General features: G+C 46.5%; 1 protein-coding gene across 1 annotated transcript; it reads right to left on the reverse strand.

Annotated features, from left to right (window-relative positions):
• Nucleotides 1-11,287: 11,287 nt before the first annotated feature.
• Nucleotides 11,288-35,072, reverse strand: LOC146041897 (indolethylamine N-methyltransferase-like). Its single transcript, XM_083161756.1, has 4 exons — nt 34,859-35,072; nt 25,870-26,024; nt 12,992-13,199; nt 11,288-12,033 (listed from the first exon to the last, which is right to left on the reverse strand). The coding sequence occupies exons 2-4, from the start codon at nt 26,015-26,017 to the stop codon at nt 11,601-11,603; spliced, it is 789 nt and encodes a 262-aa protein (XP_083017882.1). The 5' UTR covers nt 26,018-26,024; nt 34,859-35,072; the 3' UTR covers nt 11,288-11,600.
• Nucleotides 35,073-72,089: the final 37,017 nt, after the last annotated feature.

Here is a 72,089-nt window from a genome sequence, read left to right on the forward strand (position 1 = left end):
AGTGTCTCCTCTTCTTCCTCCTCCTCTTCTTCCTCCTCCTCTTCTTCCTCCTCCTCTTCCTTCTCCTCTTCCTCCTCCTCTTCCTCCTCCTCTTCCTTCTCCTCTTCCTCCTCCTCTTCCTCCTCCTCTTCCGGCTGCTCCTGGGCTGCCTGGTCCCGGCGTGCCTGCTCCCGGGCTTCTCTGCGGGCTCTTGCCCGTGCTGAAATGTTCATGTTGATGGCATAGAAATCGAAGATTGGGTTTCATAAAAAAGGGGGAAAGAAAAATTCACATTAGTCATGCTCATAACCTTCAAAATTATCATTGCTGTGATATTTCAGACATTTATCATGCAAACTAATTGATATCCTACACCCAAAAACTGAGCAACTACTTAAACCCCCCCTATACACCCATATACCCCCCATATACCCCCCATATACCCCCATATACACCCCATATACCCCCATATACACCCCATATACCCCCCATATACCCCCCATATACCCCCATATACACCCCATATACCCCCCATATACCCCCATATACCCTCATATACACCCCATATACCCCCCATATACCCCCATATACACCCCATATACCCCCATTATACCCCCCATATACCCCCATATACACCCCATATACACCCCCATACTCAGGAACATATTTATAAAAAGTACACAAAACATTGCTAAAAAACGCTGACATACTAGTAATCAAAACTTACATCGGGCAATATGGCGGCGAAGGCTGCTGAGAAAAACTGGCTGCCGCCGGCGCAGGTCTGACCAGCGCCGCTCAACCTGCCCCAGGCTTCTGCGGACGCCGGTCGTCGAGAATATCAGGCGGCGGGCAGCAGTATACGCCCGCCGCTTGTCCGCATTGCTTACATATGGGCCCCTGGGCCCCAGGTGACGGTCCATTACGTCAACCAGGGCCAACAGCTCAGGGGTGGAAAACGGCCTAGCTCTGTTACACGTCATAGTGCCTATGGCGCAGTTAATAATTGCAGGTACATATATCACTTTTGGTGCTTGCTGATTGGTCGAAAAAATTGTTTGTTTGGTATTAACTTTATTAATCCCACTTCCATTAACAAACTGGATGCGAATAGAAACTTACGCGGACCGTTCCGATATACACACACCACAACCAACAGCATGCATTCAATGAAGAGAGAAGTACTGTATTTACAGTGTGCGGAAACCCTCTACTCTCTACTCATAACTACGCTGCTTAAAGGGGGCACGATACACCGATATCCATGGAGAGGAGTACTGTATTTACAGTGTGCGGAAAATAATACACGCAACCCTCTACTTATAACTACGCTGCTTAAAGGGGGCACGATACACCGATATCCATGGAGAGGAGTACTGTATTTACAGTGTGCGGAAAATAATACACGCAACCCTCTACTTATAACTACGCTGCTTAAAGGGGGCACGATACACCGATATCCATGGAGAGGAGTACTGTATTTACAGTGTGCGGAAAATAATACACGCAACCCTCTACTTATAACTACGCTGCTTAAAGGGCCACAATGCGACATGTTGCTGTATGACAATTTCATACACATTACATATGTAAGGAAAGCATTGTAACGTGATGTTTTGAAATGTGACTCACAAAGCATACACGAACTCCAACAGATACCAGCTGACAACACTCATCATTGGAATGACAGGTGCACACATTTCACGATGTAGCCCACAATGCTCCACAACCTGTGTATGTGCATATACAGGTGATTGATCAGGTGCGTTGAGACCTGCGTAATTTAAGCGGGAATTATCGGCGGGAAATATCGGCGTAAATTTGCATCTACATTGCGTGGAAAAATATACGCCCCCTTGTTCATGGCGGGAGATTAACATATAAATATTCAGTCAGATGCAGCCCACAATTGCTGCAAACATGTCTGACTCAGACGATTCCGCAGCTGAGGACGCTCTGCAGAGAGCTACAGCACAATCCCTGCTTGATGCACTGAACAAGAGGGAACAGGAGCGGAGAAGGAGGGCCCAAGAGAGGAGTAGCCTGCAAGATCAAGCGGGCCCCTCAGTAACAGGCCCTGTTGAACCTCCACCAGCTCCACAAGGGCCAAGCAACCAGCCAGAACAAGAGGTTGCATCTCTCCAAACAGGTGTGACCCAGGTGCATGGTGAGAGAACTGGGGCCACCAGAAAACGAGCTGCAACATCTAGGGTGAGGACTGAGCAGGATACCACCACCAGAAAGAGAAACCCTGCATTTGTAGAGGCCGAAATGCGAATTCTAGTGCCTAGGGCACGCGAATGGATTGAATTGGCAACCAGGAAGCCTAGTGCCAGTGCAAGGAGAAACCTTTGGGAGAAGATCACAGAGGAAGTGAACCAGGTGGCACCAGTGGTCAGAAATTGGGACGCGGTGAAGAAAAGGTTAGTGTGTTTGTCAGGGCTATTTTTCAGCAGTCTCCAGCAGGAACTGAGGCCCTTATTCTAGTTCACTCTTTCTGCCCAAATATTTCTTAGATGGACAAAACCATGTGCACTGCAGGTGAGGCAGGTGTTACTTGTGCAGAGATAATCAGATTTGGGTGGGGTTTTACACCTGCCTCACCTGCAGTGCACATGGTTTTGTCCATCAAAGAAATATTTGGGCAGAAAGAGTGAACTAGAATAAGGGCCTCAGTTCCTGCTGGAGACTGCTGAAAAATTGCCCTGGTCTTTGTCCCCCTGATGTCATATGTGTGTACATATGTTACATGTATGTTTTGAGACTAATAGAAAGGTGTGTTTGTAGATAGTGCTACACTTCAATGTCACATGTGAACACAACCATGTCTAATAACCCACATTGATATATGAAACATGCACCATTGGTGTGATGTGAGGTTATGGGCACAGTTCTGCTCATGTTAAGTATGTGATGGGACAAGAGAAAGTGTGTTTTTGAAAGAGTTGTTGTAACATGTTCCATATGATGCTACTGAAACAAGAATGAGCAAACTGTGCACATGTAGCTGGTGAGAAACTACACATCCCAGTATGCCATTCCATAGTTAAATTACTCCATAATAACCACATTGTCAAGCTATGGTGGAATGTGTAGTTTCACACCAGGTGGAGGTGCCTAATTTGGCCATGGATGATGTCATTTCTGCATAGTGATGTATGTATGTGCATTTAGTGGCCTAATGAATGAGATGAGACACTGAAATGCCTCCTAATTGAGACATGAATGTGTGTGTGGGACACATATGGCAAAAAAACATAAGATCACCCACACTAGGAAATGTCACGTAGCTAGGAGTACCACATAGTCCCTTTAATTCCGGACACATATTAATTACACAGGTGGTGTGGCTGGCTGACTTCAAGACTCCACTTCACCTAATTTTAAACTGCCACAGAACCTGTGTAATTAACATGTGTCCGGAATTTAAGGGACTAGGTGGTAACCCTACACGTAGCACAGTGGTGCACATATCTCATGGTGATATTTGTATTTTTAAACTTGTAGGTGGACTGACTTCAAAAGTACACTGAAGAGGAAGATGACTGACCGGTACAACCACAGCATGTCCACCGGGAGAGGTCCTATGCCTGACCATTTGGAGTATACCCCCCTGGAGCAGGACTCCTTGGACGTGATTGATGTGGGGGAGATCAGGGGGATCTCCAATATGGACAGTGAGCTCCCGGCGGAGGTCTTTGATGCTGCTTTTGATGGTAAGTCACAGTAATGCATTGTATTTAGAAAGATATTTTTTATTGCGTATGTGATGGTGACATTGTTTTCAATTCTTATCCTAGAAGAAGCAGAAACCCAGGATGTACCGGCAGCATCTTCCTCTGCAGAGCCACAGGTGGAGCAAGTGGTCCATCCTCCACCAAGAAGACACCCCCAGCCCCAGCCACAGGAGACATGGGAAGAGAGCATGATGGTGACGCTGGAGAGGATCGAGCAGCAAGGGGTGGATGCTGCGATCCGTCAGCAGCAGGTGGCGGAATTTCTGGCGGAGTGGAAGGCCACAAACAGGCTGCAGTGTGAGGCCTTGACCCGCATTAACGACACTCTGGCGGCTGGCATAGTAAGCATTGGCCAACACCTCAGCCGCCAGAATGAACTTCTTGCGGAGCAGCTGTCCACCGCCAGGTCCCTAAGGGACAATCCCCCATCTGCTGCCCCACCCCAAGCTGCTCCCCAACCTTCCACCTCTGCTGACCCTCCTGTGTCGACTAGGGGAAGACGCCTCAAGGCAGCTGAGCCAAAGGCCCCTGTCCCCAAGGCCCCATCTAAAAGGGGGAAAAAAGGGCCCAAATAATGAGACCTGGTTCACTTCCTCTGTGGTTGGACCCCAAATGTTTAAATTGCACTGGACATCCGCTTCCTGAGTTGGCCATCTATCCATTTGCGTGCCATGGGCATGAAAGTTCGTATTTTGACCTCTACAAATGCAGGATAAATTTGTGGTGGTGTGTATCTTGCTTAGTATTCACCCTGGTTGTTGCAGTACGTATTCTGGTGTCCCCATTTCTTTCACCATTGCATTTGCAGGGTAACACATGTTTGGAGATATGCAACCTCTTGTTCTGGCTGTTTTATTATTTGTGTGTCTATTTTATTTGTTTATTTGATTTCTCACATTAAAGTGTGAAATAAGCTGTGATGCTGAACAGCAAATAAATTTATTTGACAAATTAAATCAAAATTGTGGTATGTGTCATTTCTTGTGTGAAACAAATACTAGATTTATGTGTACTTACTGACCAGGGTATTTTTGAACATTTGTGGAAGTGTGGTCGAAGTTTCCCATGTGTAACCCTCTCCATGGCCATTCCCATGTTCCTATCCAACTTTTCCCTGCTAATTAGTTTGTGTCAGCACATGTGCAGAGCAACTTAATAGGTGAGAAAGCAGTTTGTGTGCAGGTGAGGTAGCTCCTACAGTAGTAGGTAAAAGCAGGTCCAGAACAATGCTTTCCTCATGGAGTGGGTGAGGCAGACAAACAAGGGTGAAAAGGTACATTTGTGTAGGAATGCATATGTGTCCTCCCTAAAAAAAGATGTGTGAATGGGCCAAACATGATAAATTAGCTTGTGAACAAACATGCATAACTTTTTAAATATATATGATTTTACAGTGTCATAAGCAGATGTAGGAATCCTTTGTTAGAGAGATGAGAGTGCAATAATGTGATTGGTGGCATCTTACATCCAGAGTGTAGTCAAATCCAAATCATAGCAGATGAGATAGTGGTACAGGTCATAATTTTGGGTACTATACAAAGATTGTGTGCAAAATAGTGGTCATGGGCTTAAAACATTGCTGAAACATCCTTTGTAGGTGTTAGATGTGGTTTATGTTATTGTATCCTAAATACAAAACCTATGTTAGTATTAGAGTGAACACGTTGACACATGTCGACTTGTGTAGATTGAGTGTGCTACTGCGTAAAGTCTATGAAAGCACGTAGTGAATGTGTCTAACTGTTTAGCAAATAGCTACCTTAGCATATATAAGCAGGTCTTAAAAAGATTCTTACCTTAAATTAAACAAACCTTTAAATGTCGAGAAGTATATAAAGATAAGCTTCCAATGTGTTTGAGTGCTGTGTGTGGCTTGCAGGTAGTGAAATCATGGTTTGGACTTAATAGACTGCAGCATTGCTTATTACATTCAGGTGTATGTGTTTGAGTAGGAATCAGCGTTAATTAGCAAACTCAGGCGCACGCTGGCATGCGGTATCTGTAGGGGTGGTTTGAGCTGGCGGTTGGCGGCCGCCTGTTTTGTGTCCGAAATGAACGGTGCCTTAGTCGATCGTGCGGTAGTAGCATCGCTCATTTTTGGTGCACACCCCCGTGTACGCCCATATTTACGCCCATTTTCCCTCATTATTTCGGCCGCTCCCCTCTTCACGCCCCTATGCCGCCCCCAATACCGTACACTCGCGTACAGGTTTTTTCGCACGTAGAGATCCCGTCCGTAAGCGTTGGTGAGTGGTCGCGCCTGCGCATTAGCGAATGTACGCATGCGCAGATCATAAAAACCCCCGGAACGTACGCGTACGGCCCGGCCGCACCAACCAGAATAAGGCCCACAGAGAGATGTGTGCCAGAGATTCATAATGGGAGATTCAGCATGAGAGATTTCAAATCTCTCAATTTAAATAATACTTTGGAATAAAGCCTGGGGGAGTGTCATGTAACACATGTCACTGTCAGTGTGACATATAAACATTGGTGCAATAGTGTCCATATTGCACATTCAGTGAGCCAAGTGTATATTACCTGTGACCCTGAAACATTGCGGAATAAAATAAAATTTTCTATGCGTCTGCAGTGCTGATCATTATGTTCCAGCTGTGGGAGATGCCCTGTACACCAATACACACACTGATACACGCCAGGCTTGCTGACTTTTGAAAGCTCCTCTCCGGGAGAAGAATGAGTTCTGGGGGCGGGACTTAAGTGTGATGTCATTAAGGAAAGTGACCCAATTTGCCAATCTCCACGGAGGGGTGGGGCTAAATGATGCAATTATGACACTTTAGCCAAGCCCCCTTCCCAGAGATTGGCAGATAAGGTTATTTAAACGCCGTGGTCGGGGGGGGCTGCAATCGGGGGGGGGGGCTGCAATCAGGGGGGGGCAGGAGGGTGACCCGATTTTTGGGACCCTCCCGGCCATTCCGAAGCGTGGCGAGCGCAGCGAGCCCCGCGAGGGGACGCGGATACCTTCACAGGTAAACGTGTCCCTTCGCGGGCTTCACAGGTATCCGCGTCCCCTCGCGGGGCACGCTGCGCTCGCCACGCTTCGGGCTCGGTGGCTCGCTGCGCTCGCCACACTATTCTATTCTCAACTCCAAGCCGACGTGGATAGTGGGGGTATGAAAAGGTCGTAGGACGCGTACCGCCGCCCCTCGCGGGCTCGCTGCGCTCGCCACGCTTCGGGTTGACGTTGATCGTGGGGTGGCGTTAACAATTGTGGGGGCCATTTCACACTTTAGGGTGCCTATTTGGCCTCTGTGGGCCATTTAACATTGTTTCCTATGGAAAAATCGGGTCAATTGAGGCATTGAACAGAAAAATCGGGTCAATTGAGACATTTAACATTGTTCCCTATGGGAAATCGCGGGCATCGCGTCGGTCGCGTCGCACACGATTTTTTAGTGCATTCAATGCCCGCGATGGCCGCGATGGGCGCCGTGCTAGGTAAAGAGTACCAAATTTTCTTTTTTGTGTCTGTTTTCACCAGGAGAAACAAAAACAAAACTTTAGGGACTATGTGTGCAAATGCTAGGAGCTTAGGAAATAAAATCCCAGAACTAATTGCAATAATGACAAGGGATGAACTGGATATTGTGGCTATTACAGAGTCATGGTGCAATGAAAATAATGACTGGGACATAGCTATACCAGGATATACTTTATTTAGAAAGGACAGAATGGGAAGAATCGGAGGAGGGGTTGCAATATACAGTATGTGAAAAAAAAACATAAAGACTACCTTAATACAAAGTATTGAAGAAAAAACTGAGGCCCTTTGGGTGACCATGGAAACAGGGGAGAAGGCGATTCTTCGTATAGAGGTGATCTACAGACCACTAGGTTAGGAAGAGGAACTTGACAAGAGCCTATTGCAGGACATTAATAAAATGGCATTACAAAGAGAGGTAATAATCATGGGAGACTTTAATCTACCTGATGGAAACTGGGAGGAGTCTGTTGCAAGTTCCACCAGAAGTAGGGACATTCTGAATTCCTTGCAAGGATCCCTCCAGCAATTGGTGAGGAAGCAATATTAAACTTAATATTTACAAATGGTAACAGAAAATCAGTATATTTCAGAATAAAGACAGACACCGACTCATCGCACACAAAAACAAAGGTGTTAGATTTTAGGAAGGCTAATTTTATAGAGATGGAAACAGCCGTAAGGGATTCGTTGGCAGATTGGAGGAACTTGGAAGGAGTGCAGGAGAAGTTGGAAAAATTAAAAAGAGTAATACTAAAAGCATCAGAACTTGGTGTCAAAAGAGTTAGGAAAAACACAAGAAAAGAAAGCCAGTGTGGTTTGCGAAAGCAAACAATTTGGCCTTTAAAAAATATAAGCAGATGCAGAATATTGAAGACAAAGAGGTGTATCTTGTAAGACAGAAGGTGGCTAAGAAGGTAATCAGATGTGCAAAAGCCCAGGCTGAGGAGAAAATGGCCCAGTCAGTGGGTAAAGGGAGGGGACAACTTTTTTAGGTATATAAGTGAAAGGAGAAAAATAAAATGTGGAGTAATAAGACTAAAGACACAGAGTGGAAGTCTTCTTGAGGGAGATAATGTAATAGCAGATCATATTAATATTTATTTCTGCTCAGTATTGACTGCTGAAAAAGAGGGGAAGGGGCAACAGTTAAGTTGCAAGTATAGTCAGAAAAATGAGAGAGAACAAGTACATTTACAGAGGAGAAAGTCCTAACAGAACTCTCAAAACTGAAAGTGGATAAATCAATGGGGCCAGATACATCCAAGGATACTAAAAGAGCTTAAAGGGGAGCTGGTAAAACCATTAATATAATTATTCAACCAGTCACTAGCTACTGGAAAACAGCAAATGCCATCCCACTGCACAAAAATGGAAGCAAAGAAAAGGTAAGCAACTATCGACCAAGGTGGGGCTGTACCCACCATGATCAAGGTAGGGCTGTACCCACCTTGATCTATTACTTTACTAAGGCTATCTAGACTTTAATAAGGCTTTTGACACTGTCCCACATCACAGACATTAAATAAACTTGAAAGCTAGGGATTGGATTCTAAGATGGTTGAATGGATAAGCTCTTGGTTGCAGAACAGAAAACAGAGAGTTGTAGTAAATTGTGTACAGTCAAAGGAGGGAAAGGTTACAAGTGGGTTCTGTGCTTGGATCAGTGCTTTTTAACATCTTTATTTGTGATATTTCAAAGGGAATTGAGGGTAAAATGTGCCTTTTTGCAGATGACACAAAAGAATGCAACAGGGTAGACACACCAGGAGGGGTAAAACAAATGATTGATGATCTAGGTAGATTAGTGGAATGGTCAAGAGCATGGCAACTACAGTTTAATGCCCAAAAATGCAAAATCATGCACTTGGGTCTCAAAAATCCAAAGACTAAATATAGTATAAATGGCACTATAATGGAAACTACTGAGGAAGAGAGGGATCCAGGTGTAACTATTGCAGGTGACTTAAAGGCAGGTAGGCAATGTAACAAAGCAATAAAGAAGGAAAGTCAGATGCTTGGCTGCATAGGGAGAGGAATCAGCAGTAGAAAGAAAGAAGTAATAATGCCACTGTATAGGTCATTGGTATGACCTCATCTAAAGTACTATGTTCAGTTCTGGAGGCCATATCTCCAGAAGGATATAAATACATTAGAGACTGTACAAAGAAGGGCAACTAAAATGGTGCATGGCCTACAGTACATCACAAAACTTACATGGAAAGAGTAAAAGATCTTAATATGTATAGTTTAGAGCAGAGATGGGAAAGGGGGGACATGATAGAGATACTTTCAAATATATCAAGGGTTTTAACAAAGTACAGGTGAGAGACATTCTTCACAGGAAGATGTGCAACAGAACACAAGGACATGCACTGACACTAGAGGGAGGAAGATTCAGGGGAAATGTGAGAAAAAATTACTTCACAGAAAGGGTAGTGGATAAGTGGAATAGTCTCCCATCAGAGGTGGTAGAGTTAAATACAGTAGAGCAATTCAAACATGCTTGGGATAGGTATATTGATATCCTTACAAAGACATAAGGATCAAAAATGGTTTGAGGCAACATGTTTTAAAAAGGAACAGATTAGATGGGCCAAGTGGTTCATATATGCAGTCAAATTCTATGTTTCTATGACTACCTGTTCAGGTTCCCAAAACTTCATTCCAATCCCAAAGATCAGATATAACCAGAATAATTTATTGAGCAAATTTCTAATGGAATACAGTTCAAGACACAACTCATAAACTTAAAGGTCCATACACACTGGGTGATTTTAGCCAGCATGAATACTGACCAATGATGGGGCAAATTGCTGGGCTGAAAAATGCTCAGTGCATACACAGTGCATACACGATTTTCCCAGGGGTGGACGACTTTCCATAGCAGGACACTATGGAAAGCCGTTCACCCCATTGCTCATCTGCTGGTAATATCAGCAGATGAGTGGCTGGGCCAGCAATGATGCGGGAGCGCACATCAGGGCTCACCGCTCATTGCTGCCCTTTACACACTGGGCAACTTTTGAGCTGAAAGCAGCTCAAACAGGTAAACTGAGCTTCTTTCAGCTCAAAGTTGCACAGAGCGTATGGGCCTTTAGTGTAAATAGCTTTCAAACTAATGTAGGGTACACACCAGAACGATTTGTCCTCAATTCACCCAATGTCGATAAAATCTTGACCGATTGTATGTAAATTGGGCATGTTTTGGGACAAATCCGATCTGATTCCGATCCGATGCGTGTCCCTGCTGGTCATTTTCCAGATCCTACCTGCAGGTCATGATCAGATCAGATTGTATGCAGATCATGAGCAGATTGTGTGCTCCAACAGATCCGATTGTACGATCGTCTTACGATCTGCATCGTTCTGGTGTGTACCTAGCATAACAGTTTAAAAGATGCATATTTGTTAATTGGTATTAAGTCAAATAAACAAACTAAGTACAACACAAACAAAGGAACGTTTATGCTGTTTCCATGACACTACTTTATCTTTAGCTTCAAACTAAGCTGTGCGAACTGGGAAGGCAAGCCTGTTATGATAGATATCTTCACCCTTACATGTTGATGATGAAGGTGTGTTACCATAAGGCATACTACTTTCTGACTCTTTTTTTTTCTCCTCTCTGGGAGAAGCACAGAGAGGAGTCTTTCAGCATGCTTCTGGAGGTGGGGGCAGAGCCTCACATCATCAAGCCCCACCCCCATCATTATAATGGTTGTAATTTGTGGGTGTAAATTGAAGGACGGGGCTAAAATGATGCAATTTGCATCTTTTTAGCCCCACTCCCTGACCATAAAACCGCAAATGGCAATATTTAATAATCAGGGTAGGAGGATATAGGAAGAGGCGGGTTATGAATGCAAGGGCCCAGGGGCTTCCAGGAGGATTGCCCACAGTTCTGGGGGGCTGGGAGGGGGCCCTAATTTTCAGGAGCCTCCCGGCCTTTCCAGGAGGGTAGGCAAGTATGGCATAAGGTAGTATATAGTGAGGCATGTGATAATGTATCAGATTGAAATAAGGAGACCTACTGTCCTGTATAGTTTTTGATTTGTGTATTTATTGTTAATCAAAGAAACATAAGAATATTATATAATACTATTGAAATAGCCAAACATGTGTGTTGATTACATAATAGCAAAAAGCAATGATTGAGATCCATGATTGTTCTTAGAGGTTACGATCTAGAGACAGAACATTTCAATTAAAGATAATTACATTTTCAGTTTCAATTTTAACAATAATGCAGCTACTTTGTATCATCTTGTGTGCCCATTTGTCTACTGGACTGCATAATTTTTCCAAATCTCATCCCCACATATCTAATGTTCATTATATATACTGTATAAATATGTGACCACTCATCTGTTATACTTTTACAAGACTTCCCTGACTTTAGTTGCATGAACAAAATGCACGTTGCCATAGACTACATCATTGCGGCGTACCTTGCTCTCTAGTACCTGTAGACCTTGAATGGTAAAGCCTGCATCTGCTAGAGCCTGTCTTAGGAAGTCTTCATTGTATGTTAAGATATGGTACTTTTTATTTTTAACTGTGAAAAAAACTCCATTAAATTTTCCAACCATTAGCAGGTGGCCGCCGACTTTTAAAAAGGAAGACAGTTTTCTAAGGTTCATGCAATAAGTATCTTTATCTTGGCTGATAGGCTGCAATATATATACACTCAGTAAGCAGTCAGCTTTCTCCAGGACAACGGGCGCTGTGGGGTTCTCCTTGCTAAGATCACACTTCACGATACGACTAATTTTGCTTCTTAAAGCGTCTTCTTTTTCCAGCCATTTTTTACTGAAAGAGAGCCAAAATATGGATCAGGATTATGAAATACACTCAAAAGATATCAATTTATAATTAAAGCTGCAATCCCCAGACACCGGGTCATAGTAAGTATGATTGAATAAAGACGATCGTCCATCAAGTTCAACCTGTTTTAAATAACTAATTAAAATTTTAAGTCTAGATATCCCCAACTTATTTTAACTTCTATTTTTCTAAATCAGGCTAACTAGTGATTATGTGTCACCCTGCTCTCCCTACTAAACCATAACAAGAGTGGGTTTTGGTATCCATTAGGTATTTGAACAACCCTTTCTTGAATGTATTAATTGTGTCTGCCAACATTACCTCCTCTGGCAAAGAGCTCCAAACCTTTACTGCCCTGACCATAAAAAAAACTCTTCCTTCAGAGGGTATTAAATCTCCTCTCCTCGAGTCTAAGGGGATGCCCACATGAGAACTCAGAGGCTTCAGCAGAAATTTTCACAGTACACTATTGACACTTGATCGCGATCTACTGGCGGGAGCTTTGTGATCGACCAATAGATATTGATTGGCCTTTTGGCCCGTTCTGGTGTAGAATTACTAAAAATAAGTCCAGCATGATTGGCCTTAGGAACAAAGGGGGTGATTCAGGTTCACTCAAGAAAGATATTTGATTTGCTAATGGACAAAACCATGTGCACTGCAGGTGGGGCAGGTTTAACATGTGGAGAGAGAGTTAGATTAATGTGAGTTATTTTGTTTTTCTTTGCAGAGTAAATACTGGCTGCTTTATTTTTACACTGCAATAAAGATATCACTTTGAAGTACAAACCCCACCCAAATCTAACTCTCTCTGCCCCCCCTGCAGTGCATAAGGTTTTGTCCATAAGCAAACAAAATTTGCTTTGTGAGTGAACCTGAATCACCCCCAATATATAGTTCTGTACTCAACAGGTGACCTAATTTAAGAGCTACAGTAATTTACCTGTCACCTTCCACTTCGGGAAATAGCTCTGAGAGATGAAACCAGTCAAAAGCATCCTCCTCCTTATTCCTCCATCTCTCCAGTTCCTGAATGCCAGAATCATTAGTGTCTAGAATTGTGATGGCACTGAAATCTGTATACAGTGGCAATAGGTGGAAAATGATGGGTCCAGTAGAAAAATCAGTCAAGTGTCCTCCTTTTAGAATCCCTGTACACAGCAAAACAACAAATACATTAGCATTAATCGCAAATAGGATGCAAAAAGTTTGCATGCTAATAAAATACGAATAATTTTACGGCACAGTTGGTGGTTTGTAGTAGAATGAAAGTAGAACGGTTCAGAATTACATTTTAGACATACCTCAGGAAGAGCCCTACCCAGGGCAGGCGACAGGGGGGTCAAAGGGGACACTTGTACCAGGCCCCAACCTTGTGAGGGGCCCCAAGGCTCTGAGGGGCTCAGAGGATGTAAGCATGGCTGCTGCCCTAGCAATAGTTTATAAAGGTGCAGCCTGCCCACCTGGCTTCCTGGAAGGAAACTTACATGGACCCCAATCCAGTATTCCCCTTCAGTATGGTCACCTGTCCGACTACCAGTACAAATGCGTTGTGACATCACACAACACAGTGAACCATACGATGCACAATGCTGCGCCCTCCCATCTGCCCTGCCATATTATATTGCATAGTGAATATCAATTACCATTTATTTCTAATTATAAAAACATATTTAATGTAATAAAAATCTTGGTGTGCCGTTGGGGTGGCCCCAGAGATATCAGTGTACCGGGCCCCAATATTTCTGTTGCCGGCCCTGGCCCTACCCCTCTTATTGTAGAAGAGGGGTCCTGGTCTCTGGGGGACCTGTTTGCAGATACAGGGAACTACATATCAGGGCCTGTGTACAGAGGCCTGTGTACAGAGGCCTCTGCTGCGATCCCAACTGCTGGCTGTACCTGAGGTCCGGAAGGTAATCAGCCTTTCATTCCACTGCCTTTGTATGTCCCTAGTTATGGCTTTGTAAGCAGGGATGTGGTGCGGGCTGCCAGTTCTTGAGTAAGTTATGCTAAAGATTGTGAAATCGAAAACTTAAGTTATTATGGTTTTATTTTTTCCTCATGTTATGCAATGCATGGGGACATGCATAATTCCAGAGGTAAAGTATGTGGTACCCCAACACCATAATTACCATTGATTTGTAAACAAACAGTACAATGTGCAATTGTAAATTAGAAAGGGAGAACGTAATCTTTCAAATGTTTCCTTATGTATCGATTGTGGTTAGGTGTGAAGGGAGAAGTAGCTGAGCAGGCTCTGTTTTAGGTGTTAGACAGAGACTACACAGTGGTCTGGTAGCAGCAACAGTGGTAATGTAGCAGTGCTGCTTTATTTTTCATACACTGATCGGATACAGCGCACCGGAAATGTTGTGCGTATAAACGGGATATTGTCAATTATTGAACTTTGATTTGTAAAGAAACAATACAATGTGCAATTGTAAATAATCAATTCATCAGAAGGGGATGAAGTAATCTTTCACATGGTACCTCATTTATCGATTTTTGTTAAAAAGGGAGCGTCACGAAAAATCACCTTTTAGAAATAATATATATGATTACTGGCAGTGGCACAACTAAAAAATCAGCCCCCCCCCCCCCCCCCCCGTAATATAAAGCCCGTCCTCCTCAAAAAGTGTCTGCTGTTGAGGGGCAGACATTTTGTGTGAGCTATTTTTTTCATTAGCACTGCAGGAGCCAGCCAGGAGGAGAGCTTGGACGGCAGACAAGTAGATTTGCGGGTCCCGGACACAAACCCGGTGGCGGCGGCATCGGCACCGGCAAGCAGCACCAGCGGGGTAAGGCAGGTAGTGCAGCGCATCTATAGCCCTATTATTATGCCACTGATTACTGGATTGTTATGAACAGTTTGGCTGCATGTTCTAACTGCTAGGACTGTAGGGCTTTATGTACTAAAGTGCAGGTTTATAGAAGTAGAGATGTGGTACATAGCAACCAGTGAGATCTTACATATCATTTATCTAGCACCTTTTGGAAGATAAAAGTTGGAATCTGATCGGTTGCTAATGTCTTTGTCACCCCTTGACAAAGGGGTGACAAAGACCCCGAAACGTTGGTCCGTTTTGAATACACGTTTTGACAGAAAACCCGTCTGAGTGCCGCCTTATTTACCCTTCTACCTACTTGATCCGGAGGGCACCAGGGTAGTTGGACCCAGCTGGGGGAGTGCCAGGCCATCACCTGAAGCTATATATATATGTATACATATATTTACACGCACACACACACACACACACACACATATATATATATATATATATATGTGTGAATATATATATATATAGAAGGCAATGTATAAAGATATCGGCGACTAATTATTGTAAAATAGCTATTAAATATATATATATATATATATATATATATATATGTATAAAGCAAAATGTGTATATATATATATATAAAAAAAATATTTATTGGATGACAAATTTGGTATACAAAGAAAAACATGAAGTAGTAAAAAAACTAATATTAAAAAAATATATATATTTTTTACAATTTTTTTTTAAACTTATAGTAAAAAGACAGGATACTTGATAAAATCAAATCAAAGAAAAGTGCTTATCTTGAATATTGGTAGGAGGAAAGATCACCCAACGCGTTTCGTCTAAGTGACTTCTTCAAGGGGACCTTGAAATATACCCTCAGAAAAAAGTCAGACAGAACCTGAAATATCTGTCTGGGAAACAGGCTTGGATGGGGACCACTGCTTTGAAGTCAGATATCTCCAGTTCCCAAGGGCCGATTTTTAAAATTCTTGTACCCATGGAAATAGGAGACCCTCATCTTTCATGCTAGGGCCCTTAGACTCCTGGGGGAGGTATCTGGGTACTCAGAAACCCCCCCTGTGTGCGCCACTGGGGCAGCGGTGAATGTTGAGTGGCGTGACCCCCCCTCACCTGTCAGCAAGCGGATCTGGTCTCCTCCCCAGGCTTGACCTGCTGCTGTCAATGTGGACTGGAGGCCCAGCAGGGGTACTGTGCCGAGGATTAGGAGACCCAGCTTTGCTACTGTACCAACGGTGAGGAGATCCAGCAGGGCATCCTGTCAGCCAGGTCTGCCACCAATGGTCAGGAGTCAGGTCACCCGGGCTGCAGGAGGGAGCAGAAGCGGAGAGTAGCACGGGTCCTAGACACAGAAGGCTAGAGAGGGGGGTGTGGCTTAGTGACTGATCGGGGCAGATGTGCTCTGGCTGGCCAGCTCTTTTGCAGACATTTAAGCGGCTCCCGTCTGTCCCCCTGCTGCCCCTATTGATGCTAAACCTGGCAGTATCAATGGCCCGTCTCCTGGGCTAATATCACCCATGGCGGCCTCTCAAGCAGGACCCAGCACAGGATGGCATACAGCTGAGGAAGTGGTGTGGGACACAGCTGTGGCTCTCTCTACTCCCCTAAGGACACTTCAGCTGTCTGTCCCTATTGAGCCTGTAGACCTCCACCCCTGGCACTGTGAGTACTGCTCAGAAGCCAAACTCTATCTATATACCCCCCTCATATGCAGCCTAACTAACTATATGCTCCCTTCCCCACAGCCTAACCCTAACTATACACCCCCTCGACCGCAGCCTAACCATAACCCTATACACCTCCCTCCCACACAGCCTAACCAACTATACACCCCCTCCCCCACAGCCTAAACCTAACTATACACCTCCCTCCCATGCATATACACCCCCTCCCCCGGGCTACAGCCTAATTATACACCTCCCTCCCCCGCAGCCTAACTAACTATACACCCCCTCCCCCAGGCCTCAGCCTAACTGTAACCATTCACCCTATAGCCAAACCCTAACTATACACCCCCTCTCCTGCAGCCTAACTATACAGCCCCTCCTCCGCAGCCTAAACCTAACTATACACCTCCCTCCCACGCAGCCTAACTAACTATACCCCCCCTCCCCCGGACTGCAATCTAACTATACACCGCCTTTCCACGCAGCCTAACTAACTATACACCCCTCCCCCGAGCCGGAGCCTAACTATACAACTCCCTCCCACACAGCCTAACTAACTATACACCCCCACCCCCAGACAGCAGCCTAACTGTAACCATATACCCCCATAGCCTAACCCTAACTATTCACCCCTCCCCTGCAGCCTAACCCTAACTATACATCTCCTCCCCCACAGCCTAACTGTAACCATACACACTCACACCCCTGCAGCCTATAACCTTAACCACACACACACACACACACACACACACACACACTGCAGCCTATAACCCTAACCATACACCAGGGTTGCCGACTTTCAAATTCTCCTCTCCGGGAGAAGCCCGGAGAGGAGACTTTCATTACCCGTTCGGGGCCGGGCTTGACTGTGATGTCATTATGCCACGAGTGTGTCATTTTAACTCCGCCCCCTCCTCTGAGACCCGCAGATTGCGGCATTTAAATGCTGCGATCGGGGGGCTCAGTGGGGGTCCCCCTGATTCCGGGAGGGTTGCCCACCCTTCCGGGGGGCTGGGAGAGGGACCCGATTTTCGGGAGACTCCCGGTAATTCCGGGAGGGTTGGCAACCCTGCCATACACACACACACCCTGCCGCCTATAACCCTAACCATACACACACTCCTCGCAGCCTATAACCCTAACAATACACACAGCCCGCAGCCTATAACCCTAACAATACACACACCCCGCAGCCTATAACCCTAACAATACACACAGCCTGCAGCCTATAACCCTAACCATACACATGCACACCCCACAGCCTATAACCCTAAACAAAGAAAAAGGGTGCGCAATATGTGGAGACAGAATCAACACAGATTGCACTGTTTTTCTGGCGCTGTTATTTAACGATAAATAGTGTACATACAAGAATCATGTATATAAAAAATGTATATACAATAATTGGTTAGCAAATCCACTGCTGCTGCAGATGGTTTATATGAGTTGGCTAGAGCTCATATAGATACAGAGTTGGAGGTTGGGTTTTTAAACCACCTTGCGCTGCTAGTTGGATTAATTAATAAAAATACAACTGGACAGAATAACACTGGACACACTGCTATAAATGTAGAAATTTTATGTAAAAAATAAAATAGAGTGAAATATACAAACAATTAATACATAACAATTTAAAAATATAAGCACAATACAATCAACAGTTATAATGCCTATATGGCCATATGTTAGGTCACGTTGCAAACTGAGTGGGAGCTCCGGAATGGGTTAGTAACTGAATAATGTGGTTAGTTGCAGTCACTGATGGTAGCAGGGGAAGGGGGGGGGGGAGAAGATTAAGGCAGGTAAGCCAGCAGCACAGTCAGTCAGCAATTAGATAGCTTAATGCAGGGTTAGTAGAATTGATAATAAGGTGCCCTGAGTGTGGCACTAAAGGCAGGTTTTAGTATCTCACCCTCCGTTGGTAGAATAGTGGGAGATGCCGGGGAGCTTACGTTGGTATTAGCTCTCACCCGGTTAGATGCTGTAGCAAGGCGGAGAGCTTGTTGTTGGAAAGCTCTACCCGGGCGTTGATGCTGAGACCAGTGTGGCTGGCAAATGACAGGTGCTGATATCACAGCGTCCGAGGATACCAACGGCTGGAGTGTACGCCGATCAGCGGGAGGGAAGCATCAACCGCTGGCTTGAGTCCAGTGGCTGCTGCCCAAATGACAGTGGCTCCATAGGTGCCGATTTATGTTTTCGCTGGTGGGTGCTCAAGCCAAAAATATAGGGGAGTGGCTTCATGGGGAAGGGGCGAGGCCACAAAATAATACCACTTTATATTACACAGCACAGTTGTCTCCAATATTCAAATTAGACTGACTGTCAGCGAATGGCCAGGCCCAGGCAGGCACCCCAAGAAAATAGAAGCTGACAAGCCTGACAGGACTGGAGTCAGATGCTGTTGTGAAACTACATGTCCCAGCATGCCCTGTCACAGTTTTAGCAATCTATTATATAAAATCTATGGCAGGGCATGCCGGGACATGTAGTTCCACAACAGGTGGAGGGCTGGGGGGCATGAGTTTGACACCAACCACTGATCTAAACAATCCTCCTTTCATTTATTCCCTGGCTGCTGTAATATGAGCTCTGGTTTTTATAAATGGCCTGCCCAGTGCCCTGCTATTAATTTCAAATACATTCTTGATTTTGCACACCATAATGCCAGTTACATGGTACATCACACACAGTAATGCCCATTACATGTTATGCCATACACTGCAATGCCCATTACATGTTATGCCAGGACTGAAGAAGCTTTTTGTAAAGGAGGGAAAACCTGGGCAGTGCGCATCTCATCGCATCTCGGTTTTGCGATAAGATGAGATAAGATGAGATCTAATACAAAAAGTATGTGCAGCACATACTTTTTGTGCTAGATCTCATCCAGGGCCGTTTCTAAACAATTTAGCTCCCAGGGAGAAGAAAAAAAAAATGCGCCCCCCCAATACATAACATGGTATCATAGAAATTGCGAGCGCCTTCAGCGCGCGCCGAAATAGGGGGTGTGGCTTAATTTTAAAAGGGGTGTGGCTTAATGTAAGACGTGGTCTAGCAGGAAAACAATTACCTTATATCACACTTTTGCAACCTGCATGACCAGACATTGGTTGCTGCAGGAATTGTTATTGTCCTCCCGCACTTAAGTTGGCCGGCTAAAGCCCACACACAGTGACCTAGTACGCCTCACAGATCAAGGCCAAACAATGACAGGCTACTTAAATCATTATACACTATTTATCCGTGATGCCAATTACACATTATGCCGTACACTGTGATGACGATTACATATTACGCCGCACACCGTGATGACAATTACACATTACACCGCACACCAAGATGCCCATTAGACCCCACACTGTGATGGCAATTACACAATACTCCCCACATCGTAATGCCCATTACACATTATGCCCCATGTGCCGCTGCCGCACAACTGATGCCGTTTACTAATATGCCCCCACAGTGCCAGATATGCCCCCACAGCGCCACACATATGCCCCCACAGTGCCACAAATATATGCCCCCACAGTGCCACACATATGCCCCCACAGTGACACAAATATATGCCCCCACAGTGCTACACATATGCCCACACAGTGACACAAATGTATGCCCCCACAGTGCTACACATATGCCCACACAGTGACACAAATATATGCCCCCACAGTGCTACACATATGCCCCCACAGTGACACAAATGTATGCCCCCACAGTGCTACACATATGCCCCCACAGTGCCACAAATATATGCCCCCACAGTGCCACACATATGCCCCCAGTGACAGAAATATATGCCCCCACAGTGCCACACATATGCCTCCAGTGACAGAAATATATGCCCCCACAGTGCCACAAATATATGACCCCACAGTGCCACAAATATATGCCCCCACAGTGCCACAAATATATGCCCCCACAGTGCCAAACTCACTTTGTCTCCGCTGCTTCCGATGGGAGGGGAGCGCATTGTGCCTCTCTCCTTCCCCTTCAGTGTGTGTACCTGAGCTGAGCCGTCAGCCATTCATATCTCGCACCCGAGCTCTGAGTGGCTGACAGCGGCAGCCCAGTGACGTGAGCGAGGGGACGGAGAGACGCACGATGCGTTCCCCTCTCCAGCGTGAAGTCGGGCCGGCCGGGGAGACAGCAGCGGCTACGGCGGCAGCTACGGCGGCGGCTACGGCGGCTACGGGGTGTTGGGGGGGGGAGACTGCCGTGCGCCCTGGCTGTTTCAGAGGCAGACAAGCCGTGCGGCGCCCCGGGCTGCTGCACGGCTTGTCCGCCTCTAGAAACGGCCCTGATCTCATCTCATCTGATCTCATCGCAAAACCGATATGCGATGAGATGTGATATTGTATACAATAATTGTAACGTGTATGGGCACCTTCAGTTCCTGCTGGAGCCTGCTGAAAAATAGCCCTGATTACACGTCACACCCATTACATAGTATACCACATGCCATAATGCCCATTACATGTATGCCACACACCGTGAAGCCCATTACACATTATGCCCATTAGTTGTTATGCCACACACCGTGAAGCCCATTACACATTATGCCCATTACTTGTTATGCCAGTACGCAATTTTTTTCTAAAGTAGGGATAACATGGGCAGTGCACGCCGAAGGTGCTCGTCAAAATATTTCACCATAATGGCGATTACACGTCACACACCCATTACATAGTATACCACATGCCATAATGCCCATTACATGTTATGCCACACACTGTAATGCTCATTACATGTTATATCAAACACCATAATGCCCATTACACATTATACCAAACACCGTAATGCCCATTACACGTTATATTGAACACAGTAATGCCCATTACACCACACACTTATATCCATTACATATAACCGGGCAGAAGAAGAGAAAACGCTGCTGGGTGCGATGCAGTGCTGCTGTGCCAGCGGGAGAACTGAACCAGGTCAGGTCAGGACTTAAAAAAAAAGCCCTAGTGGGCAGCATCGTTTGTCCCTGTCCGTCCGTCTCCCCCCCCCCCCCCCCTGCGATCCGCCCTGGTTCCCAACTTCCCTGATATACAGTGGCGCAACTGCGGCTGGAGAGCAGGACTTTAAAAAAAAAAATGCCCATACAAATGAATAAGAAGCCATTCATTGGCTGAGACCTCTCTCAGCCAATCGCTGATTGGCTGAGAGAGGTCTCAGCCAATGAATGGCTTCCCATTCATTTGTATGGGCGTTTTTTTTTTTTTTTTAAGTCCTGCTCTCCCGCCACAGCTGCGCCACCGTATATCAGGGAACCAGGGCGGATCGCCGGGGGTGAGGAGGAAACGGGCGGACGGACAGGGAGTCAGCAGGGACAAATGGCAGCCAGATTCTTCTGTGTGCCCGCTCAGTTCCCGGACATTTTATAGTCCGGGAACGCAGCCCAGCAGCGTGATTCAGGCTGCCCGTGGGTGCTCATGGATTTCTGTGGGTGCTCAAGCCCTTGAGCACCCACAGGATCGGCGCCTATGGGTGGCTCAGTTGGTTGGAGACCGCGGCAGACCAGCTCGTACAGCAAACAGTGTAGGGGAGGATCACGGAGGTTTGCAGACGTGACCAGGAAGTGATGAAAAAGTCTCCGTTTCCATAGAGACGAAACACGTCGACGTCACTTCCTGGTCACGTCTGCTAACCTCCGTGATCCTCCCCTACACTGTTTGCTGCACGAGCTGGTCTGCCGCGGTCTCCAACCAACTGAGCCACCGTCATTTGGGCAGCAGCCACTGGACTCAAGCCAGCGGTCGAGGCTTCCCTCCCGCTGATCGGCGTACACTCCAGCCGTTGGTATCCTCGGACGCTGTGATATCAGCACCTGTCATTTGCCAGCCACACTGGACTCAGCATCAACGCCCCGGTAGAGCTTTCCAACAACAAGCTCCCCGCCTTGCTACAGCATCTAACCGGGTGAGAGCTAATACCAACGTAAGTTCCCCGGCATCTCCCACTATTCTACCAACGGAGGGTGAGATACTAAAACCTGCCTTTAGTGCCACACTCAGGGCACCTTATTATCAATTCTACTAACCCTGCATTAAGCTATCTAATTGCTGACTGACTGTGCTGCTGGCTTACCTGCCTTAATCTTCCCCCCCCCCCTTCCCCTGCTACCATCAGTGACTGCAACTAACCACATTATTCAGTTACTAACTCATTCCGGAGCTCCCACTCAGTTTGCAACGTGACCTAACATATGGCCATATAGGCATTATAACTGTTGATTGTATTGTGCTTATATTTTTAAATTGTTATGTATTAATTGTTTGTATATTTCACTCTATTTTATTTTTTACATAAAATTTCTACATTTATAGCAGTGTGTCCAGTGTTATTCTGTCCAGTGGTATTTTTATTAATTAATCCAACTAGCAGCGCAAGGTGGTTTAAAAACCCAACCTCCAATTCTATAACCCTAAACAGACACACACACCCCACAGCCTATAACCCTACCCATACACACACACACCCGCAGCCTATAACCCTAACTATACACACACAGCCCACACCCTATAAACCTAACCATACACACACACACCCCGCAGGATACCCTAACCATACACACACCCTCCCTTCAGCCCGCCTTTGGCGCACACTGTTCCCATTCTGAGTATGTGTAGGGGGACGGGGGGACAAAGCATATCTTTGCACCTTGGTCCACAAATTTCTAGTTCCACCTCTGAGGAGATCCAACCGGGCCACTGCAACACTTCAATAAAGGTGAGGCGCACAGTGGGGGAATTGGAGACAGTAAGATACATTAGCAGCAGCAGCAGTGCATGTGGCCGGGGCTTGGTGGGCAGCTGGTGAGGTGTGCAGTTAAGGGTTTTTTAAAATATGTTAAAATTGTGGGGGGGGGGGGGTGGGCAGCCAAATGTTGTGCCTAGGGGCAGCCTGACCCCTAAATATGGAGTAAAGATCACACCTCTAGTGATAGACCTGCTTCTGGCAGACGAGTTTGACAGAACCATGCACAGATCAGTGATCTGTCTATGGTTCTGTCCAAAAAAGTTTCTAAAATAAAAAATAAAAAAATGGCATGTAGTCCCTCCTTAAAGATTGGAAAAAGGGGTGGTGGTGACCCTGACCACACAGAGTGGGTCTGGGTGCAGGTGCGCCTGGCTGGAGCTGTGTTTCCCTAGCTGCTGCTCTGGGACAGGATAGTTAGTCCTGTACTGAATGAACAAGAAAAGAAAGGGGTGTTGAGCTGCGCTTGGTATAACTTTGTAAAAAGTGAGGTAATGAAACCTGTAAAGTTGGGTGAAAAAAATGAGGGATTGGTTGATCTAGTACAAAAAGATTTAATGTCTAAAATACATATAGCCAGAATACATTGATAATTCTCTAAAATCACATAAAATTCATATCTCACCAACCAAACTGGGGAAAATGTATGGCCCGGAGAGTCCCAAGAGTCCTGTATAGGGCTGAGTTGTAAATCGTCCTGTATGGAGCTGCAATGATATGCCAAATTGGAGCAGTAGGGAGGGAGGACCAGATGTAAGAATAAGGAGCGGCTTAAGTTGACACGGATTGCCGACTCCCTCCGCTGGATGGACTGGAGCTGGATGGGTCCTCTACCTTACTGTAGGAATTTGCAATCCAAATGGAACCAGTGGAGGTGGTATTACCGGACTGGGATCTGTGCGTGGCCCAAGGGGACCCCCAGGTCCTGGTGAGGCGTGATGGTTGTCTCCAAATGTAGCAGATGGTGGGGAGGACTTGAAGATGTTGATAAGGAGCGGCCCAGGATGGCACAAATAACCGACTCCCTCCGCTGGATGGAATAGAGCGGGATACAGTCCTCGACCTCAACCTTGCTGCTAGGACTTGGTGGTCCAATTGGACAAAGGGTGGTAAGTGTGTGCACATCCTCTGATAAAGCTGCCTGGAGCAGCGAAACCGGTCAGGACTCAGGTCTCTATCTCCTTCCAGAATACCAAACTGGTACCCCTAAAGAACCCGGAAGTGCTTATTTGTGCACACACTTACCACCCTTTGTCCAATTGGACCACCAAGTCCTAGCAGCAAGGTTGAGGTCGAGGACTGTATCCCGCTCTATTCCATCCAGTGGAGGGAGTCGGTTATTTGTGCCATCCTGGGCCGCTCCTTATCAACATCTTCAAGTCCTCCCCACCATCTGCTACATTTGGAGACAACCATCACGCCTCACCAGGACCTGGGGGTCCCCTTGGGCCACGCACAGATCCCAGTCCGGTAATACCACCTCCACTGGTTCCATTTGGATTGCAAATTCCTACAGTAAGGTAGAGGTAGAGGACCCATCCAGCTCCAGTCCATCCAGCGGAGGGAGTCGGCAATCCGTGTCAACTTAAGCCGCTCCTTATTCTTACATCTGGTCCTCCCTCCCTACTGCTCCAATTTGGCATATCATTGCAGCTCCATACAGGACGATTTACAACTCAGCCCTATACAGGACTCTTGGGACTCTCCGGGCCATACATTTTCCCCAGTTTGGTTGGTGAGATATGAATTTTATGTGATTTTAGAGAATTATCAATGTATTCTGGCTATATGTATTTTAGACATTAAATCTTTTTGTACTAGATCAACCAATCCCTCATTTTTTTTCACCCAACTTTACAGGTTTCATTACCTCACTTTTTACAAAGTTATACCAAGCGCAGCTCAACACCCCTTTCTTTCCTCCTTAAAGATTGTGAGCATGGCACCAAAGAGAGGGCACACTGGTTCAGATGTATTAAGCCTGGTAAGTGATAAAGTAGTGATAAAGTCGTGATAACGTGGAAAGTGATAACACACCCGCCAATCAGCTATGATTTAAAATGACAGAAGTTTATTGACTGGTGCGTTATCACCTTCCACTTTATCACCTCTTTATCGCTCCTATCGACACTTTATCGCTTCTCCAGGCTTAATACATCTCCCCCACCATTACTTATAATTCTTGATCAAATCAAGACATTCTTTGTTTTCTAAAGTCTATTTCCATGAGAAAGAAAATAAGAAATTTACATTTCAATCAGGGCAATACAATTTAAATGAGTCATGATTGATAGGTCGGTGGGTTTTTAAGGCATTGCACAAATAAATCGCAGTGGAGAAGTTCCTTGTACAGAATGTGTAGTCAGAGTGGATGTGTTTTTTATGCATATAAAGAAATTACATAGTCTTGTTTTAAGATAATAATATATTACATTATATAATGTCTGAAATTATATTCTTTCTGTATGTAGAATGTTGTGCTTTTTTGTTTCTTTGGGTTTTTTTTTTTTTTATAAATTCTTTGGATTCCTTCTATACACCACCACCCATGACATAACAGTGGCGTCATGAAGAAAACATACACTTACCTGAGGCCTGTAGTTTCTTAATCTCTCTCACTGGAAATGCTACGAGCTCCTCATACATGATCTTATCAAATTTTGAATGAAAATATGTATTGAGTAAATCATTCATATCAAGATCATGTACATGGTAGAGACTGTGGTTAGGATCCATCTTGACACTTCAGAAAATAAAGATATTGGATGTAGATATAAATATACTTTTTTGATCAAGATAAGCAGGTGTTAAACATCACATAACAGACAGGTGACTTATCTGTAAACATATTTGCAGTCACGACACAATGGTAAGTGTTTATCTAAAGGTGGTAAATAACAATTGCTGTATCATGGGAAAAAGATAATAAACACCCTGGGCATTGGACTCTAAATGTATAACGACAAATGCTTTGGGGAAAAAAACACCCGGAGTCTTGCTGTCTGTACCTTTCACAAATGGTTGTTCATTTTAAAAATTGCCCAAAATGCATAAATATTTGCACCTATAATTTTGTATATATTGTAGGATCGATAAAGCAGCCAATAGCACAACAATTCTTACAACCCCGTGACAGAAGTACGTCGTGACACCTGCCTTGTGATTACAATAATTATCAGTAGCATATACGCACATGAGGAAAGGATAACAAATGTCAGAAAGCTGATTATAGACGATTATAGACGATCACACTCGCCATGGGGACCACAGGCAGACTTTCTGCTTACACTACTGAGGCCAGTCCTTACCCAAAACTATTCTGCTTTTTTAAGGAACGCTCTAATTAATGGAACAGTAATGGGGTCAGCCATGACTCCAGCATATGGGAAAATTAGCTCTATACCATATAATTTATTACACACCACCTTTTCATTAATCACACATTTATCACATATGTGTTTTAACTGGTCAGCATTGGCAAATTTTATGTGAGATGTGCCAAAATTAGATACTGTCACCACAGACACATAAAATAGGACTTATACCACTATATTGCTGTATGGATTTATGTGTGCATCTTACCTTTTATTATTAAATTATATTTTGATGGCATTCACCCTATTGAATCAATTGAGTAGTTTGGTGCATATTCTGGCTTCAGCACTGGCAGAAAGTGTGTGTGTGTGGGGGGGGAGGGGCGTTCTGTCCCCAAGTGACTGCGACATAGAACTCATGCTGAATCTGGGGGAATGTCACACAGAAAAAGAGAGCGCAATTGTTACAATTATATTTAAGATAAATAAATTTATTAATAACACATTAAAAATTGTTACTTTCTGATAGTCAGCAACAGATGAGCAACCACACTGCAGTGATCTCAGCAAGGCTCCTGCCCCATCCAGTCCGCACCACAGATCAGGAGATGCCAGCAGAGTGTACTCCCAGGCACCCGATGATACAGTGGACAGAGGTTTGTTGATCTGTTGCACAGGAAGAGAGACAGGTATTGGGTATATTTAAGATTGGCCCCCTCTTGTGAGGATAAGTATAAATTGTAATTTTCCTAGGGGTGTGCTACCACAGACAGTATTAGTAGAAGAGTTTTTTTAAAAGAAAAAGAATTGTCATATGGTGGTGCACCATTTATAAGAACTTGAGTCATAAAATATATGAGTATATGGGTATATTTAAGATTGGCCCCCTCTTGTGAGGATAAGTATAAATTGTAATTTTCTAGGGGTGTGCTACCACAGACAGTATTAGTAGAAGAGTTTTTTTAAAAGAAAAAGAATTGTCATATGGTGGTGCACCATTTATAAGAACTTGAGTCATAAAATATACCTTTTATTGGTTATCACTTAAAAAGGAATGCGAAATATGACATACAACATAAAACATATACACAAGTGAAAACAGTGTGTTTAAAAGGCACATGCGAGTTCAAGGAGCAACTACCTTAATCAAATATTTATTAGTGACACCATTAATGGTGTCACTAATAAATATTTGATTAAGGTAGTTGCTCCTTGAACGCGCATGTGCCTTTTAAACACACTGTTTTCACTTGTGTATATGTTTTATGTTGTATGTCATATTTCGCATTCCTTTTTAAGTGATAACCAATAAAAGGTATATTTTATGACTCAAGTTCTTATAAATGGTGCACCACCATATGACAATTCTTTCTCTTTTCAAAAAACCCAGTGATACAGTGCCTGTCAGACAGCGCCCTCCATGTCACCTCCACAAGCCGGGAGGGCGGTCCAGAGAGGTTCTATGAACTCTAAGTGTGGTCGCTACTGGTAAGAACTGTGTATTTTGAGTGGCTTTTCAACTGTTTAAATGGAAAGTGCGCAATTAGAACTTTGTTTCCTTTATTCTGTTATTTACTGCAAATGAATTTAATGTCCCACTTGTATCAGTGTTAAAGAAGTTTACTCTATCAGAAAGTAACAATTTTTAATGTGGTATTAATACATTTATTTATCGTAAATATAATTGTGACAATTATTTGTGTTGTTATTTGAGTGGGTACTTATGTATTATCTGGGCGCCCGATTTTGTCATCGCATGACACTACTTAAGGCATGCGATGCGATTTTTCATTGTAAAGACCCGATTTTTAATTAGATAGTCACCCATGGGTGATTTCATACCCCCACTATACAACTACGCATGGAGTTAATTTTATATAGCCCGAAGCGTGGTGAGCGCAGCGAGCCCCGCGACATTGGATAGTTGGATGCGTAGTTGGATAGTGGGGGTATGAAATCACCCATGAATGACTATACAATAAAAAATCGGGTCTTTACAATGAAAAATCGCATTGCATGAATTGTATGCCACTATATTGCATGTGATGCAATGTGATGTAATACAATGAAAAAATCGGGCGCCCAGATATTACACAAGTACCTTTGAGTGATACAGAGTCACTCTTGGGAGCAGCAAATGTCACAAATTACTAAATATTTTTTTTTTTATTAAGTTTTAGATTTTAGGTTATTTGTGTGCCTGACATCCCTGTTTGTGTTGTTGCGGCGTGTGTCTAAATATATCACTCGTGCAACAATACACACAGGGTAATTTATTTTGAATGTGTGTAACAATCATTTTGTAGTTGTGGAAGATGGTTCCTAGGCATATGCTGACCCACAATTATCTGAGTAGTGTGTAAACCATCATGGTTTTGTGTCCAGCCCAATGTTGCCAATATGCACAGTGTGTCACAATACTGGGTGGTTTGATGGAATTGCCATCAAAGTCCCGTATTACAAACCACAGATGGATATCAGATGCTGATCCATACTTTGTGATTGGAGGATGCCCAGAACAAAGGCATCAATTATAACCTGATGTATAATAGCAATGAGACTGATTTGGGGCCGGATGGGACACTCTAGAAGAGAAACAAGGGCATAGGAATGGCAGGACTGGAAGAGAAGACATGAGTTGCAGAAACCAGGAACAAACACAGACCCATTGGTGTATCAATGCCTCCACAGTCCAAGCAGTGGCTTGGGAGAGCTGGTGCCTTGTGGCTGCATGGTCTATGCATATTCCATGCAGGCTGGCCATCCTACTGGAAATAACCCTCCAAAAAATGTCCATCGCCATGGTGGACACTGATCCTAGAGGTCTTAATGGACCTCTAGAATTTGTCAGAGAAAGTGCCACATTCTGGGTATCGAGGTGTGCCTGTACGCATGTAATCTCTGGGAATGATAATGAAACCCTTAGCAATAAACATGTAACCCTTGGCAATAAGCAAGTAACCCCTTGCAATGAACATCTAACCTCTGGCAACGAGTAAAAAATCCCTGGCAATGAGCAAGAAACCCCTAGCAAAGAGCATCTAACCTCAGGCAAGGAGCAAGAAAATCCTGGCAATGAGCAAGTAGGTAAAAAATTGTAATAAATGTATGGGGGAGAGGCGGCAGAATCTTTTTTGCAGGGGGTTCCTAAAGGTCTAGTTACAACACTGGCAGGAACCAAGTAGAGAACACCAGGACATCAGGAACCGTTTTGTGATTTGCATTCTTTATGTTATATGTAAAATCCTACTTTGAAAAATATATTTGAAATTAAAAAAGAATTTAATATATACTGTATGGAATAAGCTGTTGATTTGCAAACCACTATTATGCACATACATATTTATTAAATCAGTAAAAGAGATCAAATAAAAAACAGAATTTGTCACAAGATTTGAAATGCCTCAATCTACATCTGCCTCTGAGAATGCAAACAGAAGAGAAAACTAATTGCTAAACCGAGTGCTTTTATAACACATGACTGTCACAGGGAAGGTGGCCCCTCTTAGCTCTGGGCCCCATAGCAACTGCACTCCCTGCACCTATGGTAGCTACACCAGTGCCAGATTAAGGCCCCGATGGGCCTGGAGCTGAAATTTCTAAAGGGCCTATTGTATGCAACCACAGGGGGTGTTACTACTCATTTGTGGGTGTAGTCTGTGCCATGGGTGTGGCTAGCACCATGGAGAGCATACAGTAGCTACCCACCTTCCTTCATACACCTCAATACTCCTCTCTTTAAATATATGAAGCAGATAGAGGATAAAGAGACTAGGGGCACAGAGAGATATAAAGAGGTGAGAGGTATATAACACATGTTACTGTGACAGGGAAGGTGGCCCCTCTCAGCTCTGGGCCCCATAGCAACTGCATTCCGTGCACCTATGGTACTTACACCCCTGTGTATAACACATTCAACTGTGATACGGAAGTTGCCCCCCCGCCCCCCATCTCTGGGCTCCATATCAGCTGCACTTCCTGCACCTGTGGTAGTTATGCATCCTTCCCAAATGTCCCATTTCCCACGGGAAAATCACGGTTTTTGGGGACGTTCCCATGGCCCGCCCGGGGCCAGCAGGGCTGTGCACATTCCCCACAGGAAGAGGGGCAGCTGCGGCCTCGCATGAGTGATGTTTTGAAGGCCAGGCCCCATCACCATGAGGCCATGCCCCCACGCGCATAGATCCCGCTGGACCACCAATGAAAGTTGGGAGGTATGTTTATGCCCTTGGCTTTTATTAATGAGCTGCTCATCTGGGGAGACCTAACAAAGGCCATAGTGGGCCTAAATCTGATTGCAGGACAATGTTGATCTCAAAATGGGCAAACCATGCTGCTTTGCAGGTGGGGCAGATGTAACATGTGCAGAAAGAGTTACAGTTGTGTGAATTATTTTGTTTCTGTGCAGGGTAAATGCTGACTTCTTTATTTTTGCACTGCAATTTAGATTTCAGTTTCAACACACCCCACCCAAATGTATCTCTCTCTGCACATGTTACATCTGCCCCACCTGCAGTGGGGCAGATGTAACATGTGGTTTTGCCCTTTCAACCTAAAATGGTTTTGCCCATTTTAAGAACAAATTTGTACTGCGATCAGATCTGAATAAGGCCCCAAGTCTGAATTAGGCCCAGTGACTCTTTATTAATACATCTCTAAGGGGTATATTTACTAAGCAGTTCATTTTCGCCATATATAAAAGGGCAGTAATGACACTACTTAACTATTTTTGGGATTGTAAATATGTGTTTTCACCTGATTTAGGATGCTGAATTCAGTGGAAAATCTGGATGTCCATGTCACATTTGTTTGCTACACACAAATGAGAAGTGAAAATGAATCTCTATAGAATTTAAATATTCTCATCGTTTTCATGTATAAAATATTTAAAAAAAACTACAGAAACTCGTTTAGCTTTAGAGGAAACAGGATATTGATGCTTTCCCTTTGTACAGTGTCTCATTGGTCTCAGGAAAAAGGAACCAGTAGCGTACCTCCCAACTGTCCCGCTTACTGCTGGAACGTCCCTCCCCCGGCCGGCAGTGTCCCGTGGCGGTGGGGGGGTCTGAGCAGTTGGGAGTCCGTCTCCCCCCCCCCCCCTGTCGCCCGTGAACAGACACTGTGCACATCTATTCTTGCAGGCAGAGGGACGTGGTGAGAAAAAGAAAAAAAATTGCTTTGTGCCTGCGGCGTGCCAGCTGTCCTGCCCCACTAACTTCACATGTTGGGAGGTATGCAGTAGTAGTTCCCATCACTGCTGGATCTTCACATCTTTGGTAGTGACGCTCCGTTGAGAATGTCTTTCGGGAACCGTTCAATGAAAAGTAAGTCCTGGTTTACTTTTCATTACAAACAGAGGGAAAAACCATTCAATGGCGAGTGAGCATCTAATGATTTTTCCTCTGTGCGTCCGCATGCGAGCGTAGGTGTTCACCCTCGCTCACATGGTAATGCGGGGATTTGGCGCAGGTCTGAATTACACATAATATTCAGATGCTTGGATATTTCAGTCACATGAAGAAGTAGCAAACATATGACTTGTAGGCAAACATATCTATAGTCAGCTGATTGTTGGCAATATGTACATATGGGTCATATGAGAATAAATGTAGACACAAACATCATTATATCTGAGTTACTGTTTATAGATACGGTTTGCATTTAACATACTGTATCATATGAGTTTATAAGTACACGATAAACGAATATTTAAACTTTTTAAAAACCATAGAAGATTGCGTTGGTCACAAAACGTGTTAAAGCCATTAGCTGCAGGGAAGGCAGTAATCAATCTGGTATATAGATAGTGGTAGATGCTCAATAAGTTTAGTAATACCGCTCCGGTGCATGGAAATACTGAGTTACAATCCATGGTTTCCCCCAGCTCACTGAATGGTATTAGTAACCAGTCTTGAACACTACTTGATAATAGAATTCAGAGACTTTGGTTACATATATTTGCGCACATTTGTGTGTAAGCCCCCAAAGCCATCGTCAAGGCTTCTGTATATATTGGGGATCCCTAGCACTATATCTAGGTACAGGGTGCGTCACCCTAAAAAAACAGCATACGCTACAAAGCACAGAGCAGCACACCGATGACAATAATATAGGCTTAATAAATATTAGTGATAGGAAGCCGAATATTTTTTTTTCTCACTAACACTATTTCTTTATTTTAATTACATTTCATTATTATTTTCTCTCTCTCACTTTTGTATAGACAGGTATAGCTTTGGCTTGTACTGTACCCATCACTGTGATACATCTCTCTACAAGTCTGTCAGGACATGTCCCATGTGGCATTGCTGCAAAAGACTGATTGTGTTCCCCATGTTGAGCCACCACATCTGGGAGTTTTAATAATGCCACTTTGCCTGCAATCAACTGACTTCTGCTCAACCAATCTCTGACCTGTTTGCCTGCACATGACTCCTGTCACTCATCAGCCTGGACACTCTATATATGTCTCTGCAGTCGCATACAGATTCATGTTCATATTGTTCAGGAGTTTGGCTCTTCACTCCAGGGAGCTCTGCTGATGTGTTACTACTTGCACCAGTCAGTACTGCTGGCCACGCTTCACAATTCAATTTCACATGTGGGCCTGTAATACTCCAAGCCCCAGTTACCATTGTCGGACACTCTCCACACTTTCCAGTGTGTTTCTGTGATACTCCCAGCATTGGTTATTACTACTGGCAACACTCCACAGGTTCCTATATAATCCGGTGATCCTAGCACCAGTCACTACTTCTATGTGCTGCGATGATGTACTACTCCTTTGTTTGAGGAGAAGCCTTATCAAAGCTCCAAGTTTTCCCCAGGTGGCTTTCAGCCATATACAAATCTTCAGTTTTGCTCTAAATCTGGAAAATTCTAGATTCCATGGATGAAGGCAGCTGAGGAAGCCCAAGATTCTAGCTCCCTACAAGACTCACTTGGATAACTAGGAAAATACATAGAAAGAATTATTGCTGTTTCACCAGAAATGTTCTAGTTTTTTAGACAACATGCAACTGGCTAGTAATGAAGGATGCCAAGATCTTGCTCAGTCATCTTCAGGTTCTTGCCTGTATTTTCTTCAGCCAGGACTAAAGTGGCTTACTGTATATCATTTCACTGCTGTCCAGACAGGGCCGGTGCTAGGGTGTCCGGCGCCCTCCTGCAAACCATAAATTTTGCGCCCTGTCACATTGCCATTGCAGGTTCGCCCGCACATGCTGCAAATGGATGTTTAGCATAAACATTCATTCATTTGCCTCGAGTAACTGCCCACATCTTTCGATGGTCAGCAACCATCGAAAGATGTGGAAGGTACACACATATAAAAGTGACTTTTAAGTCACTTAAATATGCGTGCATGCTGGCAGGAAATGGGCGGGCAGCTGACATCCGGTGATATCAGCTGCCAGCCCCTGCTCCCGTGCCACTGCCTCAATACGATGAGAACGCAGGACAGCAGGACCGCAGGCGCGCACCATCGGTCCTCCGTGCGAATGCACAGAGGACCGAATGGACTAGAATAACCCCTATAATGATAACCCAGCCCATTATTTAAGTCATACTTGGCTACCTGACCCTCTCCATGAGGGAGAAAATGCTCTGTTCCTGGACTTCCCTGGTAATGTAGGATTGCCAGCACCTGTGGGGATCTAGGTAACTGATAAGAAAGGTGTCACCACAGGTGCTGGCAATCATACATTACCAGGGAAGCCCAGGAGCAGAGCATTGTGTCCTCCTGGAGAGGGGCATGCTGGGAGGTATGGATAATGTATGATTGCCAGCACCTGTGGGGATCTAGGTAACTGATAAGAAAGGTGTCACCACAGGTGCAGGCAATCCTACATTACCAGGGAAGCCCAGGAACAGAGCATTTTTTAGGTAGACAAGTATGATTTTAGTACATCATTTATCTGTCTAACTGAATATTAAAAAAATATACAATTAATAAAAATATGCAAAATATTTACAAACATGCAAAATTAGTTACAAACACAGAAAAAAACAAGCCCCCCTTCCACCAACAACACATGTATTTTTCAACACACACATATAATAAAGAAAATACCAGCAAACTCCCCCCTCCCCCCACACAAATTACGTATGCAAGTCACACATATATTTTTACACTCACATGCAGACACATAATACACACACACACCCTCCCCCCCCCCCCATGTATGAAACACATTTAACAAAGAAAACAACAGCTCCCACCCACATTATACCTACACATGACTATATCCACCAAAAAACTCACCAAGGAGGGGAGCTTCTGTACAGGGTGTGGAGAAGGGAGGGAGCAGGATTTATTTCATGCTGCCCGGGAGGAGAGAAGAGTATCAGGTCGGGACACAGGAGGGGAGGGGCCAGCCGTATGGGAGCTCAGCTCATTGGTGGCTGGTTCCAGGAGATGGGCTGGCCCTAGTAATGAAGTTTTGTGCAGCTGTGAAGGCTCCGTCCTGGCTGCGCTGTGTGAGTGTCCCTGAACTGAACAGACACTGCACCAGCCAGCCCTGAATGGCTGCTGTCAGAGATATCAGGTCAGAGTGCAGTGAGGAGCACACAGAGACTGGTGCAGGGGGGGAAACAGCTGAGCCAGGCACTGCCGTGACCGCTCTTTGCTGGGGACAGGAGGCGGACTTTGTAGGACTCGGAGACAGTGTGTTTGTGTGCGCACAGCCGCACACAGCGGGGCGCAGCATCCATGTCTCCATACTGCCGCCCGGCGCTGTCAGACAAGCGCTGCGGGCGGCATGCAGGCAGTGAAGGCGAGGGGCCGGGCTGAGGCAGCTTTAGCAGCAGAGCAGGGAGAGTGCGCCTTTTCAGCATGGCGCCTCCCTGCTTTGCAGGAGCTGCTGAGCGGCCAGCGCCGGCCCTGTGTCCAGACAAGCCCTTGCCCTTACTCCACCTTGTGAGAAGGCCCTGATTCAATATTAGCTGACTATCCTATTTTCATTGGAAAGAATATTTGATGAGCCAATATTTGATGAGCCATGTAGAAAAACTCCCTATGTACCTGATATTCTATGTCTCCGACAGGGCTCATTTTGGGCCAATAGGACATCCCGTTTATATGCTGCTTTCTTGAGTGGCTTGTCTGGCCGAATCAAGGATGAGTTGTCTACCAGGAAGTTACCGAACTACCTTGAGAGCTTGATTTTTTATTTTACCAAAGTTGACCTAAATTTCAAAGAGTGTAGCCAATAGAAATAGAGGACTGACTGGTAGCAGTCATGGCAGACCTTTAATCAAAAAAAGAGTCTCATCAATCAAAGAAAAAAATGTAGATCAGCCGCTCCTATCTACATCCAGGAAACGACAAAGGCATCTTCAAAAAACGGTGTGTTTACACAATGTTGAACCTGACCATCTTCCTAGGAACTTGCTCCGGATATCAGAGAAACTCCAATCTTACTGATTATTTGTTTTAAATTAATTTTCCACCTATACTCCAGATGGCTAAATGGGTGGATTAATTTTAATAAAATAAGTATTCTTCTGAAGGCAGTTCTATGCAGACACAAGGCTCATTGTGGTCTCCAGTAACCCACCTTTTTTTGGTACAGTACTTGTGCAATAGCACGGTGCACGGCTATGCTACGTTTTCAGCATAGGCTAAGCTACATAGCCCAGTGGCTGCCTAGCGTAGTTAGCGTACTTAGCGTAGTGACTCCACGGCAGCCCGTCTCTGTCCCCGGTGTCCATGGTTCTGTCCCCGGCATCCATGGCTCTGTCACCGGTGTCCATGGCAAGCCTAGTGAGTGCCTCTCACATATATCTGGTAACCGCCAGATCCCTGCGCTGGCGGATACCGGCGGAGAGGGGATCATGCAGGTGCCGGAGGGAGAGGCGCTCCAGCTGTCTGAAGCGTGGCGAGCGTACGCTGAATATATGTAAAGTAATTTGCATCCACTCACGGGCTCGCTGCGCTCGCCACACTTTAGGCACGGTGGCTCCCTACACTCGCACACTTTATAAAATCAACTCCACGCCGACATGGATAGTGGGGGTATGCGTAACGCGTCCGCTCGCCATGCTTCGGGCTGGCGTGGATAATGGAGGTGTTTCAGGAACACATTCACACCTGCCATATCATACATCTGAGACAGTAATGACGACATGTGTTAACAGGTAACTGGATTTTAGTTAATAAGAAAAAAGAAAAAAGCAACTTAACAAAGTACAATAATATCAAATTATCAAGACCAAAGAAAATAATTAAACAGTTATTCTTCTGATTCTGCATTCACAGAAACTGCAGCTGAAGTTGATGCAGTTGTGTCTGCATCTGTGTCATCTGCTTTGTCAGTCTTTTGGAGCAGAGTAAGGGCATAAAGAATACATTGGAAAGCGTTTTCTGCACCGACAGTCTTTCGCCAAATGAATTCCTGTAGGTAGGAGCAGGGCCGTTTCTAGAGGCGGACAAGCCGTGCAGCAGCCCGGGGCGCCGCACGGCTTGTCCGCCTCTGAAACAGCCAGGGCGCCCGGCAGTCTCCCCCCCCCCCAAAACCCTGTAGCCGCCGTAGCTGCCATAGCCGCCGCAGCCGCCGCCGCTGTCTCCCCGACTACACGCTGGAGAGGGGAGGGGAACGCATCGTGCGTCTCTCCGTCCCCTCGCTCAAGTCACTGGGCTGCCGCTGTCAGCCAATCAGATCTCGGGCGCGAGATATGAATGGCTGACGGCTCAGCTCAGGTACACACACTGAAGGGGAAGGAGAGAGGCAGGATGCGCTCCCCTCCCCTCGGAAGCAGCATAGAAAAAGTGAGTTTGGCACTGTGGGGGCATATGTGTAGCACTGTGGGGGCATATATTTGTGGCACTGTGGGGGCATATATTTGTGGCACTGTGGGGGCATATGTGTAGCACTGTGGGGGCATATATTTGTGGCACTGTGGGGGCATATGTGTAGCACTGTGGGGGCATATATTTGTGGCACTGTGGGGGCATATATTTGTGGCACTGTGGGGGCATATATTTGTGGCACTGTGGGGGCATATGTGTAGCACTGTGGGGGCATATATTTGTGGCACTGTGGGGGCATATGTGTAGCACTGTGGGGGCATATATTTGTGGCACTGTGGGGGCATATATTTGTGGCACTGTGGGGGCATATATTTCTGTCACTGGGGGCATATGTGTGGCACTGTGGGGGCATATATTTGTGGCACTGTGGGGGCATATATTTCTGTCACTGGGGGCATATGTGTGGCACTGTGGGGGCATATATTTCTGTCACGGGGCATATGTGTGGCACTGTGGGGGCATATATTTCTGTCACGGGGCATATGTGTGGCACTGTGGGGGCATATATTTCTGTCACTGGGGGCATATATTTGTGGCACTGTGGGGGCATATATTTGTGTCACTGTGGGGGCATATGTGTAGCACTGTGGGGGCATATATTTGTGTCACTGTGGGGGCATATGTGTAGCACTGTGGGGGCATATATTTGTGGCACTGTGGGGGCATATGTGTGGCACTGTGGGGGCATATGTGTGGCGCTGTGGGGGCATATCTGGCACTGTGGGGGCATATTAGTAAACGGCATCAGTTGTGCGGCAGTGGCACATGGGGCATAATGTGTAATGGGCATTACGATGTGTGGAGTATTGTGTAATTGCCATCACAGCGTGGGGTCTAATGGGCATCTTGGTGTGCGGTGTAATGTGTAATTGTCATCACGGTGTGCGGCGTAATATGTAATCGTCATCACAGTGTACGGCGTAATGTGTAATTGGCATCACGGATAAATAGTGTATAATGATTTAAGTAGCCTGTCATTGTTTGGCCTTGATCTGTGAGGCGTACTAGGTCACTGTGTGTGGCCTTCAGCCGGCCAACCTAAGTGCGGGAGGACAATAACAATTCCTGCAGCAACCAATGTCTGGTCATACAGGTTGCAAAAGTGTGATATAAGGTAATTGTTTTCCTGCTAGACCACGCCTCACATTAAGCCACACCCCTTTTAAAATTAAGCCACACCCCCTATTTCGGCGCGCGCAATTTCTATTGTCCCATGTTATGTATTGGGGGGGGGGGGGCGCATTTTTTTTTCTTCGTCCTAGGAGCTAAATTGTCTAGAAATGGCCCTGGGTAGGAGTCCAGATTCTGGCATGCATTCTCCCTTTGACTTTTGTTGCGCCACTTATACGATCCCCAAAGGCGTTAAATGTTTTGGGTATTGAAAAGGGCATGAAATGTATATGTTATTTTTTTTATATGGAAAAAGGAAGAAAATAAATAAAGATTAAGTTAAAAAAAAAAAAATGTTTTGGGTATGAACCCCAGTGTCCGGACCAACGAAATTATAGCAGTGGTTCACCCGTGCATGGTGGTACCCTGCCTGCTCCAGCTGTTCGGTGTTATATGCACGCCAGCAATCTGAATATATAATTGTCCCCGGTTCAATATATTTGTTGATGGCGGACATCAAGGTGCTGGCGTCATGTCTTTCCACAGGCGTTATGAAACAGTCACCGGTATCTCTGGAAATGCCTCCAAACAGCCACTGTTGAGGCAGCACGCGTCCGGCATGACTGTTCCTCTGTACAAACAGACTCTCATCCACCTCTACTTTTTTTCCTGGACCGTCAATCGGTCGTTGGGGCTGCAACATTAAGTCCAAGGTGCAGGCCTCCCATAAGGTTATTGTACAACACGGTGGTTTTATTGGACAACTTTAGTTGTTGCTCACAAAACGATATGCTTGTGAGCTCCTACGCCCATGAATAAATAAAACAGATGAGGGTAAGAAATGGTATACGACCCCAGGAACCAATGTGTCGCATGGACACTGACCTTTTTAGGGCAGGTTTTAATGTGGCAGCGCCCCATGCACTCCTTCATACTCAAGTGCATGGGGTGTCCATTAACACAGGTTTGTGTCAGTGGCAGCAAATGGTGCTGCTGAAAAAAAGCCACGACTCTGTCTGTGGCAGGTTAAACATGGTGAGAGATTCTGCAGCCATTCCTAATTAACAGCATCAGAAATAATGCAGTCACTTCACCTACACCTCTGACTGACTGACTGCGTAACGCTGACTGACTACGCTGGCCGCAGAAATACTACGCTACTTCTGACAGGAATGCTGACTATGCTAAGCAGCCGCGGGAACACTACGCTACTTCTGACTGACTACACTAACTACGCTGAACGTGCGAACACTACGCTGATTCTGACAGGGATGCTACGCTAACTACGTAATGGGCACCGTGCTATTGCACAAGTACCCTTTCTTCAATACTATTATTCAACTCATTTGGCCAGGTTACATCAAGCCATAGGTGCCGATTCTGTGGGTGCTCAAGGGCTTGAGCACCCACAGAAATTGATGAGCACCCGCGGGGGCCCGAGTCGTGCTGCTGGGCCGCAGTTCTACTACTCATACCCGCTATATTATACAGCACACTTCCGTCCTGCACGCCGATAAGCATAGTAACCCGGTCCCCACCACACCCTGTGCACTCACTCTTACGTGACCTCACGCACAGCCGCCGGGCGCCAGCGCCAGCGCCAACCTCCCCCCTCCCTCCACCTCGCGATCACACACCGCCTGTGTCTGTCTCAGCTTGGGGCAGCTGCTGCAGCACAGTGCAAGGAGGCAGCTTGCTCAACCCAACAAGCGAAGCGGAGTAGGCTGGCAGGAGCGGGACCGGCATCGGACTGTCATGTCAGCTTCTAGTTTCTTCTTGGGGTGCCTGCATGGCCATGAGCTGACAGTCACTCTGTAAGGCTCATGTGAGTACGGTCAGTAAATCCAGTGCACATTGCTCTACTGGACCCAAAATAATAGCTGGCCATTTATAAAACCAGAGCTGTTATTACAGCAGCCAGGGAATAAATGCATTTATGTATTTGGCACTGTGGGGAAATTAATTACCTTCACTGTGGGAGCATTTATGTATTTGGCACTCTGCTGCTGTAATTTGAATATTGGAGACAACTGTGCGGCATAATATGAATTGGTATTATTTTGTGGCCACGCCTCTTCCCCATAAAGCCATTCCCACATCTCTCACCCCACCATGTCCATTACCTTGGCATGTTGGAAGATACTGTGGCACTTGACTTCCTTTTCAACTCACAGTTTCCCACGGCCACTTCTGAGGAATCCTTTGCTTTTTGGAATATGGAAAGTCCATTATAGATAGGTCAGCTTATGAAGATTAACAGTTATCCTTGGAAAGACTCTCAATGGAATTGTTATTCCAATTTACTCATAAAAGCTCTAAAATTATGTTGGTTATTGAGAACCACTATAGATTCCTCTCTAGATGGTACCATGGTCCTAATGTTCTACATCAGGGATGTCCCAACCTGTCATCAAGATCTACCAGCAGTTCATGTATCTCAGACATCATGTGGATCTATAGTAGGAATGAATGCAGCATGTTTGAAAATGTGAAAGTTAGTAAGGACTACAGCTGTGTACTAGCTACAGTGGCTTAACAATAGCCCCACAGACCCCACTGTTTTGGGAAGGCGCTGTGTAAGTGTGAGCACCGGGGGTCTGCGGGGCTATTGTAAAGCTGCTGCTGTCTGCCGGGACACTCAGATTTCCTGGCTCCCCTGACCCCTCCTGGCTTCTGCTTCTAATGAAAACTGACCATCAAAAAATGTCAGCCCCCATATAGCAGACAGTTTTCAAGTATGCTAGAGGAGGCAACAGACTTTTCTAGCATCCTCAAAAACTGTCTGTTGTATGGGGGCAGCCATTTTGTGATGGTCCATTTTCATTAGAAGCTGAAGCCTGGAGCGGATAGGGGAGCCGGAACCTCAGACAAGGTGCGGGTACCTGCTACAGAAGCGGCTTTTGGAGGGGTAAGGCAGGGGAGTTTGTGTGCAAAACTTGTAGTTATGCCACTGACTAGCTAGGGGATTTGAAACACGTGGACCTTTTTTATAACTTGTGAACCGGTTTGTTCCCTTCTGTGCCTAATCTCCGGGATGGGGTCCCATCCCAGTACTCCACTTCATATAAGGTGGATGTGCATTATCTCAAGTCCACGTCCCTCTCTCTATGTATAAGACACTTCCACTTTTTATCAATGCCACCAAGGCAATGATCCCTATGCATTGGATATCACCACGTGCTATGCCGATTCAGTAGAGATTCTGCTGTATTGATTGTATATGGAAATGGAAGACATTACCCTTTTAGTCCTTGGCTGGTACTTCAACTGGTTTTAATGAGTGGACTTTAAGGACTATACCATAGTGACTATATACTCATTGGTGACTATTCCATAGGCATGCCTCCAATTTTCTTCCCTTTCCCGACAATTTTTTCTTTAGTTTACCACACTCATTTTCTTTCTTTTTTTTAATTCTCTTCTATTGTGTTGGTGGTAAAATTGTACCTACAGTATTTTTAAAGCTATTGTCTATGTCAGGGGTGGCCAAACTAGTCCTCCAGATCTACCAACACTACAACAAGTGTTTCAGGCAGGGAGTGGTATGCAGGTATGGGGTGGTATGCAGACAGAAGGTGGTATGCAGGCATGAGGTGGAGTGCAGGCAGAGGGCAGTTTGCATGCAGGAGGTAGTATGCAGGCATGGGGTGGCATGCAGGCATGGGGTGGCATGGGGGCAGGGGGTGGTATGCAGTGGGGAGGTGGTATGCAGGCAGGGAGTGGTATGTAGGCAGGATGTGATATGCAGGCAGGGGGTGGTATGCAGGCAGGGGGTGGTATGTAGGCAGGGATTGGTATGAAGGCAGGCAGTGGTATGCAGGCAGGCAGTGGTATGCAGGCAGGGATTGGTATGCAGGCAGGCAGTGGTATGCAGGCAGGATGTGATATGCAGGCAGGAAGTCGTATGCAGGCAGGGGGTGGTATGCAGGCAGGGGGTGGTATTCAGGCAGGTGGTGGTGGGCAAGCAGGAGGTGGTATGCAAGCAGGAGGGTTGCATAGGGAGAGGTATCAGCAGTAGAAAGAAAGAAGTAATAATGCCACTGTATAGGTCATTGGTACGACCTCACCTAGAGTATTGTGTTCAGTTCTGGAGGCCATATCTCCAGAAGGATATAAATATATTAGAGACTGTACAAAGAAGAGCAACTAAAATGGTGCATGGCCTACATCACAAAACGTACCAGGAAAGACTAAAAGATCTTAATATGTATACTTTAGAGCAGTGGTTCCCAACCTTTTTTCTTTCCTGTACCCCTTGATTAGGCTTTTCATTTTTGAGTACCCCCCACCCATCCGTCCTCACCAGAAAAGTTGGTTGTTGTTAGATAGTAATGTTATATAACCCCTCTATACACATTGCAGCAGCATAGTCCCCCCTTTTTACACACTACGGCAGCATATAACCCCTCTATACACATTGCAGCAGCATAGCCCCCCTTTTTAAACACGAAGACACCAGAGCAAACTAAAGGGGCTGTCGTTCCTATTACCACATACATCAACAAGCTATAGGTGGCTGACATCATTACATACCCTCCAACAGGACCCATTGCGTCCGGTACACCTTGTTGTGTTCCTGGACTTCCCTGGTAATGTATGATTGCTGTCACCTGAATTGAAACACCCTCCTCGTCAATTATTTTGTTCCACACAGGTGCTGGCAATCCTACATTAAGAGAGAAGGCCAGGAGCAGAGCATTGTGTACTGAATGGGTCATGTTGGAGGCTATGGTATCAGGGCAGGTAACAGACGCTGGAAGTGAGAGGACAGAGAACCCACCCAGCCATTTATGGGGCATTTGCAGGCCCGGTGGGCTCTGAAAAGTGGCTGCCACTTTCAAGTGTGGCACATTGTCAGTTTCAAGATAAATACAGGGCCAGTATTCCCAGTAAGGTAAGGGTCTGACTGCCTGGTAGACACACACAATTCCCATTGCAACCTATCTACATATCATTATTGCCAGACGTGAGCCAGTCCTCAGGGGAAAACATGGGGAAACATAAGAGTGTCCAGAAATTCAGTAGTGCAGCAGGATGAGAGACTGAGCAAGAGGGACAGAAAGCATACTCACCTGGCATCCCAGTGGATCAATCCGCCCATCCAGCGACGGTGTCCTTCCTTCCAGGCATCCTTCCAGGCATCCTTCCAGGCGCGGCGGCTTTCTTCCAGGCGAGGTGGTGTCCTTCAGCGCGACTGCGCATGCTCCGGGGGTCCTTCCAGGCGCGGCGGTTTTCTTCCAGGCGCGGCGGTCTCTCCTTCTTGCGCAACTGCGCATGCGCCAGGGGTCCGTCCTTCCAGCCGCGGCAGCGTGACCCGGCGTCCTGCGCATGTGCCAGGTCACTGAGCCGCCATTACCGGCTTCTGCTTAGCGTACCCCCTGGAAGACCAGCGCGTACCCCTGGTGGTGCGCGTACCACCGGTTGGGAACCGCTGCTTTAGAGCAAAGAAGGGAAAGGGGGGACATGATAGAAACTTTCAAATATATCAAGGGTTTTAACAAGGTACAGGTGGGAGACATTCTTCACAGGAAGAGAAGCAGCAGAACACGAGGACATGCACTGAAACTAGAGGGAGGAAGATTCAGGGGAAATGTGAGGAAGAATTTTTTCACAGAAAGAGTAGTAGATAAGTGGAATAGCCTCCCATCTATACCCGAACTACCGACTATAGTAGTAGGAGTAAATGACAACCCCTGGATTAATGTCAGTCCTGGTGTCTCTGGCCAATGTATGCCATGTCCCAGTGTACCACGTATTCCAGTGTATGCCATGTCCCAGTGTACCACGTATTCCAGTGTATGCCATGTCCCAGTGTACCACGTATCCCAGTGTATGCCATGTCCCAGTGTACCACGTATTCCAGTGTATGCCATGTGCCATATAACTGACGTGATTTTGAGTGCCAAGTCAATTTGCCAAAATATGTGTCAAATGATGACCTGTAATGTTACCTTATATAGGAAATATAGGGAGAAATGTAATAGGATGAGAGATTCAAAATTTGAGAGATTTGGTAAGAAATTTTTTAAAGCGGTAATCATTTACAGTGCAAAACCAGTTTAATTTTTTTTTTATATCATAGATTTTATTGAGTAAATGTAGTTACATAACATTTTCAGCAAAAGAAACAGATAGTTATGATGACATTTACAGTAATTAAAATGACAGGTCATTGTAATGGACAGGTTAGATCAGGAACAATGAATCATGACTGTAGTGACGATACTCATGTGAAGTGGGATTTTTGATGTTGTTAAGTGACGTTAACCGACCACCCCTTAAATAGGGCAGTGGCCAAAATGTGCAATTTAGCTAGATGTGGGCTTATATTAAGAGATCTTCACTGTCACTTGTAATAGGTTCAGAGGGAAGTTGGTCGATTTGAAGGGGTATATAGGGGAGGGAGGGGGGGGGGGAGGACCCAACGACGGGGAGAGACAAGTCATAAGAAAAAGCTGGAATAGTAAGTAGCGAGGTTGAAGTGAAGAGATAGGTTATACATATGTGAGAGAAAGTTTTAAGACTGACCAGGAAGATTTGTATACCATGGGAGCCAAACAGAGTGGAATTTACGAACAGTGTTGTTTTGTAGACTTGTGATATATTCCATTTTAGCTATGAACCATATTCTATTAATCAGTTCTTGTTGGCTAGGAGCATTTGGGTTTTTCCAATTGCTTGCTATTTGATGTTTAGCCGCACAAGCAATGTGCAGGATCAACTTATTAGATTCCTTAGGGAAATGGTCAATTGGGGCACATAATAGTAGGTTAATGGGTTCGATGGGAGTAGGAGGGACGACAAGTCGAGTGAGGAGGGAGAGAACCATCTTTCAGAAATGGGCTATAATTGGGCAGGACCACCAGATGAGGTAGAACGTCCCCCTCTGCCCACAGTTTCTCCAGCATAGGTCTGATGAATTAGGATAAATGCGGTGAAGACGAGTTGGGACCAAATACCACCTGGAATATACCTTATAGGAATTTTCTTTAATTGATACGCTAATTGAACATTTTGAGACTGCTACACGAATTGATTCCCATTCCTCCTCCTCGAGACGTCGGCCTAGATCAGTTTCCCACTCACGTTCGTGGCTATCTAGGGTAGGAGTGTCTTTAATTACTGTAGGATAGAGTTATAAAGCTGTGATATAGATCCTCTGTCGGTATGCCTATATATGCAAAATCTTTCCAGCTGGGAGGGAGCCTGGTGGGGTTGTGTGGATTGGTGCGTAAAAGAGAAGTGTCGGAGTTGTATATATTGGTAGTTTAAGGTGTTTGGGATACTATATTTTTGTTGCAGTTCATCAAACGTTTTAGGGGTAAAGTCCCCCTGTATATGATGAATTCTCGTATCCAGGGAGCCACCATCGAGGGGTTAAGGCCCGGTGGAAAAAATGGGTTATTCCATAAGGGGGTTAGGGGTGGGGGGGATGATGTAAGTTTCAATTTTTTATTGAGTTTCTCCCAGAATTTTAGGGTCAGATCTACTGTAGGAGAAGTAAAGGAATATTGCGGGTGGCTCTTGCGAGGCAACCAAGGGAGATATGAGACGGATGGGATCCCCACTAAGTTGCTTTCCAGGTCTACCCATCTTTTGCTATTAGGAATGCAATGCCAGGCTATGAGCTGGCTTAGCCTAGTGGCATCTAAATATGGAGTATGGGGAGGCCCAGACCACCATTTTGGGATCGTCTAGATAAGACGTCTCGGCGAATTCTGGGCTTCTTATTGTTCCATATAAATTTACAGATGGCGGATTGTAGAGCAGCGAGCGTGGACGATGGAATTGGTATCGGGAGGGTTTGGAATAGATAAAGTAGTTTAGGGAGTGTATGTATTTTTACAGCGGTAATGCGGCCGATCCATGAGAGGAAATGTGATTGCCAATGTTGTAAGTCCTTGTGAATTGAACTTATAAGTGGAGGATAGTTGGCCTGATAAAGGGAACTATAAGATTTAGATAGCTGAATCCCTAAATATTTGAGGGAGCGTTTTCTCCAATTAAAATTTAAGTTGGCCTGTAGCAGTTTTTTAGATTTATCTGTGATATGTAGTGGAAGGGCTTCCGATTTTGAATTGTTAATTTTGTAACCTGAGAGGTTTCCAAATGTTGTGAGTTCTTGAAAAAGGTTCGGCAAATGCATTTTTAGCAGATATTTTGAACATCTCTCACAGATGTTGGCACTCAAAGGGTTAAAACAGCAAAAACAATATTAGGTCACATATCTACAGCTTAAGTCACATAAAAACATAGTAAGTAAGTAAGCAAGTAATTGAAGTAAAAAAATAACGTACAGCATAAGTTTAAAAATGTTCATATTTAGGGTGAGATTTAATAGGATGAGAGATTCAGAAAGTGAGAGATTTGGTAAGAAATCTCCAGTTTTTTTTAAAGCGGCAATCATTTACACTGCAAAACCAGTTTGATTTTGAAGTGTAAATGATTGCCGCTTTAAAAAAACTGGAGATTTCTTACCAAATCTCTCACTTTCTGAATCTCTCATCCTATTAAATCTCACCCTTAGTATTTTTATCTCTTTTTTGGTACTTGTTTCCTAGCACGGCGCGCACTAAGCAAATAGCTTAGTGGGCTATTCTGCGTAGGAAAATTGCATTGCTTCACGTACCGTGTATAGTGCTGTACGAAGCATGCACAGGGGTGCTTTTACAATGAAATATCACATAGGATCGCATGGCACCAAATGCGATGCGATATTTCATTGTATAAGCACCCATGCCATGTGATGTGATGGGTGCTTACTATGCCATTGCGTCACCCCCCAGTATCCACGCCACCCCGAAGCATGGCAAACGCAGCGAGCCCGGCGAGGGGACGCGGAACGCGTCCTCCGACCTTTTCATAACCTCACTATCCACGTCGCCATGGAGTCGATTTTATATAGTGTGGCGAGTGCAGTGAGACACCGAGCCTGAAGCGTGGCGAGCACAGCGAGCCCGTGAGGGTACGCGGAATACATGTAAAGTAATGCGCATCCCCTCGCGGGGCTCGCCACGCTTCAGGCTAGGCGGCTCGCTGCATTAGCCACACTATATATAATCAACTCCATGCTGACGTGGATAGTGGGGGTATGAAAAGGTCGGAGGACGCGTTCCGCTGCAATCGCCACGCTTTGGGGTGGTGTGGATAGTGGAGGTGTTTTAGGAACACATTCACACCAGCCATATCATACATCTGAAAATATGGAAAATCGCATCGCATGTCATGCAAAAAGTGCATGCGATGCGATTCGATTTCACTGCGTTAGCGTACGTAGAAAATCTGGGCACCGTGCTAGGAAACAAGTACCCTTTTTTTTCCAGGGAAAAGTGGTCGGAAAAAGAGGACATTCTAAGAGGAAAAATTAAACACATTACTTTATGTAATCTTGACAAAGATAACCCATCAGAGCCCTTTGTATTGGAGAAAGCTGACTGTGTACTGAGTTTATACTTATTACAAAATATTAGCAAGGATAAAGATTCTTTCTGCAAAAATATAAAAAAATTATCCTCCTTCATAAAGGTGGGTGGCCATCTAATACTGATTGGCTGCTTTAATGGAAAGTATTATACAGTTAGAGAGGATACATTCCATACTTTAGCAATTGATGAGGTCTTTTTAAGGAAGGCTGTATCAGATGCAGGACTTATCGTAGAATGTATGCAGACATTAAACAGCGCACTAAATATTGATATTATAAAACAAGGCAATAGTAATACCCAGGGGTTAAAGTAAGGGGGAAAGGGGTGGAACTAAGTACCACCACCTCTAATGGTGAGATGGAACATTTAACGTCCACATTGGCCCTATACCAGGCATGTCCAAAGTGCGGCCCGGGGGCCAATTGCGGCCCGTGCCATAATTTCAAGTGGCCCGCAGTCTCCAACCGGAAGCGGGCGGAACATCAGATCCAGGATGCACAGCACACGACAATAAAGATGGGGTCCTGGCAAGCGAGCCTTTACCTTGCTGTCTGCAGCAGTGAGGAGGTGCCGGCCACCACAGTGAGATGAGTTTGTCAACTTTCGGGTGAGTGTGCGTCCAACCCCTGCTGCTGCAATCGCAATCACTGTGACAGGAGTGTGCGGGGAGGGGGGCAGCAAGGGGGAAGCTTGCTCGCGTAACATGCAGAGTGGAGGAGGGCAGCAGCAGGAGCCCAAGCATCTCCTGTCCTTGCAGTGCTTGCTTTGCCTCCTCATCCTCTGGCTCACACAAGGGGCTGGGAAACATACAGAGAAGGGAGGGGGCCGGCAGTTGGAGATACAGTGAATGGAGGCAGAGTGGGGGACATAGAGTGAAGGAGTGTCTGGCTGGGGGACATACAGTGAATGGAGGCAGTGATGACCATTCAGAGAAGGGGGGGGCAGGATGGGGGACATAGAGTGAATGGGGGCAGAGTGGGGGACATAGTGAATGGTAATCATACAGTGAAGGAGGGTTAGGCTTGGGGACATACAGTGAATGGAGGCAGTGATGGACATTCAGAGAATGGGGGCAAGCTAGGGGATGGATTGAATGGGTGCAGAGTGGGGAACATACAGTGAATGGTGGGGCATAAAGTAAAGGAGGGGCAGGCTGGGGGACATACAGAGAAGGATGGTCATACAGGGGAATATAATATGAAGGGGGCAGAGTGGGGGAAACACAGTGAATGGGGGTAGGTTGGAGGAAATACAGGGAAGGTGGGGAAGGCAGGGGAGTATACAGTGAAGGGGCAGGCTGGGGGACATAAAGTGAATCTGGGAAGAGTGGGGGACCATTCTGATGTGATTAATGATTCAAAGAATGTCAGGCTGAATGGCCGACCCCCACACATTTTCACCTCACCAAATCTGGCCCTCGTCGCAAAAAGTTTGGACACCCCTGCCCTACACAGTAATTCTCACAGAAAAGCATTCTAGTTTTCATGGGGATGCCAAAAACCCTGCCACTGGCCCTGTCCCTGCCTAATGGGGGGAGGGGAGGGGGTGTAATTAGATGGCATAGAGAAATGCCCCACCTCTGCATGACCACTTTATGCTCTGGTTATACCCATTTCACACTGCACTTGTTAAACGGTATATTGCCGTATATTTTAAAACATTTAAAGCTGCAATGGAAAAGCACCAGAGTTCATTTACCACTTAAAGATAACCGGTATTTCAAAACGTTTAAGAAGCACACACAAGAGTCCTACACTTTTCTGAGCCGTTTTTTATGCAGTGAGAATGGCTCTGAGACGGTATTTAATAAAAACAACAGATTACTGACCTGTGACAGGCTGGCCCCTGCATTGTGCCTTGAAACGTGTTCAGGGGATTAAACGGGTTGACTGATGTGAATGGTATTTAAACGGTATTTAAAACGGTAATCTACTGCAATGTGAAGGCTCAGACCCGTTTTTAAATACTGTTTAATAATACCGGGTTTTAAAACGTTTAGGTAGTGTGAAAGTGGTATTACTGTCTTAAGGCTCTCAAAGAGACAGAAGACTATTAAAAAAACAATAACATGAGTTTGAGGGCAACAAATGCGGCTGAAAGCCGTTCAATGTCCATTCGATTTCAATTCAATTGTGTTTATATAAGGAAAATAGAATAGAAAAAAAGCCCAAACTGAAGCGTGTGTATGGAGGGTATGAATTGTATGGTCGACCTAAAAATGGTCGACAGTCATTACGTAGACAGGGGTCTAGGTTGACATGGCACAAGGTCAACAGGTCGTTAGGTCGACACAAGCATTATGTCGACATGTTCTAGGTTGACAGTACAAAGGTCGACATTGTTTTTTTTCACAGTTTTTTACCCGAATGACGACACATTTTTTACCCAATCATCCCCTCGCATGGTGCGCTGTACTCGCCATGCTTTGGGCACGGTGCCTCGCTGCGCTTGGAACACTATTTTATTCTCCCACCACGCCCTAATTGATGGTAGGGCATGAAATACCGCCTGTCGGCACATGTCGGCTCAAAAAACTGTGAAAAACCCCATGTAGACCATTTGACTGTCAACCTAGACCATGTTAACCTAATGATTGTGTCGACCTACCGACCTGTTGACCTTGTGCCATGTCAACCTAGACCCCTGTTGACCTTGTAGTATGTTGACCTAGTGGTGACGACCTAATGACTGTCAACACCAGTTGTGTCTAGTAGGACGGCCTTGACAAAAGGTCAACATGCAATAGGTCAAAAGTGTCAAAGATTCGACACGGTGAAAAGGTTGACATTTAAAAGGTCTACATGATTTTTTCAAAAAAAAATTACATTTTTTTTGGACTTTTTCAAACTTCACCATCCATTTGCTGAGCGTAGCGAGACACCATTCCTGATGCATGACGAGCAAAGCATTACAAAAATTGATGCTCTATGTCGACAGGTGTTGACATTGACACCCAAAAAATGTGAAAAACTTCTAGCAACCTTTTTAATGTTGACCTTTTGATTGTCAACCTTCTGACCATTTTTGCGACGAGGGCCAGATTTGGTGAAGTGTAAATGTGTGGGGGCCGACCATTCAGCCTGACATTCTTTGATTTATTAATCATATTAGAATGGTGCCCCCATTCACTTTATGTCCCCACAGCCTGCCCCTTCACTGTATTTACCCCAGCCTGCACCCAGTCACTGTATGTCCCCCAGCCTGCCCCTCCTTCACTGTATGTCCCCGATTCACTGTATGTGCCCCACTCTGCACCAATTCACTGTCCCCCAGCCTGCCCCCTTCTCTTAATGTCCATCAGTGCCTCCATTCATTGTATGTCTCCAAGCCTGACCCTACTTCACTGTATGACTCCCATTCACTGTATGACCCCCATTCACTATGTACCCCACACTGCCCCCATTCACTGTATGTCCCCCAGCCTGCCCCTGCTCGCCCTTCTCTGAATGGCCATCACTGCCTCAGTTCACTGCATGTCCCCCAGCCTGACCATCCTTCAAAAGTATGTCCCCCACTCTGCCCCCTCCTTTCTCTGTATGTTTCCCAGCCCCTTGTGTGAGCCAGAGGAAGGAGAGGCAAAGCAGGCACTGCAAGGACAGGAGATGCTTGGGCTCCTGCTGCTGCCCTCCTCCGCTCTGAATGTTACAGGAGCAAGCTTCCCCCTTGCTGCCCCCCTCCCCAAACACTGCTTTCATTGTGATTGTGGAGTAGGGTGATATACGATTGCAGCAGCATGGGCAGGACGGCAAACAAATCTGACTGTGGCGGCCGGCACCTCCTTACTGCAGCAGACAGAAAGGTAAAAGCGCGCTCGCCGGGGCCCCACCTTTAGTGTCCTGTGCTGTTCTTCCCATATCTGATGCTCTGCCCGCTTCCAGCTGGAGTCTGTGGGCCGCTTGAAATTACAGCATGGGCCGCATTTGGCCCCCGGGCCTGACTTTGGACATACCTGATGTAGACCTTTCGAGCGTGTTAACATTTTAAATATCAACCTTTTGCTGTTAACCTACTGACTGTCTATGTAGACTTTATGGGAGAAATGTACTAAGATGAATTTGTAAAAAAAAAAATCGTATTTTTATAGAATAATACAAATCTTTTGGGTGTATTGGTGTTTTTGGCATCTACTATGCCAAAAATACAAGTTTTTGTATTCGTATTGATGGGGCATTCATATTTACAAATTTAATGCCAAAAAATGCAAAATCATGCACTTGGGTTGCAAAAATCCAAAGACTAAATATAGTATAAATGGCACTATAATGGAAACTACTGAGGAAGAGAGGTATCTAGGTGTCACTATTTCAGGGGACTTAAAGGCAGGTAGGCAATGTTACAAAGCAATGAAGAAGGCAAGTCAGATGTTTGGTTGCATAGGGAGAGGTATCAGCAGTAGAATGAAAGAAGTAATAATGCCACTGTATAGGTCATTGGCACGACCTCATCTAGAGTATTGTGTTCAGTTCTGGAGGCCATATCTCCACAAGGATATAAATACTAGGGATGTGCACCGGCCACTTTTCATGTTTTGTGTTTTGGGTTCTGATTATCTTGAGGTTTTGGGTTCTAATGGGTTTTGGGTTCTGATTTTTTTATTTTTTTGCTCCTACGCTATATTAACCTCAATAACATTCATTTCCACTTATTTCCAGTCTATTCTGAACACCTCACACCTCACAATATTGTTTTTAGGGCAAAAGGTTGCACCGAGGTAGCTGGATAACTACTGTATGCTAAGCCACACAAGTGCGGCACAAACACATGGCTTATGTAAGAGTTGCACTGCAGCGGTAGATAAGCCAGTACTAGCCACCAGACAGGTAGATAAGGCAGTACAAGGCACCAGACAGGTAGATAAGGCAGTACTAGGCACAAGACAGGTAGATACGTCAGCAATACTAGTATGTGCACCAGCAGAATTTATAATAATTAATTTTATTATTAGGTACTGCTTGGCACTCAGTGGCACACGTCAGTATTATTTTTTTTATTAAATTAGATATAGCAGCCTAGTATGTAGTTGTACTAGGTAGGTACACTTGGGCAGTAGCACTGCCAGTGGCATCAGTGGACTGAGTAAATAATACTGGCAACCTCTATTCACAGTATTCAGTGCAGGCAGCACCAGTGGACTATATGTAATTAAATTAATTGGTACTTATGTAATATCTGGGCTCCCGTTTTTCTTATGAGACCATTTTTCTTATGAGACCTCGCGGGGCTCGCTGCGCTCGCCACGTTACGGGCACGGTGGCTCGCTGCGCTCGCCACACTGTATAAAATCAACTCCATGCGTAGTTGGATAGTAGGGGTATGAAAAAATGGGGTGCATTTAACATGGAAGCCCAGATAATGCATAAGTACCCTTTAATTAAGTGTTAATAATATAATATAGCAGCCTAGTAGGTAGAGAAACTAAACTACTAGGTAGGTAGGCAGTAGCACTGCCAGTGGCCACCACAAAAGGTAGTTACACAGCACCAGTAGCAGACTATTATGCACCAGCAGAATTTATAATAATTCATTTTATTATTAGGTACTGCTTGGCAGTGGCACTCAGTGGCACACGTCAGTGCGCCAGCAGCATGGAATTATTTTTTACAGTCACACGCAGCATAGGTATTATTTTTTTATTAAATTATATATAGCAGCCAAGTATGTACTAGGTAGGTACAGGGCCGGCGCCACCACTAGGCAATGTTAGGCATTTGCCTAGGGCGCCGGCCACTGGGGGGCGATAGTCGGCAGCAGGCAGGGACCCCTGGATGGAGGTGAGAGCGGTGGCCGGTCACTACTCACCCCTGTTCTCCCTCCAGCAACCGCATCACACCCTATTCGCCACCCCCCCTCCCGCCGGGTCAGCGCGACGGACGAAGCGCACCCCCAGCGCAGCACAGCGGCTGTATTCCCCGGATGGAGGTGAGAGCGGCGGTCACTACAAACAAACCCCCCTCCCCCGCCCCCACCCCGCCCCGCAGCAACCGCATTTCTCACACACCCCCCTTGACTGACTGCAATTTATGCAGAAAAGGGCACCCAGCAGCCCACCATCAGCTACACTACTCCAGCACATCCACCCACCCAGCGGATGCCGGTGGCCTGGAGCTCTCAGCTGGCCTCTCCCCCCACCCGGCAGACCCTGACAGCACTTCGTTCCCTCCCACATCAACCACTAACGCACCATGAGGGGATTAGTGCAAGGCTTGCCTCCTGCTCCCACACACACAGCAACAGTAGCCCAGCGCAACCCCCTCCTCTCGGATTTTGGATGTCGGAGCTCTCAGCAGCCTTCTCCCCCGACCAGCAGAACCAGCACCTACTCTCCTCCAGCAGCCACATCGAACCACCCCCAGCAGGACCAGCACCACGCTTTCTCCCATGAGGGGATGCCAGTATCATAAAGTATAGAGGTGTGACACTGACAGTTTGCAGGCTGAACTTTACCCCACAGATTTATATTGGTAAGTACCAAGGGAGCCCTGTACCCATCTACTCCCCAGTGTGTAACCCCCCCTGTGGTATGTGAAACTACAGTATTACTCCCCTACCCTCTTCCACTGTGTGTTTGTGACCCCCCCACCCACCCTTATCCACATTGTTACCCCCTGCATCACTTCCTCTGTATTTGTCTCCCCTGTACCCCACCATCCCTGTATGTGAAACCTTCCCCATCCCCCAATTCCTTCCTCTGTGTGTGACCCCCTCATCTGTGTGTGTGTGACTCACTAGGTTTAGGCACTACTAGGAGACTTAGGTTAAGACTGTGGGGTTAGGGTTAGGCTGGAGGGAGGGACAGCATTCCCTATAACTGGATGCTGACATTGGCATTCTGTCCGCCAGCATCCCAGTTGCTGATAGCATTTTGGATAAAAACATTTTTTAGATTTTTGTATATATATATTTTTTTATACTCGCCTGGACCTCTGGCAGTCCCCAACGTCCATCCTGAAAGGCATCCCCTTTCCCAATGATGTATTGCATGGGTGGCATCATGCCATCACCAGTGCACCCATGCATTGCATCATTGCAACCAGGAATGCCTCTAAAGATGGACACCGGGGACCAGGTGAGTATGAAAAATGATTGGGGGGGGGGGGGACAAGGCCAAATTTTTGCCTAGGGTGCCAAGAAGCCTAGCACCGGCCCTGGATAGGTACACTTAGGTAGTAGCACTGCCAGTGGCAACAGTGGACTGAGTAACTAAATAATACTGGCAGATTCAGTGCAGGCCGCACCAGTGGACTATATATAATTAATTATTAATATAATATATAATATTACAGAACAGCACCAGAGGTAGGCCCCAGCACAGAGGAGACAGTAGTACTACAAGTACACAGTTAGACTGTCCTCCTTGCTAGGGAGATCCCACCCTAAGCAGAGAGGAGAACAGAGTACACAGCAGCACTGAGGGAGACAGCCCCAGTGAATAAAATAGTTACAGCACAGCACACCAGAGGTAGACCGCACAGAGGAGACAGTAGTACTACAAGTACACAGTTAGACTGTCCTCCTTGCTAGGGCATAGTTGCCAACCTTTACACTGCCCTCTCCAGGAGAGGGCAGCCAGTCAGCTCACTGAAGTAGGGGGGCAGAGTCATCACCGGGAGGGGAAAGGGCGGTTCGGGGGTGGAGCCACATGCGGGCTGCTCTATCGGGGGCGTGGCTATAGCAAACACGTCATTTTAGCCCTGCCCCCCCGCAGTGCAATGTCGGTATTTCAGTCATTGCACTGCAGGGGGCGGGGCTAAAATGACGCGATCGCGTCATTTAACCAGCGGACCCCCTGCCAAGTGGTGATGGGGGGCCGGGAGGGGGACCCGATTTCCGGGACCCTCCCGACCATTCCGGGAGGGTTGGCAACCATGTGTTAGGGTGATCCCACCCTAAGCAGAGAGGAGAACAGAGTACAGAGCAGCACTGAGAGAGATAGCCCCAGCAAATAAAATATTGCATTCAAGGTCAAGCTCAAGCTGAAGTTTAAGCCCCAGCAGCAGCACCAACATACCCTCTCCCAACCCACTACTAGACTGGTGTGAAGATGGCGGGCGCGGCAGCCGCTATTTAAAGCCTTGCGAAATCTGGCGCCGGGTGCTGACGTTCTGCCCACGCGGACGGACCCGAGTCAGGTGGGAATCTCAGAGCGCTGCTCGGGACCGGGCTCGGAATGATGACGTCCATGGGGGCTCGGATCTCTGGAATCCGAGTCTGCACATCTCTAATAAATACATTAGAGACTGTACAAAGAAGGGCAACTAAAATGGTGCATGGCCTACATCACAAAACATACCAGGAAAGACTAAAAGATCTTAATAGGTATACTTTAGAGCAGAGAAGGGTAAATTTGAGGAAGAAATACTTCACAGAAAGAGTAGTAGATAAGTGGAATAGCCTCCCATCAGAGGTTGTAGAGGCAAATACAGTAGTACAATTCAAACATGCTTGGGATAGGCATATTGATATCCTTACAAAAAAATAAGGATCAAATATGGTTTGAGGTAACATGTTTAAAAATGGGGCAGACTAGATGGGCCAAGTGGTTCTTATCTGCCGTCAAATTCTATCAATAGAATACGACAGGGATCACCATTCAAAAGAATGGTGATTCCTGATTTACTAAGCGGCCCTATTGAAAATACGGCTGCTAATTGGCAAAAAACGGCCACGAATGGCCGGGCAAATACGCCAGGAAAATACACTTTATTTTCCTGGCGTGTTTGGCAGCAGCCTGCAGGGATCAGTCAAATCTGTGCAGGATTCAGTGTAAAAAAAATAGAAAAATAAATTATAAAAACGGCGTGGGGTGCCCCCCACGGCTGTAACCAGCACCAGGCTGAAAGAGCCGGGGCTGGTATTAAAAAATCAGGAAACCCAGCAAATAGGGGTTCCCTGATTTTTTTACAACTAGCCCCAGGCTCCAGGGCCGGGTTTGGTTCACAAAATACAGGGGACAAAATGAGTAGGGTCCCCCCGTATTTTAAGAACCAGCCCCAGGCCCAACCAGCCAGCAGGGTAATGTCAAAGCCGGGGGACACTTATTATATAAGGTCCTGCAGCCAAAACATCACCCTACTGACCAGTCAGCCTGGCCAGGGGCCCTGGGGGAGGGGGGAACCAACCAATAAAGGGGTCCCCCCCTCCAAGACTTACCTGGCCAGGCTGAAGCCTGGTGCTGTCCCTGGTGACCCTGGGCTGTGGTCACCGGGCTGATTAAGTGTAAAAAGATAGAATAAACGTGGAACTGTGGAAGTTGTCCATGCCAGGAGGGCATGGCATGTGTAGCTGTGAGCCATGGCAGCAGAATGAGTTTTGAGCAGGGGAAGTGCTAGGACTTTAATGTTTTGAATTTTTTTGTATGTATCTGTGCACTATGGTGTCTGATACCAGTAAAGACACCATGGTTGTAACCAGAAATCCTGCCTGTGAGCTTTTATTTATATAATAGGCACTAGAGATGTGCGGCGGCCACTTTTTCGGGTTTTGGTTTTGGATCTCCCTTTGTGTTTTGGATCTGGATTGGTTTTGGCAAAACCACCCTTGTGGGTTTTGGTTTTGGTTTTGGATCTGGATTTTTAGCCACCTGCAGCCAGCACAACTTTCCATGCTAATACATGCTAAACAGGCCGGGATGCTCAGAGCAATCTTACATATGCGTGCACGTCGGCAACCTTTGAAAGATGTGGACATTCCCCCCTAACCTGCAAATGGATATTACTGTGTAACATCCATTCACATGCCCTGTGAGCGAGTTGCTCTTGCAAATGGGTGGCGGTAGCCAACCATTCACAAGGCGGGGTTGGTTGACTCGCAAGGATGCAAATTCGCATTTGAGCGAATAAACCAGAATAACCCCCAAAATGTGGGCTTCTGCAGTGGGCAGAATGAGTGGCCCAGGCCCCTCCCTCTCTGTCAGAGAGGCCGGGCCCAGAATAGCTGTACCCACAGCACCCCCTTGATGGCGGTCCTGGCTATAGTTCACATTGTACCACATAGTGCCCACAGTTCATAATATGCCAAGTTATAGTGTAACCAGTTCACATTATGACACACTGTACAGTTCCCGCCACAGCGATTGTGAAAATTCTGACTGTTTGGACAATGAATACAGCAGTGAGATAAGAGCAAATGTGATGCTTATTTTTCAGCCACTGTGCAAATTTGCAGCCGTTCGATCATGTCTGGATCATGCCTCATATGTAGTTGGGATGCTTTCAGCATCTCTGTGGTAAGGATAACGGGGGGAGGCAGAGGGAGGTTAAATATACTCATAGGACTCCTTTTGGGATTCTCTCCTTTTTTGGTTGCTGGTACAGGTATACTTACCACCGTCATCCTGACCAGTGATCATCCATATGTATTCTGTTTATTTGGATTTGAGTAGAGTAGCTGCAGTAAACCCTAGGCTACCGTGAATGTCTACTGTGTGAGTGATGTTGCAGTATCTACAATCTCCATCACAGTTGCAGGCACCACAGAGGCAGAACATGGGTGTCTCAGTGCCCAATACCTCATTGCCCAATGGAGAGCAAGAGATTAACATTTGCATATTATTTATGTAACCACTTCTGGGCTAGGTGCTGCAATTCCGGCTGCAGTACCAACTATACCTGAACCTGCCCCTAGGTCCAAAATCTAAATGTCAACAAAACTAAATTTATTCTGCATATTAATAATATAGAGTTGAGAATGTTTGTACTGTATATTACCTACTGCATATATAACAGGCATAATATAATGATTTATACACATGTATTTCCAATTAAATAAAAAATCTAAATATTGACATTATATTTATTTATGGCTCAGTAGGCGGTGTACCCACGTGCATATGACCAACTCAAGAATATGATGAATCTTAATGTGATCACACCTAAGTTCTCATGAAGGGCCTGATCCGGACCTGTTTGCTGGGCAGCATACCGCCTAGCAAACAGTGGCCATGGTGCACGAACGCCCCTACCCCACCTACACCCCTCCACCCTGCTGCCCATATCCGCTCACTAGAATGCGAGTGGATGCATTTGTGTGGCACCTCCCTGTGTGGATTGTACTATGTGCCACTTGCAAACTTATTGAATACTCATACCTCCCAACTGTCTCTGTTTTTTTGGGACATTCCTGCGTTCCACCCAGAGCCGACAGTGTCCTGCGATGGGGGGGGGGCAGTTGGGAGTCCCCCCCTGTCCCCCGTGAATAGATGCTGTGCACAGTGTCTAATCCTGTAGCCTAATGGGCTGGGGACATAGCCACCAGCTCTCCGACCCCCTACCCATGGTCCCACAGCGGCAAAAACAGGGATGTGACCTCGCGGCAATAGACTGTGAGGCCATGCCCCCAAAATTTCAGGCATGCGCCGGTGGCACACAAAGCATCCCTCTTCCCTCCACTTCAATGTTGGGAGGTATGGAATACTGAATAAGGAGACTGGAGTCCTTTATCTGGTTGCTAGGCAACCCTGGCCTCTGATGAGAAGAAATAGAACTGTCATTAGGACCCAGCAAGAGCAGGCCAGCCTGGAAAGAGAAAAGCAGAAGAAATGGTGCAATTGGCTGTCAAGTGTGGATGTGACTTCAGATGGCTTGGAGTGAAGAGAAGTGCGGTGCGTATCATGATGATTGGCACACTCTCCAGGTCCCCATGTCAAGAGGTGGCACACAGGGTGAGGCCAGCTGACGACAGCAAGTGTTTTCCCTTGTCTGTGCACCTTGTCCCCGGTGGCTGAGTACGGCAAAGCGGCTGCGCATGTACTAGCGGGAGCCCAGATGTGACAGGCCTGAGGTCGGGGTGCGGGGTCCCTAAAAGGCGGTGACAGGAGGCATATGTGAGGCTGAACAGGAGAATTGCTGGAAGAACATGACTGACTGGAGGACAGCAAACCCCGGGTATAACCGGTTGCACTGAGCAATGCCAGAGGAAGGAACGACCTAGGGCTGTCTGTACTGACAATACCAAGTAAACATCAGTGTGACTGTTAAGCATAGAATACTTCCAGAGGGCTTCCATAATTCTTCTGCCCTTTAGGAAAGTAAATAAAGCTAAAGAGATGGATCAAGACATAAGTCTCACCTGTTAGCAAGGCTTAAAGAGGTCCTGGAGAGGTGGTGAAACCTCTTTTGCCCTAACACTGGTTGTCACAGTGTCCTATTTAAAGACTCTTTAGGGATAGCAACACTGCCGAACACAGACATGTTTATATTGATGTTTTCTGCCAAATAGGTTCAGATATACTGTTCTGTACGATCATCTTTTTGACCAATGCCCTTTAAACCTTGCAGGACATCAGCTTCTTATTTAAAATAAATAAATCTGGTACCTACAGATGGAGCCCCGTCATCTTTGCTCAATGCCCACAAAAACGCCACCTCTGGTGAGCGCTGGCGGACAAGGACTCCATTAAACTGGGACATGCGTGCCTCTCAGTCTCTCAGCAGCTGGGCAGCGGGTCCCTGCCCGTCCCTGCTTTGGGGAGATGGGCAGGGTTAGGAGGGGGGGTCAGGGCAGCGATGGGGACTGGCGGGAGAGGTGGCGGATGGCGGTAGGAAACCACGTTGCCACAAGGCACGTGAGCGTCTTGGGCGCGCACACCCCCTGGTGGGAGCTGGCGATAGTTTCCCCATCCCATGCAATGATGAAGCCGGCTACATCTGTATGACCACTTTAGTGCCCTATTTCTGGCCAAATCCTTGTTGGTCAAAGTCATTTGCAGGTAGCTCTTATGTAAGTGACCCCCTGTGTGGGTTTCAAGTGTCATATTGTTTGACCAATGTTATTTAACCCTTGCAGGACACCAGCTACTTATTTAAAATAATAAAATCTGGGTCCTATGCCCCTTTGTCAGCCTATTTCATGACTAAAATCACATTGGCACTGGCAAAATACAATTGAGATTTGTGTGAGGGATATTTTTTTGTTTGTACATAAGAAGCCAACTTCAGCCTCGTCCTTCTTAGGTCAATCCAGTAGAGCAGGGTCCTCAAACTATATTGCTCTGGGAACCCATCAAGCAAGTTACTGCAGAATGTCGTCACATCACGGGTGAGATTTAATATGATGAGATTTTCTTGCATTTTCCGAAATTGCGCCATATCACGTTTTAAAATTGCATTTTTTGCTACGAATTTGCAGGGGGCATTGGCTGAGGATGTAATCAGCCAGAGTTCTTGAGGAGACATGCTAACACTGGGAGAGGCTGCATAGTGGGAACAGAGACCACACATACACTAAAGGGCATGCAAGGAGTGAATTAGCACAGCACAGCTGGGTGTAGAATAGGGCAGAGAGAGAGAGAGAGGGTCTGCTGCATATATGTGGCAGATTAATTGTTACAGTCCAGAGGTAATTATTCATTTGCAACTGTATAAAAAACTGTAATTTTTGATAAAAGGCTAGAGGTTAGGAATAGCACAAAAATACATTTTAATACATTTGCAAGGTTAATTTAATATATTCTACTTTATTTATGGTCACAGAAAACCCTATAGCTATTAATGCAACTGTGGTCAAAGCAAAAAAATCCTATTTGCAACAAGTAAACACTGTAAAACCCCATGCTCAAGATGCTCTGCAAGGTCCACAACCCCATTTGATGGTGATAAATGAAGATTGTATTTTTTTGTCTTTTCTGTGTTCCCCGCTTGCAATGGTCACGGTTCCTAAGCAAGAAAAAAAAATCCTCACTAATTTTTGTATTTCATATAAAATAAAAACTTATTTTATAAGCTATTTACTACCAGTAATTTGGAAAAGTGGACGGAGTTATGGTTAGCATTATTGACTCACAGCACTGTGTGTTGTAATATTTGTTTCTGCAGGAACCCCGGGTCAGATGTAGTAAGCCTGGTGAAGTGGTAAAGTGGAAACAGCAAGCAAGGTAACACAGCAGACAACCACCTCCTAACTGTCAAGTTATAGATGGCCCTGCAAAAATGACAATTAGGCTGGGGTCTGAGGCTGGGGCCACACAGCAGGACTGGCTTGGCAGAAAGGGAGCGCAGGCAGCCAAAATGGCACCCGGAGCGGCATAGGGGGGCGGGGCAGTGGCGGAACAAGTCCGAAAGGCGGGAAGGTCAGGGGGCAGGCAGGCAGGTAGGCCTGACCCCCCCCCCCCCTTTCACACCTGGCGCTCCGACCAGCCAGTCAGGGAGAGCAGGGGGGAGCCTGGCCAGGAGGGAAATAAATAGCCAGGCCAGTGGGGGAGGCAGAATTCAGCACAAACAGAGCCAGGACGCAGACCCCACCCACCCATCCCATCTAGTATTTATAGGGTCCGGGACCCATAAGGGAGCAGGCATTTAAGTTGTGTGGTATGTAATGATGTGATATGTAATTGTGTGATATATACTGTATTAGTTTAAAAAAATATAATAATAATAATAATAATAATAATAATAATAATAATAATAATAATAAAAAAAATACAAATAAAAAAGAAGGAAAGTGATAAAGGGAACAAGGAAATTAATGGGATCATGTATGAATACATCAGTGTTTCAAGGGGAATGTATTGTATTCAAGAAAGTGTTGAGCGGTGGTTGGGTAACCAGCTATTAAGGGAAAGTCCGTCCGTGTACGGTGGCATACGCTTAGATATATGGAAGGTGTCGGTGTGAAAACAGACAACAACCGTCCGTACACGGTGGTGTACGCTCTGATGTACGCCAGGTATCGGTGGCTAAGAGGGAGATCCGTCCGTGTGTGGTGGCGAACGCTCAAGTGTACGCCACTCCCCATTGTCGGTGTTTGTGACCATCCGTGTGCGGCTGTTCTGTGGGCAGACTTTCGCTCACCGCGAGCGTACGGGAAACGTACGGTGAAACGGACCTACGTACATTCACCGACCTAACCAGAATAAGGCCCAAAGTGTCTGGTTTTTATAACCGGCCAATCAGCTCCTACCTGTCATTTTTCAAACCAAGCCTGTAACTTCACAGTTAGGAGCTGATTGTCCGGTGATAAAAACCAGACACTTTATCACTTCACCAAGCTTAATAAATCTGCCCCTTAGGGCCTTATTCTAGTTCACTCCTTCTGACAAATGAGGATGATAGATGCTGGGCAGGGAGAGGGTGGTCCGATATGTGTGGAGAGAGAGTTGTGGTCCGATATGTGTGGAGAGAGAGTGGTGCAGATATGGGGAGAGGGGGCAGAGGGTTGGGAGGAGACAGATGCTGGGAAGGTGGGGACAGGTTCTTTACAGAGAGGGATTGGGGGACAGAGAATGGCCAGGAAGAGGGGGACAGATCCTTGGCAGAGAGGGATGGGGGACAGATAATGGGCAGTGAGAGGGGGACAGATGCTGGGCAGGGAGAGGAAGAGCAAAAAAAGTGCTTGCCGCAATAAACTGCAAGTGCCACACGGATTCACCAGGCTAATCCTCCTGGCACCTAATTGAATTCCCCGGGAAGTGTTCAGCATCCTTGCGTTCAACATACCAATGCCGGCATCCCGGCACCAGAATCTTAACATTAATTAGGATGCCGACTACCGGGATGCCGAACGTAAGTATACTGGGGCGGGTTAGAGTCGGGTTGAGGAAGCGGGTGTTATGTTTAGGCACTAGGGGGGCACTAAGGGTTAGCCTGCGGGTGGGTAAGGTTAGGGTTAGGCTGCAGGTGGGGGAAAATTTGAGTTAGGCTGCAGGGAGGGTGAGTAAGGTTTAGGTGGTGAGGTACAGGGGTTAGGGTTAGGCAGTATTTGGGAGGTTTAGGACTAGACACATAGAAGGGGGAACTTAGGTTTAGGATGCAGGGCAGGGGTGGGAGGATTAGGTTTAGGCAGCAGGTACAGGGGTTAGGGGAAGAATTAGGCTGTGGGGACAGAATTCCCTCGTTTGGGATGCTAGTGTCGGTATTCTGACTGCCGGCATCCCAACTGCCGGCTATCTCTATGTATCCTGAATTTCCCTACACATATTCTAAGCAAAATTACACCATTTTTATATGTCACACTGACATATACTGATACACACTGATTGATATTGTGTGATAGATAGATAGATAGATAGATAGATAGATAGATAGATAGATAGATAAGCCCTCCTCTCCCCCAAGACACTTACCTGATTAATGAAAAGGTGGAGTAGGCATGCAGCCAGGTCTTCTGCTCTCTGGAGTATCTTCACCCCTGACCTCTGTGTCTCTCATCCCAGCCTCAGGCTCCTGGGGTTCATTAAAACTTCTTCCTTCAGCTCCTCTGGCCAGCACAGACACAGAGCAGTCCTCCGTTACGCCCCGCCCCCTTTTCCTCTCTCTACCCGGCTCTAGTGTTTCACTGAAATGAAACTCTGGCTGCTGATTGGAGGACGGCGGCCATGTTATTGTAGCCATATGGGGGCAGCCATTTTTGTTAGCTCCGGCAACAGCAGCTACTGGAGCAGCAGGACCAGCCTCTGCCTAATGCTGGGTACACACCAGGACGACTAGGGCCCGATCCCCACAATCTAGATCCAATTCCGATCAATTGGATGTAGATTGTGTGCTGATTGGGCCCTTTTCTGACCTGCTGTGGACCGATACCGATCCGATGCGCGGTCCCGCGGGTCGGTCGGTCGTTATTGAGATCCTACCTGCTGCAGGTAGGATCTCAATGACGACCATACAGCCGGGTGCGGGTCGCCATCGGAACGGACCCGCTCACGGTGCACATCGTGAGCGGGTCGTGCCCCCCCGCGTCACCGTGAGCGGGTCGGACGAGACACTGACGACCCGCTCACGATGTGCATCGTGAGCGGGTCGTCCTGGTGTGTACCCTACATAACATGCAGCAGCCACGATCGTGAGTGGGGGGGAAGGGTTTTTTTTTTTTGAATGACACAGACATGCACACTGTCACACACCCGGCGCCCACGCAGCCCCCGCTCCTCCAAGCAGCAGCGGGGGCTGCCTTACAGTATCTACGCCACTGGGTTGGTTTTATCCACAATTTTTTTCTCCAAAGTTTCAGGAGGTGGTGATGTGCCTTTTCATACCCTCCAACTGTACCAATTTAGCCGGTACAGTACCGTTTTTTAACATTCTGTACCGGCTAAAAACAAATGTACCGATTGTACCGATTACCGATGATTCCGGCAGCCACTCCACCAGTTTGCGGTGGCTGCGCTGGTCGGATCGGGCCCCGTGGTGGTGTAAAGACGAAATTCATGGCATCACCCGTTCCCAGTGGTGCCTTGCATCTCCCGGCAGCCAGCGCGCTTGGAGGCGCGTCATTAGGACCTGGTCCCGCAGGGCTGTCTATGTCCATGATGCGGAATAGGACGCCCGGCGCATGTGTCGTTTATATAAATCGTCTGGAAGCAAGAGGCTGTGCAATGCAGTCACAGTGCAGCAGCAGCAGGGACGCACCTGTGGCGGAATTCGGAGCCGCCGGATAAAGTGCAGCAGTGACAGGCTCAAATGAGCACAAACCTGGGTACACAAGTTATTTATACATTAAAAATGATTGTTAACCCTTTGTTTCCAATTCCAAGTACACATTTGAAAAGTGGGTGTGACCACGCCCCGTTTGCCCATGGCCACGCCCCGTTTGCCCATGGTCACGCCCCTTTCCCAATGTGTACCGATTTCTGCCCTTCCAATGTTTGAGGGTATGCCTTTTGAAGCAGGGGTGTAGGTGTCTTATAAATGTATCCGGGTAGGGTCCTCTCTAGTTGGTGACTTGGAAGCTGGAATTTTCCGTGGTCACTGGAGGTGGTCTCCCGTGGTGTGGCCCCCTGAAGGAGTGATGGATTGGTGGTCCGTCCAATGTCCGTCCAATGTTGAATTATCAGACTTGTTGCTTAAAGCCTCATAGTGCCAAGCTGGAGTGTGCAGTGCTGAGGAAAGCAGCCTGACTTGGGTGAAGATGAAGCAGCATGCCCTGAAGTGTACAGACTGGCAGCATGCAGAGAGTGTTGGTCAGTGAGGACAGCCTGTCAGCCCCATCAGCAAGTGTGCAGCTGCAATGGTCAGAGAGAGAGAGTGGGCATGCGTCCCCGGAGCCGAGGCATCAGGAGTGGCCCTGTGCAGAGAGAGAACCCAGTGGGAATACCGGCAACAGCAGAAGGCTAGCAGAGGTCCTGGCAAGGGATTCGGTATGAAATCCCGACGGTCAAAATACCGACAGGGTCAAAAACCCGAATGGGTCAAAATACCGACAAGGACAAAATCCTGATATGGACAAAATCCCGACCCATTCGGCATTTTGACCCTGTCGGGATTTTGACCCTGTCAGGATTTTGACCGTCGGGATTTTGACTGCATCCCCCTGGCAAGTATCCTACAACTGAAGTATTATGCATTTAAAGTACTCTGCAACTGAAGTATCTTGCATTTAAAGTATCCTGCATCTGAAGTATCTTGCATTTGAACTATTCTGCATATGCAACGTCAGCACCTGACTCTACCACTATTCTGCATTATTAGTGACACAGGGTGCATAAGCCTTCCATATTCAAAACATTGCTGCAACAAGCAACCGTGTGTTTCATCAGTGTATATCCAGCATACAGTCAAGTTTCCCAATCAGTGGCGTAACTACCTAATTGTCGCATATTGCCGCATATTTTTAGGCGCCCCCCTCCCCTCGGCCCCCTCCCTCCCCTTGACGTACCTGCCCGGCTGCATCTGCCTGTCACGGTTCCGTCTCTCCCGGCGCCGGCTCCTGCTGCTGTAATGAAAACGGACTCTTAGAAAATGGCTGCCCCCATACTGCAGACAGAAAACTGTCTGCAGTATGGGGGCAGCCATTTTCTAAGAGTCTGTATTAAAGGAGACTGTTGATATTTACTTACAGTATGTTGCACTGGGAATTGTGATTATGTGCATGTGATGTATGTTCTGATTTATGCTACTTTGAAACAGTTAAGTCTCAGATATATATGTCTGCTAAGGTAGATAGTGAACCGTTGAAGTGAATATAGAAATGTATTGCATTTATTGTGACATTTATTGTGATAACCTATTGCAATTATAGGAGACTACCCACGGGCAGTTTCCCTCTGTGTTTCTTCCTTTTCACCTGACCTCGTAAAATAAATGACCTCAATGCGAGGCCTTAAAAGGACAATACTTGTGTGAGCCTGTATTCCTTCTACTAACTCTCCAAGGAAAAAGAAGAACCTGTGTGGTGGGGGACTAACACCAGCGACCCCCAGCGGCATAACTATAGCACCGCAGCATGTGGGGGCGCCGGGGGCTGCGGTGCTATAGTTACACCCCCCCCCCCCCAATCCCACGCAGACTTACCTATCTCGCTGGCCGGCGACACCCCCCCTCGCGAGTGGCACCCCCCCTCGTGAGCGGCACCTCCCCCCCTCGTGTGCGGGACCAGGACAGCTGTACCCCTGGCACCCCCCTGTCGGCGGCCCTGCCTACTGTAAACATGCATGTGTAACACCTTGCTCAGTGGGTGAGATGTAATCGGGGTCACCAGGGGCGTAGCTAAGTTTTGGGCACCCCCCGCCGTTATGGCCCCCCCCCCGCCGCCGCTGCCCCGCCAGGCACCCCCCCGACGCCCATGCAAACCCTCCCCCAATCCCCCGCAGCCTTACCTATCGCGCTGGTCCCGGCGGCTCCGTTCTTCTGCTGAGAACCACCACAAAATGGCCGCCCCCATATAGCACACTGTTCTCTGAAACTGTCTGCTGTATAGGGGTGGCCATTTTGTGGTGGTCCTCAGCAGAAGAACGGAGCCGCCGGGACCAGCGCGATAGGTAAGGCTGCGGGGGATTGGGGGGGTTGCATGGGCATCGGGGGGGTGCCTGGCGGGGCAGCGGTGGCGGGGGGGGCATAACGGCGGGGGGGCGCCCAAAACTTAGCTACGCCCCTGGTGACCCCGATTACATCTCACCCACTGAGCAAGGTGTTACACATGCATGTTTACAGTAGGCAGGGCCGACGACAGGGGGGTGCCAGGGGTACAGCTGTCCTGGTCCCGCACGCGAGGGGGGGAGGTGCCGCTCGCGAGGGGGGGGGGGGCGCTCGCGAGGAGGGGTGCCGCCGGGGTGCGCGAGGGGGCTGCCCTGACAGTAGGGATCTGATTCAGGCCTGTCAGCAACATTGCTATACAACATTGTCAGGGGGGCCGCAATCCCCCCCTGACCAGCCTGAACCCAGTATGCAGTCCTTATGGCCTAAGTGTATGGCCACCAACAATGTAATTTTGAAAGGTGCAGAAATATCAATATTATAGGCTGCTGTACTAATGTGTTGTGTTTGTTCTTCCCATAGTTTACAATGTTCCACAACGGAAGAAGCGGGCCACAAAGATGCACAGCCCCAGCCACCACGTAATACTTTTGAGGGTAGTTATCCAATGTATAGCAGAGGGCAAACCAATTTTTTCCCCAGGCCAAGGAAGCATGGCGGCACACAGTATGTCACAGTCTCCACCAATGCCACATAATTTCCCTGAGTATCCGGCTGGAACACAACACCATCCACCAATTCCTCCTCATGCCCATGAGTACATGGCTGGAATAGCACACCCTCCACCAAATCCTCGCCAGGCCCCTGAGTATACAGCTGGAACACCACACCCAGCAACTACTCGCCGTGCCCCTGAGTATGCCGCTGCTCCACATAGTGACAAGCAGCCTGCATCTGCCCAAAGCCTTGCATACCCCTGTTACTAAGAGTTTCGGCCGGCCTGTACAGATGTAATGTTAGGCATTATTTAAAAGTGCTAAAGTTTTATATTATATATTTTTTTATATTTTGATATAGAAATTGTTTATCTATATGTTCACGCACAACGGTACGTTTTGCAGTGAAAAGCACTTTGTTGTACATCATAACCTACAAAATTTGAGGGGCAGAAATCGGTACACATTTAGGGGGCGTGGTCACAGGCAAAGTGGGCACGGCCACAGGCAAAGTGGGCGTGGTCACGCCCCCTTTCCGAATGTATCATGGGCAGTTTTTTTCCACACATTATTCTTGTGGCCCGAGACAGTGTGAAATAACACAGTGGCCCTGGGGGGGGGGGGGGGGGGCATATGGCAGTGACCCTGCCCCCTGGCTGAGCACCTGATGAAGCTGATGAGCTGCTGCAGCTCATGTGACATGGTGGCTTAGTAGTGGGCTGCTGGCATATTAAATCAGTATATTATATTTAATATACTTTAAAAAAAAAATAAGTATATTAATATGCTGATTTAATATGCCTGCAGCCCTATAAGCCACCATGTGAGACAGTCACATGGTGGCTTGGTGGGCTGCTGGCATATTAAATCGGCATATATTTATACTTATTTTAAAAAATATATATATATAATATACTATTTTAATATGCCAGCAGCCCACTTATAAAACTAATCCACCAGTCAGACACAGTCACAACGTCCAGCCTATACCCCCACCCCCACCACGCTCACTGGAATGACATTTTGTGACAGTGACTCACGGAGAGGATGATCTCTCTCAGGAGGCGTTGGTGCACTGCAGCTTGAACATGTTAGGCAGCTGGGCTGAGCTCCGGGTCACCAGGGTCAGACTCCTCAGATCCCCCCTCATGTGTGCCCCGGCTAGGGGCCACTGCGCACCTGCCAGTCTGCCTCTGCCTCACATGATCTTTAGCGCTGACAGAGAGGCAGGGCAGTACAGTTGTCTCTCCGTCCCCTGAGTGCACAGACTGTGCGCAGGGTACGGCGCTGGTGCGGCAGTGACGTCATGACGTCATGCAATGCCCGCCGGCGCCGCAAGGGACACTTGGGAATGGGAGGGGAGAGCCGGGCACCGCAAAGAGCAGAAGACACTTAAAAAAAAAAGAGCAGAAAACTCTTGGGAACGGGTGGGGAGAGAAGGGCACCGCACAAAGCAGAGGACACTTGAAATAAAACCGGTACATTCGGTACAAAATGATTTTGCCGGTACAGACTGTTAAAAAACAGTACTGTACCGGCAAAATCGGTACAGTTGGAGGGTATGGTACATATGAATGAAATATGTACATAAAATCAGCAATGGCATTATTATTATTATTTAATTAAATGGGGTAATAGCCATGATAAAATCAATGCAGTGTGCTGGGGGGAAAAGGGCCCCTTTAATGAGATTATCTTAAAGTCAGCCAATAAAAGCTGCTTTTTAAACAGCCAATCAGAGCAATTTTTACAAATTTCCCAACAGCCAATCAAAGCTGCTCTTAAATTCCACACATTTGTTGGCAGGCAGACCAGGGGAAGCAGTGTGAAAGGGGCAGACACGGGAAATTCCTGGGTCTGAGGTGCAGTATGAAGGGGGTCTGTGAGCTGAGATGCTCTGTGCCCCGCTAAAAATCCAGCAAGAAAAACCCGGGTTTTTGCAGGGGAGGCAATGAGAACATGGTAAAAGTACACTGTGCTGCCAGAGATATATTTTCCCCACTAGAGGGCACTGCACTGCAAAACACTGTACAAGCTGTCTCAAGTGCTCCAATATACATGTAAGAAATGGGAAATGTATTTGCAGTATAACATTAACCTCTTCGTTACCTCTTATGTTGGCTGACACTAATGTCTATATTAATGTGTAAATAGTGATATATACTGCTGTATACAGAAATAAAGCACTTACATTTAACTTTAATAAATTATTATATGTGAAACACTAAGGGGCCGATTCAGCCTATTGGGCTGGGCTGCGAATTCACGGCCCATCCGATAATCGAACGACTACGCATGCACACAGTACACTGTGCAAATGTGCAAGCTGTCTGCCCGAAGGATGTTTTTTGGGCGTCCCGCCAGTGTTTTCTGGCCTTCTCAACCACGGCCTACACAGCTCCTCAGTGCTGCAGCCAGTCCCAGCTCTGTCTCATTTATACTCACTGCCCCAAATGCTTGTGCACTTTGTTTATAGGGTGAGGGGAGGGGTCTGTGTGTACACACTGCATAAAACATGTATACACATAATATACTGTAATAAAACATTACAATACAGAAGAAGAAAAAGACAATTCCTTCCATAGTACACATACATCTGTAGCATAAAATACAGGGACATATTATAATATGTGATGTGACCCATAATATTAAGGGGTGTGGTATGACGCTCAAACAGTCTGTATTCCGACATCAGAATCTGACTGCTGGGACTATGACAGGGGAGCGAGTGCTAAGATTCCCCTTGCTGGCTTGCTTCGATCGCCAGAAGCTCTATTCTCCCCACAAGGGAGGCTCGCCCCTATTAGTCAGGACCCAGACTGTTGGCCATTTAACAGTCAGGATTCCAATGTCAGACTAATGACCATCAGAATCCCAGCTATTGGAGTCATCTACTACCTATATTATCCCCTTGAGTGGTGGGTTTTGCTTGGGAAGGACAAATCTACCAGGGCAGGTTTGTCCTGCCCCAGAAAAACCCACCACAGTCCCCCCGAGCCGTCCCAAACATCCCGAGTCTACCGCTTACGTCACAGTATGGTGATTGGTGGCTGGTGGCAGGGAAGCACCGGTGTAAGATAACAGGGTACGCCGGAGCAGAGGGTGGTCTTGATCCGACGTAGTCCAGGTCTTCTGCCCCACGTCAGGTCTTCTGCGTCTACTCCCGCTGGTACCCGTCTGCCGAACTAGCCAGAGAGACGCTGATGCTCCATCTTCAGCGTCTCTCCTCCGAATTATTCTATTGGCCACCTAGCGGCCAATCAGGAGCCGAGTTTTGCGGCCAATAGAATCATTCGATGGAGCATCAGCGTCTCTCCGGATAGTTCGGCAGATGGGTACCAGCAGGAGTAGACGCAGAAGACCTGGCGCGGGGCAGAAGACCTGGACTACGTCGGATCAAGAGGACAGATCTTCGCCTGAGGACCTTGGTGAGTAGGATTTTCTTCCCCCTATGGATTTCTTCGGATCCTGGACCCCGGACTCTACAGCCCCGGACCCAGGGACCTACCTACAGGCTCAAGATAGGTAAGTATCAGTATGTGTGGGCTTTGGATGTATTAAAGTTTTATTTTTAATGGGTGTCAGTGTGTTTATTTAACTATTTATTTTACTGTGGAACTACAAGTGCCAGCGGGCCCTTTAATGCCCCGCATGCTGGGACTTGTGGTTCTCCAAGTCCCAGCATGCGGGGGAGGCTTGCTGGGACTCATAGTTCTACGGTATAAGAGAATAGTTTTTCATCTATTTTTTACACAAAATCTGCTCGATGCCCACAGCCCAGGGGCATCGAGGACAGCCCCGGGCTTCAGCA

The sequence above is a fragment of the Crinia signifera genome, chromosome 19, assembly GCF_055691185.1.
Source record: "Crinia signifera chromosome 19, ASM5569118v1, whole genome shotgun sequence".
NCBI classification, from domain to species: Eukaryota; Metazoa; Chordata; class Amphibia; order Anura; family Myobatrachidae; genus Crinia; species Crinia signifera.

Excerpts from the sequence above, each read along its gene's own strand:
- LOC146041897 (XM_083161756.1), bottom strand. The coding sequence starts at position 26,017 with ATGGATCCTAACCACAGTCTCTACCATGTACATGATCTTGATATGAAT. Across the intron at positions 13,200-25,869 it reads TAAGAAACTACAGGCCTCAG|GGATTCTAAAAGGAGGACAC; the intron begins GTAAGTGTATGT and ends TGCTGTGTACAG. Across the intron at positions 12,034-12,991 it reads CCCGAAGTGGAAGGTGACAG|TAAAAAATGGCTGGAAAAAG; the intron begins GTAAATTACTGT and ends GCTCTCTTTCAG.